The 62131-nt window shown below is 42.4% G+C and overlaps 1 pseudogene; it reads left to right on the forward strand.

Annotated features, from left to right (window-relative positions):
* Positions 1 to 43458: 43458 nt before the first annotated feature.
* Positions 43459 to 60516, forward strand: LOC104872335 (annotated as a pseudogene).
* The last annotated feature ends 1615 nt before the right edge of the window (positions 60517 to 62131 follow it).

Raw genomic sequence — 62131 nt, forward strand, 5'->3', positions numbered from 1 at the left:
CCATCAGTGCCTGTTCCAACACCTGTCTCAATGGGCTCCCAAGGCCAAGCCTTGGGATCAAGCTCTTGCTATTCCCCTTCCCTTCCAGACCCTGCAGACAATATGGTCAGTGTGGTGGTACTGAACAATCTCTAAAGAGAGAGTCACTTCCCAAAGAAGCTAAACACAAGGTCCTTGAATCCTTCATTAATAAAGTGTTCACTAGACTCTAACTCAGTTTGGGAAAGGAGAGACAGTACCAGAATTCTTGACATCTTCTTTCTAGGCTGCTATCACTCTACCCTTGAAAGGGTATCACTCTACACTAGAAAGGGATGGGGCAAGCATTGTAGGAATGTCTGAGGGTCAGATATTCCAAGAAGAAGGCAAGTCCTCACAGGGACATTTCAGGAATTTTTGGGCAATTGAGCCCCTTCCCTAAGACTATATTTTAGAACAACCTCTCTCAACCTTAGCTATGCTGTAGAATCACCTGTAAAGCCTTAGAAAGTACTGATGTCTACACCCCATCATCACAGCTTCTGATCAAATTGGCCTAGGAGATGTGGCCTGAGTATGAGGATTTAAAAGCCTCCCCAGGTTATTTAATGTGTAGCAGTTGAGAACCGCTATTCTAGGGAATTCTTTCCTATTCACGGGAGGATTTTTAATTGGGGCTGGAGCCCCAGATATGTTGGGGAGAAGGACAGGGGAACAATATCCTTATGTTGTCTTCCCACCAACCAGCAGTTCTCACCCACTCCTCCTCCAGGTCCTGCCGCATTTGTTCCTGCTCCTTCTCATCCAGAATGCAATTCCTATCCTGGTCAAACCTAGTGAAGGTGCTCGTGAGCTCAGTGATCTCATGCTCTGTGTGCCCCATCTGTGGAGAACAGGATGATGAAATGACTTCTGCCCTTTTGGGGAGGTGATTACTCAACTGTGGACTCCTCACCATTAAACTAGTCTCTGATAAGGATCTTGACCTCTGGGTCTTGCTTTGTAGGAAAGAAGAGGACCATATGGGAAAGCCAGGACCTCCAACAACTAGAAATGTTATCCATAAGAAATCATTTGAATCTATTTCTTCTTCCTGTCCTGATTTGTGCTGATTGAATTTAGGGACTCATGATTTCCTACAGAGATTATTGCAACATCTTCTTGCCTCTAAATAACCCGCCACCCACTTCCTCCAGTGTCCCTTCACTCTATCTTCCACAATATAACTGATATTTTTAAAAATGCTGGCCTAATAGCTAGGAACGGTGGCCCATGGCTGTAGCTTCAGTTACTCTGAAAGTTGAGGTGGTAGAATTACTTGAGTCTACAAATTTGAGACAACCCCGGGCAGCATAGCCAGATGCTGCCTCAAAAAACAAACAGTGCAAGTCTAATACACCCTTTATCTGCTTAAAAATTCCTTTTGGGCACCACGTTCCTTGGATAGAGGCCTTTCCCAGTGTGGTCCTTGCCCATTTGTCTGGCTTCACCTCCTGTTATGACTTACCTTTTATTTTCATACCATAGCAATGCTTAACTACTTGTTTCTCTTAATGCTGCTTGATTTTAGACCTCTGTGTCCCTGTATGCTTTCATTTCATCTTACAGTGGCTTCCTTTTGTGTGTCTACTCATAAGCTATTCATCTTCAAAGACTCTATTCAGATCTTTTCCAAGAACTTTCTCTTAAGTTCAAAGGGAATTGATAACTCTCTTTGTTCCACACTCCCTCGCTTTAAATCAGTCACTTTGGTTGTTTAACTTATACTGTGATTTGTTTTTTGTTTACATGTTTATGAACTCTTAGAGGACAAAGACTTTATTTCATTTAATTATTTTGTCCCCTGCCCCACAGCTGGTGCTAACAAAATATTTTGTGGAAGTGCGGGATATATACAATAATAAGGGAATTATACTATATTGTTAGATTAGTTCTAAAAGTTGTTAAATAAAGCCAAGATTGTTATATACAACTGTCACACCCTATTGTTATTTACTATTGTTATATACTAATGTATTAAATAGCATATTGTTATATACTATTTAAGCAAGGACACAATTCTGAAAGTTGGTGTCAAAGACCTATGGCCAAGGTCAGAAGCCTATAAGTCAAGGTCATAGATCCACATTCCATGACTAAAGGCTTATAGACATATAATTGAGGATCAAGAACTTATAAGCCAATATCAAAGAAAGCTGTATCTCTGGTTGCACACTCCTTTAATGTGCTGGTGAAATCTTCAAACTGGATCTCTTGCTGCCCATCCTGCAAGACCTTCTGCACATCTGAAACCTGCTCCTTCTCTAGATGCAGTCTCAGTAGGGTCTTGTTGTAGCCCTGAAAGAAAAAGGAAGCAGACAGCAGCCTCATAGATCCCTTATAATCCCCAGCCTCCTTCTCTACCCAAAGGATGCCAAGGATATGTTCTTATTATCAGTCAGAACAGCCCATGACACCCAGCCTTGCAATCAGAAATAGATGCACAAGTATGGTTCAGGAAGACTGAGTAGTCACCTGTTTCAGCAGGTCTGACAGCTGCAGATCATCCTTCTGTCCAGCCAACTCCTCCTTGACCTCTGAATATGTGTCTTTGATAATGGCCAGGAACATATTCTAGAGAATAAAGTGGGAACCTGTGTCCTTACCCTGAGATTCACTAAAAGCATTTGCCCCACTCATCCCATGGCCCAGACATGTGTTCTAAAGAGGCCAATATTCTCGGCGTCGACCTGGGGTCTTCACTTTCAATTGTTGTAATAACCTTTCTGACCACAGAGATTCCCTAACATAAGCCACCGACCTCCTCTAGACAAGGGTCTGCCTATCGTTGAAGTTAGAAATTTTTCAGGACAAGAGTACAATTGTGCTAGCTTTACTACCTGTCTTCCATCTGTGTTTCTATCCTCATTCACCAATAAAATAAAGAAAATTGCTAGCCATGTTAAGAAACTCATATATTTTTATGTTAATAAACTCACATATATGTTAATATATGTGTGTGTGTGTGTGTGTGTGTGGAGAGACGAGAGAGAGAGAGAGAGAGAGAGAGAGAATTATCAAGCAATGACAGTAGAAATAGCAAAATGCCCCAGAGGAACAGGGACCTTGTTTTGGAGAATAGGCATAAAAGATTCTAGGGGTAGCTACTTCTCCTAGTGAAAAGTTTTCCTTCTCTTACCTCCTTGGCAGATAGGTGTTTGATTTTTTTTCAAGAGTCACAAGGTTCCCTTATATTCTGCAAACCACTTTACTATGCTGGCCATGACAACCACATTAGTCAGCTCTCAGAAGACCACCGCCTCAAAAAAAATACCTGCCTCTAACATACACATGGCCTCTCTCCATTTTTGATTTGCTAAAGCCATCATACTCCTAAATGTGGGACAAAAGAGATCAAAATTCTATCCTAGAGACCCTCTGTATTGGTGGCCCTCAGAGCGACCCTCACCAGGAGTATGAAGAAAACGAAGAAGACGTAGGTCACAAAGTAGACAGGACCCAGGATGTGGTTGGCATTGTTGATAGCATTGTAGTCAAAGTCCCCAAGGATTATCCAGAACTGAGTGAAACTGAGAGACCAGATCTAGGTTTCATCCAGAGCCAAACCAAACCCATTCCACACCCCTATCCCACTTTCCTAACAACAGATGGACCCCTCATTTTATTTCTGACCCAACCTGAGCAACAGAACATGTGAGTAAATTACTTGAGCACATACCTGGGCTTCCAGAGACTCTCACTGAGATATTTTAAGTACAGACATGCCCATGTACCTCCCTCCTCCATCTTTCCCAACATTACACAAATTCTGGGAGCGTAAGGAGGGGTGGGGCACACACATGCATTTGATAAAAGTGTTAAAGTTTTCCACTTGCGTCCCAAAAATCAGGTAGCCAAGCTGGGCATAAGCGAAGAAAACAATGAAGAACATGATGGCAAAGCCCAGTATGTCCTTGGCACAGCGGGCCAGCGTGGAGGAGAGCTGGGTCATGGTTTTGTTGAAACTGATATACTTGAATATCTGTAAGGGTAATGGTGAACTAAGTGGTGAAGGAGAAAAAGTGAAAAGCACTGAGAAGTCCACCCCAGAGACATACAGAGGTCACTGGAGGCATCATACCAGACAAGGAAAATGAGACAGTTATGAAGCAAGAGACAGTGAATGCCCTGAGGCATAGCTATTGTGGGGAGTCCCAGGTACCTTGATCCAGGCGAAGAAGAGATTGACGGCATTCATGTTGTTGTACTGAGTCTGCCAGAAGGCCAGGAACTCGAAGTCAGCATATGTGTTTGGCTGCTCCAACAGCTTCCCCATTAGCCGATTTACCTCAAGAGTTCGGAATATGTGGAAGCCCACTGCCACAATGGAGAGCTGTCAGAAAGAGATCATGGGGCTGTCAGAGAAGTTAAGGGGGCTCAATGGAAGTTAAAATATGAGTTCCCTCGGGAGAGCCAGGATGGGTAAGACAGGTGGACAAGAAACATCCTTCCCTGAAAAGGGGTTCACTAGCTCGGGTTCCAGTGAAATGGCATAGGATGGCAGGGGAGCAGCTGAAGTGTCCTAAAGCCTATGAGAAGGCTCTGGGGTCAGTGACAGATACTGGATGGAAAGAAACATGGGGAATTGGCGCCAAGAAACATGACTCCTCCCACCCCACTTCTATATTTAGGTCAAGAAATGCATGTGTCCCATTAATAGAGAGGAGAAAAAGATAAAGGGGTAGAATACCTGAAAGAAGAGACAAGAAAAAGGGCAAGACACTGTATTTTCAAGGTCATATAGTCAAGAGACAGAAGAGAGACTATCAAGCGCTTAGACGGGACAGATCATAGGTGAGGAGGAGAGGAGATGAGCAAGACAGTTTCCCAAGGGCCAGCCCAGGGCAGCATCAGCTTCCTGCTCAGGCAGATATGGCATAAAAAGGGATTGTAGCGCTGAAAGGAAGAACTCAGAGCCCCTATTAAGGTGAAGTTTCTTCCTCTCTCTATGTCCCAAATCCAAGGTATCCCTCACCAAGATGACCACCAGATCCAGTATGTTCCAGATGCTGGTAAAGTAGTAAAACCAGTGCAGGTGGAGCTCCAGGATCTCCTCCACCACATAGTAGAAGATGAAGATACAGAAAACAATTTCACAGCCAAAGTTGAAGAAGTCCCAGTTGCTGACATAGCAGATCAGCTTCACTGTGCAGATTTGCCAGGATGGGATGGCACCTCCTGTAGCTGGGAACTCCACCACTAGTCTGTGGGAAAGGGAGTAGCTAGTGGGGCCTGGGATAGTACCTCCCACTTCCTCTCTTCCCCAAGTCTTCAGGAGTGCAAGTTTGAAAAAAATGTCAAGCACAACATACAGAGACCAGGAACCACAGCTGGAAGGATATAGTGGGGAAAGGGGCCCACCTCAGAACACAGAAAAGATTAATGTTGGCATTGTAAACTGAGAAGTCAGTGAAGACCACACGAGTGCCTCTGTCCAGCCACAGACTCTTCTGAAGGTCTCGGAGTGCCTCTGTACTGGCCTGTTGGGATCCTGGCAGGTCCAAATAGTAGCCACCTCCACTGTAGCTTGTCAGCCTGCCCCAGTGGGAGGAGCCCCCCAGCTCATCTTGTGAGTGGTATGTCCTCCTGCCACAGAAAAATCCATCTGAGCTAAGAGAAGTCTGAGCCAGCCGAAGAGCTCATCTCCCAAGGTGATACCAACACTTATGATCATCTGGGTCATTCAGTGTTACATATATCATGTACCTACACACACAAACTATGTTTACATATATTGTCATAAATATGGATATATATGTATATATTTAAGTGATATACATGTATAGAATATGTGAAACAAATCTCATACTATATGTGAGATGTACTACATGAGGTATGGATATCATACATATATATAACAACACATAAGTACTTCATATATATTATTTTGTTTGATATTAACTGCTCAAAAATATCTACGTTTGGCAAAAGAGACAACTGGGACTCAGTGATTTCCAAGATAAACAGCTACATAGTGATAGTACTAAAACTTAAAGATAACTCTTATCTTTCACTATATTGCTAAAAGCCATGGATTAAAAAGCCAAAACCCATTTTTGGCCCAAACCCAGGTAATCCCCATCCAGGAAACATTTGGACCATGTATTCAGAAAAGGTCATTTGACTTGTAGTTGTGAAACTGGCTGCTTGACCCCATAATTCTCTGTTGTAGCTCCCCCACCAAGTTTTTATCCTGGACCCCTGCTTCCTCCCCCTTCTTTGTTGTTCTGCCCGGGCTTTTCCCTTTCTTCCTTCGTCCACCTTCAACCTTTTACATCAGTCCCGAGGGTGAGAATTTCCAAGCACGAATCATGTGTCAGGGTCAAGTTCATCCATTCTCTTTTTTGTTGTTGTTGTTATTAGGGATTGAACTCAGGACTTTATGCTTGCCAGGCAGACATGATGCCACTGAGCTACATCCCCAGCCTGAGTTCATCCATTCTCTTCACCCAGGTGGGTCCTGGGAAAAGTGGACCATGAGAGGGCTTTTGGGGGGGGACTTCCTTAAGGAAAGTGCAATAGTGATCTGTGTGTGGGAACGGATCTAGACTCTAAGGCTCTGCCTGTCCTATTCCTGAGTGACACTCACCAAGGACTCCAAAGAATCACAGGTGGGGCCCAGGGAGCCACCCCCAAAGCTGTTTAAAACTCAATGGAAATAGTTTCCTCCTCCTTGGGATGCAGTCAGGCTCAGAGGGAAAGTACTGTGACCTTGATGGGAAATTTACTCACGCTGTGCCACTGAGGGGCCCAAAGGGGAGTTGCTCTTCTTTGTCTGGGGAGTAGACATCATAGCAATGCAGAATATCCTCACGGAAGTCCTCATGCACCACACAGGAGTCATTGCGGACCCGCAGCTGCCGCAGTCTTGGGACACCCAGCAGCAGATTCTCATAGTAGATGAAGGAGTGGGAACCATGGCCTAGGCTTTGGTTGTTGTACCATTTGGTCCAGTACAAACTATCCAGGAGTGGGCCCTGGGCAAACTGGACCATGAGCTGGGTTGGTCATGAGCCAGGCTCTTCTTGACTCCTACCCTTAGAATGACATTCACCCTTACTCTGTGACTCCCAACTCATCTCTGTTTTTGTTGGTCTCTCAACTGACTCATTGACCTTGATCAGATCCTGACCTGACACATTTAAAATCTATTTTGTGGCTCGTCATGATTGCGCACACCTATAATCTCAGCACTCAGAAAGTGGAGGAAAGAGTTCAAGGCCAGCTTGACCCACATAGTGAGACCCTGTTTTAAAAAACAAAAGCCACCGCTGCCTGCCTGGAAAGCGCAAGGTCCTGAGTTTGATCCCTAGTACAAAATGAAATCAAACAAACCCAACCAAAGCAAAATGAAACAAAACAAAAAACGCTTTGAAGTTTAGCCTACCTTCTGATTCCCAGTTCTAACCTAATTCCTGATTTGATTCACAGATCAACATTCACCCACCTCCACCTGAACTCTAGCCTAACCTATTAATTCAACTTGACCCTTTGACTTGGCCTCAGCTCTGACCTGTGGTTTCAGGCCATCGATAAGGAGGGAGATAGAGATCTTATACTCACATCCCAGAAGTCTTCCATGCTGCTGATGGCCTGAAAGGAGAGTCCATTGTCTGATGGGGTATGTAAGAAGAGCTCGGACATCACTTTGGTGTAGTAGTAAGCACTGGAGCTTGTCCTTCCATAGGTCACTAGAAAACAACCCAAAAGACTGTGTCCTTCTCAGAGTTTCCATTTCCATTCTCCAGAAGAAACAGAAAGCACACTGCTCAGGAATCACAGATGCTACCTAGATTTCCCATTAGATCTACTCCTTGGAGTTGTCTGGGAGGCTGGTTGTGGTTCTGGGTAAATCAGGGAATGCATTAGGGAAGGATATGGCTACAAGATCCTTTAAAAAGACTGTACTCCATTCAGTAATTGTGTCAACACTAAGATTGTACTCCATTCAGCAATTGTGTCTTGATGCTATCATTCTTGAATGTCACTTTTCTTTCCTGACTCAGTTTAGTTTTCTTTTTCTTACTCTTCAGCATATTTTTATAGGATTAATATGTTCATTTCTAATAAGTCCCGTAAAATCAATGCTGTGGATCCACAGGGTTCAGTTCACATTTTTAGAACCACTGTTGCAATTAATCACTCCCACTCATCTTCCACAGAGGTGTCAGGCCGTGGGTTTCCTTATGTCTGTTTTAGTGACTCTCAAGATTGGGAATGGGAAAGAGGAAAACACACCTCTTTTCAGGGATCTCAGAACTTCCCCAGGATTAGGAAGGTTTTACAACAAACCACTTAGAAGCTCTCCCTGCCTTGGGCAAAAAGAAAATCACTGAGCTGGGCGTCATGGTGCATGACTGCAATCCCAGCACTCAGGAGGTTGAGGCAGGGGGATCGCTGTGAGTTCAAGACCAGCCTGGGCTACATAGTGAGTTCCAGGTCAGTCTCAACTGTATAGTGAGAACCTGTCTCAAAAAAAAATCATTGAATCTATAGTCTATATTAATCACTGATAGTCACTCCAGAGGATTACATCCCTCAGTACATTGTGGCAGAAGAAAATTGAAAACAACTTATTGGGCTTTCTCTCTCCCTCCCTCAATTCCCCATTAGTAAGTGTCCCGGTTTGACTACCATGAAGAACCAGCTTGTCTAACTGGCACACTTTGCTCAGAGATTTCTAAATTTGACAAGGACTCAGCATACCCACCTCACCATCACCCTTCTGTGTATGAAGGAAAGAAATAACCAGAGTAGTCACCTCTCATGTACCCTGTGTTAAGCTAAGCACTTGACATGCTTTTTTTATCTAATGCAACAACAACCCTATGTGGTGATGCTATTGTTGTCCCCATTTTGTAGGCTTAGTGAGCTTAAGTCACTTATCTAAGGTAGATAACTAATGGATTCAACTGCGAATCTGCCTGCCTCCCACAGTACACTAGTTCTGTACTGCTCCAAGGACAGAACCACATGCAAGGGAGAGAAGCTACAGGGGCTAAAACTAAGGCTCCACAAAATCAGCCCTTCCTTGCCATTAGAGCTTTCCATCATGCAGTGGGACATTTCACAAACACCCATTTATCCCCTGGGAATGACAGCAAAGGAACACATGCTGAGGGGCACACTGATGGGATGCCTGACAGTGGCAAGGCTGGCCTGCCAGGTTCTTTCGTTTAAGACCTAACGCAGGAATGGAACTGCTGTAGGTATTTCAAAAGGCGACATCAGACCAGGAATAGATAGAGTTAGAATCTGAGTCAGTATGTCAAATGCCAGTACTGTATGGCAATACATCACTACCTTTTTGAAGTACTCATATCAGGAGATTTTCAGATCCTGGACAATGATAGCATGAGAATGCTCTGAAGGGCATTTTGGAGACCAGGTAGTAGTTTCATCATCTAATACACAAAATATCTATTTTTTTTCTTGGACAGAAATGAAATTGTTCTATACATGCCATGTCATGGCTGTTAATCTTGGCCTCATATTAAATTTATAGTTCCCCAGTCAAAAAATAATCATAACAATTAACATTTATTCAGCAGGCTTTGTACACATTGTCTTTCACAGTCCTGAAAAAGTTCCAGATTAAGTAGGAGCTACCATCTTCATTCTGTGTAGAATGTTATTAAATAGCTTTCTCAAAAGGTGATAGAACAAGCAAGTAAATATGGATTAAAAAACACATCTGCCTTAGTCCAAGGAACATGAAATTGACCATCATTCTTCACTACACTGGTGCATCACTCTACCAGCTTAAATCCTCCCGATTAGGGACTCTGTCCTTCAAACAATCAGTCCAAACAGTTAGGATTGTTCAAGTTTTTAAAGATGTTGGTATAGGAAAAGGTAAATTTCAAAAACACTTGTTAAACTCAAAATGCTATCATCTTCAAAGAGCCTTTATATTAAGTACTTATTACACTACATTAAAGGGAGCTTACTGACCAATTCAAATAATCATGGCATTTTAGAAAATGCCTATGTTTTTAGAATATTTTTATTGGTACATATTTGCAACACATGATTACATTCATTGTGGAGAGTTAGTATATATACATAGAGAGTTAGTATATAATCCTCTTTCTCCTCCCTCATTTCTTGGTACCCTTCCCTATTGCAAAAGATCTATCTCCCTATTTCCTCTGTCTTATCTTTTAGTTTGCTCTTTATTTATAGTTTGGGTTTCTCATCTAAGAGAAATCATGTAATATTTAAGCTTAATGTGTCTGATTTATTTCACTCAACCTTATAATCTCAAGGTGTATCCATTTTCCTATAAATGACTGATTGATCCTTCTTTATGGCATATTAGTACTCCATTACATATAAATGTTATATTTTCCTTATCGATTTATCCATTGATGGACATACAGGCCACTTCCAAGATTTAGCTATGATATATTGTGCTATTATAAACATGGGTATGCATATATTACTGTAATGCGATGTTTTAACTCTTTAGGGGAGATATCTAGAAGAACAGCTGGGCCAAGTGAAATTTCTATTTTGAGTTTTTTGAGGTATCTCCGTACTGATTTTCATTGTGGTTGTATTAGTTTACATCCTAGACTTTATTATTTGCTTTCTTGATGATTGCCATTCTTTCTGGAGTAAGACAGAGCCTCTGTGTTGCTTTAATTTGCATTTCTTTAATGGCCAGAGATGTTGAACACTTTTTCATGTAGTTATTTGGCCATTTGTATTTCTTCTGAGAAATGTCTATTCATTTCAGTTGCCCATTTTAATATTTTTTTTAATTTTAGGTAGTCATAACATTTTTGAAATATTTATACATTTTAGATATTAGTCCTCTGATAGTATATTATTATTATTATTATTATATTACCTTTCCTCTGAGGAGCAGATGGCAACATTTTTTTTCTGCAGTATGTAAGTTGTCTCTGCACTCTGTCAGCTGCTTTCTTTGCTGTGCAGAAGCCTTGCAATTTGATATGATACTATTTTTGATTCTTAATATTATTTCTTGTGCAATTGGGGTTCTTTTCAGAAAGTCCTCAACTATGTGTCTATGTGTATGTCTTCAAGACATAGCTTTACTTATTTTATCTCTCAGCAGATTTTTTTGTCTGTTTTAACACTTAGAACTTCGATCCATTTTAATTTTAATTTAGTACACAGTAAGAGATACGGATTAGCATCAATCTTCTGTATATGGATAGCCAGTTTTTCCAAATGCACCACTTGTTAAAGAGGCTATCCTTCCTTCACTGTAGGAATATGCCCACTATTAATCCTCAAGGCTCTCCAAGCTTTTTTTCTGGGTGAAGCTACATCTCTAGAATACCATGGGAAAATATGCATGTACACACACATATATGTGAACACACATATACACATGTATAAGTAAGCTCACATATTTTATATAATGAGTCTTGAGCATGAAGCAAAGAAGGCAGATACAAGAGGTAGTCCAATGAAAAATAGCTTTCATTTTTAAACATTGTTTTTATGGATTATATTATCTCGTGCCCTTCATATCAAATCTACAATACAAATTATTCTAGAGCTTGCAACTCCTTAATTAATATGCTTTTTTCTTACTCAACAATAAAAATTAGGCAACCTACTTGTATTTTCACCTTTGCTTTGATTGCCAGTAACCTCTGGCTTTGTTTTTATTTGTGGTATTCATTTATCTTAAGGTTTCTGGTACAAATTATTTTCCTTCCTTATCTTTTCCAAGTTTTTTTATTTATATCCCTCCCTTATTTTTCCCTATGTCTTTTTATTATAGTTCTAATGGGATGCATTTTACTTTATTCTTGTTTTTGTGTCTCAGATCTCTTTTAGACACGAGGGGGGCATAAATATATTGTTATTAAAGAAGTATGACAGTTATAATCATTAATAATCATCATCGTAAGCTTGAACATTAAATTGACTATCCGTCGCTATGTTTATAGTAGAGACTGCATAGTTCTGTCCTCTTTCTTGAACTGGTCAACAGAGCGCTTTGTGCTTCCTGTCTCCCACATGATTGCCATATAAACCATCATGTGCTATGGAGGGCCTCCCTGCTCCTAATTACTGTTTAATGGAATACAGATGTTATTTTTCAGCACTCTCCATGGCCAGGAAACGGATTGTTTTCTCAATTAAGTGACAAAGGATTTCAAAGAGCTTCTGACAGCCAAGTGTTCCCTCATGCACTTACACTACTCCTATGTGGGGAATTTTATACCTTTAATTTTTTGACACTCAAAAGCCAACTGCTCCTTTCTCTACTGTATACCTTGAGAGGAAAACATGGAAAAGACTTTTCTAGCCATGTGGGAGTCTATTCCATCCCTGTCTCATCTCTGACAGCCATTGTATGGACAGAGCTTTCTCTGTTCTGTCATTTTCCCATGGTTGAAGAGTTGGCAGATCCCTGGGCAACCAGTTATAAGCTGATCATGCAGCTCCTCTGATGACTTCTGCTTGATCCCTCTTATCAGTTGACAAGTTGAGTTCTCTGAAGCAACTTTCTATTTCTTAAATTGGATCCAGCTTGGCTTTGATAATATAAACAATTTGGGTTCGAGAGAGGTGTGAGCGACTCTGTTGAGTGGTTCTATTTTCTTGTGAAATAAAATACAACATTATGAAACAATGTCTTTGTATGCCCCCCAACACCTCTTGATAATAGTTACACAATAGCTTAGCTAAGCACTGTGAAGATCTCTCCTGGTAAAAAAGAATCAGCTTTCGTAAATCTCTCCAGTGATTCTATCTCTGGAAGATTACTTCAGGTAATGCCTTGATTTCTACAGGATCTATTAACCGATGCTCTCCCCAGTGCCAAACTATGGATTAAATTTCTTCTTACCTTATCTGGCACAGACTACTAGTTACCCCCCAATATTTTTCCTCCCCTTCTTCACAGGAATATACTTTTCTCTAGCTAGGCACATTTCTGCCTAACTAAACACTATGTTATCTAGCTTCCCTTGCTTCTGTGTTTGGTGACTGTTTCATTAAGTTTTATTCACTGGAATGGAAGTGGAGTGACAGGCTTCCATTTACAAGTCATGGCCATGTCCTTAAAAGGAAATGAAGTGTCTTCTTTTCTACTGGATGTAAGTCCAGCAGCTACAGCATGCGATAGAAGCTGTGTGTTGAAGGTGACAAAGCATGTGGGGAAGTAGGAGCCTGGGACCCATGATTGTGGAGCCCCATATCAGTTCTAGGCTCTTATACCCCAGACTACTGTGCCAAAGAGAAACAGACTTCTTTCTTTGGTGGTACTTGGGAATGGTCTCAGGACCTTGTGATTGTGAGGCAGGCACGGCACCACTGAGCTAAATCCCTGGCCCTAGACTTCTATCTTATTTAAGCCACTGCCATTTGGGTTCTGTTGTTACAGATAAATCAATATCCTAACTGAAAGTTTTGCACAAATCTATCCATGTCAGGTTGGTACTCTGCAAAAGGAACTTTTCTAAGAAAATCAGAACAGGCACAGAGAAAAAAATGGATAGGGCACAAATTACTATCTTTAAAAAAGTAAATCTAATCACAGATCTTTTGGTTAAAACTATTTACTAGGTACACATACCCTGTCCCTTGTCATTTTTTTTTTGTTGTTGTTGTTATTGTTCCAGGGATCAAACTTGGGACCTTGCATTTGTGAGGCAGGCAGTGGCACCACTAAGCTAAATCCCTGGCCCTATCCCTTTTCTTAGTAGAAAGTCCATTATTTAAACATCTTTTTATAGTTGTTTTTCTTCTTCTAGGGAAATTGCCACTTCAATCTCTTCTTTGCTGCTGTTCCACTCACATATTCTGGTTAACGTTATTGGATCGTTTCAAGTTGGGCTTCAAATACCTCATGTATCTTTGAATGGGCAGTAGACAAGAGAAGGTTGTAACTTGGAAATAAGGGAAAGGTTACATTCTCAGAATATATCCTGGAGGATTGTAGAAAACAGATGTGTTTCTCAACAGTGTCTCCACAAAGATGATAGCTGAGAAAACCAGTTCACTCTTACCTGCCCCAGTAACATTTATGAGCATTAGCAAGCCTCCCAGAACTTCAGTTCAGGAGATTCAGATTCACAAGAACCTATGACCATATATATTTCATTTCTTCTTAAGGAATAAAATTCAGGGCCAAAGAGTTTTAAAGTTTCTGCTGAAGGGAATTCAACCAGGCTGAAGGGGATTACTCTGGAGAAATGAAAACCAAATCTAAGAACTGATTGGTGATCTCCCTAAAGTTTCTAGTAGCTCCAAGACTTTGGCATAGCAGGAGGAATAGGCCTATCTATGCATGCTGATGCATGCTGAGTCGTATCTGAGGGGAAGAAATATGGAAGACATATGGATAGAAGATTGGAGATAGGATTCGGAAACAGGGAACTGGGTATATCTGTGATTAGCTACAGGAGGTTCTTTATTCAATTCTGAATACAGATGCAAGAGAGCATAGAAACTGACTCGTAAGTTTAATGTAGCCTTAGCTGGTAGTTTGTCAATTCTTATATCATTTAAGAATACTTGAAAAGTTGTTAAGACAGCAGTTAAACCAGCAGGTCAAAGGTCCTGAGGAAGATGGATGGTCTTCAGAGCCATCCTGGAAAATACTGCCCCCAGATAATGTCATTAAATTATGTCCAGAAAGCCCAAGAGTTTCAGTGTCATGAGAGATGTGTAAGACTTTTGAAGCTATGGTGTCTGGGAAAGAGGGCAGGCACACTGTTTCAGGAGAGCCAAAGCACCAATCTGAATATATCATGAGAGACTTTTTTGAATATAGAGAATTCTCTTGCTGCAGCTCATCTGCACTTACCATAGAAGGTTACGGAGCAAGGCTGGTACTTTAATTTTCTCCATGTTCTTCTCCTTTTTCTTGCAGTACTGGGTATCAAATCCAGGACCTTTATCATGCTAAGCAAGTGCTCTATCACTTAGCTACATCCTTGCCCTATCTTTTTAAAAATTTTATTTTGAGATAGAGTCCTGCAAAATTGCTCAGGCTGACCTCAAATTTCTAATCATCTTGTCTCAGCCTCTCGAGTAGCTGTGATAATAAGAATGCACTGCCTTAAATTATTTTCCCCAAGATTTCCTAGAGATTGATCTAGGAAAAACTAAAGTCACAGAGAGTCGTATAGAACTGAGATCCAGAAACATCATGCTATCTATATCTATTTGAATAAAAAATGTGTTTAACTAGAGAGGAAGTATTAGAAATGGAATCATTGAGGTTAAAGACTGCCAAAGCCAGAGTCCTTGAAAATGTGGGCCCAAAAGAGAGGGGCAAAGAGGCAGGAAAAACTAATGGTTTATATATATATAACATATATGACACAAGGGTCACAACATTTGGGCTTCCACCATCTCATAAACTGTTTTACTAACGATAAATGAGAGGTATCTTAATTAATAGAGTTGGTTGGTAATGGGTGATTTCACTACATATGTCTTGGACTTTGCCTATAATTGTGCAGTCCAAGCTACATGTGATGATTATAGGATAATGAATACCAGGACCATACCATATGTTCACCAAAAGCCAAGAACTGATTCTGAAGTTATTGGGTGTATTCTGGGTAGTCTTGTCTTGATTGTTCCATGAAGTACTAGAAAATAAAAGCAGTTCAGGAAGATTCTATGAAGATGATTTTGATCACCCCAGAGAAATGCTTTTCCGTCTTCCCAATAGGACACATCAGAAGGCTGTCAAATGGATCTATATGAGGAGAAAGCATATCTCAGTAACTGATATATTGATTGATTTTGAACTAATTGAGACAAGCAATATGTCATTACTACTTTGAAGGGCACAAACTACCATTTAGAGTTTTCCTTCTAGTTTAAGAGCCAAATGTGGAAATGTTTCTCTGGAGCTCCTGGCAGAGGATCCTTAAGAGATCTCACAAAGCCCTAGGCCTAGGCGTGTCAGGAACAAGAGGATAGGGGAAAAGCTTAGAGATGGGGGGCTAGGGCATAAAGAGGAGACCAAAGCTGTGGCCAGAGCTGAGTGAAGAGGAAGCAAATGGACCAGTACCTGGGAAAAGAGTAGCGAAAAGGAAGGAGGAGGTTCTGGGAGAGCCAGTCCAGGACTCAGAAGTGTTCAGCAAGTGGCAGTTTCCTGATCCTGGGCTTCAGTGCAAGCATGACTTACATTCCACAGCAAGCACCCTGAAGTCCTCTTACACTGACTCTGCTGCCATCTGTCGTCAGCACCGAGGGAAAGCCATCGCACGGCCTCTGTCACCTCCAGGGGACACTTGATCTTGCATATGGCCTCACATTGGCTCCATACATACTTTTGGTGAAAACAACCAGAGCTTATTGTTAAAAAATCATATACATCTGGGGATTTAGCTCAGTGGTGCTGCCGCCTGCTTCAAAAGCACAAGGTCCTGAGTTCTATCTCCGGTACAAAAAAAAAAAAAAATCATATAGACTAATTTGTGTCTAGAACATAGCCGAGGGGATACACACCAGACTTTAGCAGTGACTACAGGGAAGGGCTTTGACACTCTGTATTATTTTACTTTTCAAAGACAAGTACAATGTGTTAGGTTCAAATTTAGTAAAAAAATTCTATAATGGAATGAAGAGAAATTTTCTTAGACATTTCCCTTTTGCTTGCCCTTTGAGACTGTGTCATGATTTAAATATGAAATATCCCCCCAAAGACTCAGGTATTGAAGGTTTGATCCCCAATGCAATACTGCTCAGAGGTAGGGCCAAGAGAAGTGATTGGATCATGAGGCTCCCATCTTTATCAATGGATGTGTCCTAAAGGTCTGAAAGACACAGTAAGCCTTAAATTGGGCTCTGGATCTCCCTTTTCAACTGTAAATTATATATATTTTTTCCATTCTCAAGGGAGCAGCAACTTTATTGGGCAACATACCTCAACTTCAAATACTTTTAAGTGGTTCACATTCTGATATAACCTGCCAAATGGGTAACCTGACAGACAGCGGAGTATACATCCTGTGTCACCCATCTTGAAAACACCCTGAAGGCTCCATAAATATACCCAGTTCCAGCTGGATCGCGTTTCTCTGAGCATCCACACTCTACTCTTGAGGGTTTACTAAAATTTCTGTTTAATAAACTCTTCCCATGCCTCTTACTGATGCATCCTGTAAATTCTTCTTCCATGATGGGAGTCAGTGAACCCTCAAACATTCTGTGTAGAATGGGTTAAGTTCCCTCGTCTCAGCTTTGGGAACCTCTCAGACCCAGTTTGGTGACATTTTCTCTTGGTGAGCCAGTCAGAAGGTAAAAGAGTCATACAGAATGTGATTGTGGTAAGCTCAGCAAAGGGATTTTCATTTTTAAGTCCCCACTTCCTTCAGCCCCTTACCTCTGATATGTAGTTTTCCCCAATTCCCTTGCCCTCTGAAGTACATTTTGTCTATTTCTCTCTCTCTCTCTCTCTCTCTCTCTCTCTCTCTCTCTCTGTCTATAAACAGCCTTAGCATTTTCCTTTTCTACTACAAGACTCTCCCAAGTCCCTAGAAAATGAGTGCTTGCATGTAAAAGCACCAAAGCCAGGAAGCACCGGCTGACTATCAGAAATAGGAAGAGATGTCAAGAGGTATACTCTGTGATGTGCAGTAGCCTCATTAGATACTCTCTCTTGTCAACATACCTTGTTCCTGGATCAGATGTTACTAAAATTTATTCACTGGGGAGACAAATACGCATGGACCTATCCAGAGTCTTGAGCAACTGGTATGGGAAACCTAGGTCTAGGCCACCGTGCAGAGGACCAGACTTTTGGGTGACACTCAAGAAAGTAATTTCCTTAAATCATGCACATTTTTGGGTCCTAAACACTTTAGATAAAAACAGATCTTCTAAATAGCTCTTTAAATTCATATTCTTTCTCTAGGAAAGCCCCAATCTTCATCTTGTCCTTTTTCTCCCTATCTGAAGCTTCATCTGTTAAGCAGCTCATATCTTTTATTTTTTTCTGATATTAGTTATTATGGAAAAGCAGGGAGCTGGAAAGTCGAGGGAGGTTGGTGGGAGTACTAAAGCTCAGGAAGTCTTCTCATGGCTCTGGGGACAGTTATGCCTCTGCCTGAGTTGAGAAAGAAGGAAGTCCCATGGCCTACCCACCATGACAGAGGAGGGAAGGAAGAGTGTGGCCTTTGTATCTTTCTACTGGTAGGAGATGCCCATTGAATTGCAAGTAAGCCCCCACTTCAGCCCCAAGCAGCTGTTGGCCATGACCTTCCTAGATCCTAGGGTCACCTATCGAGCCATAACTATAGGCATTTCTTTTTCCTAGAGCCTCTTGGGGTTGCTTTTCTAGTGGCTTCTTTCCACCACTTTATTTATTTCTGATATTGTTGTAATAATGTTGGCCTCAAGTTTATCTCCCTATCTAAAATAGCATGTGATTTGTAGTTCCTAAGTGACACCTCCAGACTTTTAACCCCTCTTGTGAATCTGGGTGTGATGATGTATGCCTTAATCCCAGCACTTGGGAAGCTAAGGTAGGAGGATTGTAATGAGTTTGAGGCTAGCCTGAGCTACATACTGAGTTCAAGGCCAGCCTAAACTACACAGTGAGACTCTGTCTTCCCCCACCCCCCAAAAATATAAAAAATACCTCTATGAGTTCCTTATGTATGTAATAGGTTGCTAATTCTAAAGATCTTTGGGGTAAAGTTTTTAGAAAAGCCCGGCTGTTCTTTACAACTCCTTTTTCCAGCTTTCCTGATCTGTGGATGAAGGCTGAAGTAGCTCTGTGTCAGGAACAAGGACAATTGTCCTGGGACAAAAGGATCAAATTTCTGCATGACTAGCAAGGATGCCTGGACAAGTCAATGACAGAAAACAGAACAGACCTGCCAGTCATGGGTGGCTCTGATCCTGGGATAATGAGGGAGAACAGTCTCCCTTGGGCAGTTTTGGCCCTGGAAAAACAGGGTGGGCTGCTCATAAGTATACTGAGTTGCAAAGGATAGGCAGGCCATGACCTGATCTCATTTGCAGCAGGCTGCTCATGCAGTGTGCCCCCAGGATGAGGTGGACAACTCATACAACGTGGCCCCAGGGGGACTTAAATAGGATCTCATCCTTCTTGTTTCTTCTCTTTTTCTCTTCTGAAAGTACACAAGGGATATCTTGAATGCATACAGTGCACTTTACTAGGATATGGTTAACTCAGTATCTCTCTCTGAAACATAACTTTTAGGTTGTATTTTATCAATTTGGTGTGTTATTTATTTATTTTTTGGGGGTACAAGGGATCGAATTCTGGTCTTTGTGCTTGAGAGGCAGACGGCAGAACCACTGAGCTAGATTCTGGGCCCAGTCGATGCCATTTTAAAATCAAGAATTTTTTTTAAAAGATGATTTTTCTTTGCATGGGCTTGTCTAAGTTAGGAAGCAGAGAGATGTAGATTCAAAATTGAACTTTAAATTTTAATTTATTTGTTCTGTAAGAGAGAGGAAAAATAGACAGAAATCCTATTTGTCTAGGTTTTTATGGCCCTATAATAAAGATTCAAAATTACATGCATTTTGAACAATTTGTTATGCTCACGTGCCAAGAGGATTGGTCAGAATGGAACCACACCTTAGAGGAGTTAAAGTCTTGAGTGCCCAAAGCAGAGCACCCCAGATTCTTGTACCATCAGTAACAGAATCAGTAGAGGCTCCAGAGACCCCTGAGGAAGGCTTGGAACCTAGCTCAGCTGGTTCCTCTACTTCATCCTTTCCCAAGGCCACTTTCTCCATCCCACCTCCTTATAAACCTATTTGTCTTCCACTACCAAAGGAATTCAGTCCTGTTGGCGTAACAAGAAATGACACTTCTTACCAGCCCACTGATTCAAAAATGAATGGTGTTTGACCTACTGGTATGTGTATGTTTGAAGAAGGACATGAGCATTCATGTCCTCTTCTGTATGAATGATCTGGCCCAGGGTAAACAAAAATTAGTACAGTTCTCAGAGGATCCAGACAGATTTATAGAAGAGTTTCAGACTTCGAATATAACTTATGGTCTAACGAGCAGATCTTCAAGTACTGTTTTCTACCTCCTGCATTCCAGAAGAAAAAACCTGTATATGGGCAGTAGCAGTATCAACAAAGGCTCCTAACAGGCAATGTAAGATTGGAAATAAGGTTCATGAGAAGTGTAATGATAAGATTACTTATGTGACTCAGGGAAAGAGAAAATGCATAAAGAAGCCAATTAGTTATGAAAAGGTTAGAGAGATCACTCAAGAAAAGAAAGAAAATCTTGATTTTTTTTTCTGGGATGCTTAACTGAAACCCTCCATAAATATATTAATATTGAACCTAACTGACAGGTGGAACAAATTTCATTAGGAACATGCTTTATTAACCAGTCTGCTCCATATATTTGTAGAAAGTTCAGGTTATTTGTAGAAAGGTTATCTGTCCTTGGATCTTCATTAATGAACTCTTAAACTTGGCTCTTTGGGCTTTATCAATTGGGACAAAACAGAGGCCAATCCCAATGCCCAGGGTAAATAACTACAGGCACAAGAATAGGCCCAATGAATCACCCTGGCATTAGAAAATAAAATCCTGCCTCCTCAGGAAACAAAACAAAACAAAAAAACAAACAAAAAAACCCCAAGTCTCCACACGTAAAGAGGAGAATCTGAAAAGGGGCTAAAGGAGTAGGAGAAGTAGAAAGCATAGGGGAAAGGAAATAAGGGAAAAGAAAACATATGAAAAAAAGGAAAAAAGGAAGGGTGAAGGGGGTAAAGGGAGGGGAATGAGGAAAAAATAAGAACCAAGATACATCAGGTAAAGGTACAAGATCCTGATGATGAATGTAACTGTATTGTTTACCTTAAATGTACCAATAAGTTTAATTAAAAAATGAGGAGGATCTGAGACAAGATGGTTGCTATCACTGTGGAGAGCCTGAATACTGGCAAAAAAGACTGGTAAGCAAGAACCTCCACCTAGGATGTACCCCCTCTGGAAAGAGGAATATACTGGCAGTGAGACTGCCCTGTCTTCCAAAGGGAATAGAAGCCACTTAATTCCATTTTGGCTGCCCTGGAAGATAGAAGGTGACTGAGATCTCTCAAAGTACCCCCTTTTCTTTTTCTTGGAACTGGGGATCAAACTCAGGACCTTGCACCTCTGAGGCAGGTGTGGTGCCACTGAGCTAAATCCCTAGCCCTCAAAGTCCTCTTGGACAAAGTGAATATCACCCTGGAAAAAGCTTGGGTAACTCTTGACATGACAAGTAAAAACGTCAATTTTCTTTTGGACACTGGAGCATGATTCTGTACCTTCTAATATAACCCCATTCTAATATCACCTGTGTGGTAACTGGTGTTGTCAGTGTCCCTAAGTCCAAACACTTTAAAATGCCTTTAATCTGCAGATCTGGGGAAATAATTTCCACTAAATCTTTCCTAATTTCTCCAGAATGTACCGCACCATTATTAGAAAAAGACATTTTTTTGCCTCATTAGGAGCAAATGTTTATCTTTATATTTACCTCTTTTTGGGGAAATAGTAACATCAGACCCACTAAAATATGTATTTAGGGACATACTAGGGAAATTTTATCAGGAGTAGATCCATGAGTCTGGGATACTAAAACTCCAGGAAAGGCTGTTCATGCCCAGCCTGTTGTCATATTCTTAAAATACCCAAACTGCTATAAAAGACAATATCTTATTAAGCCTGAAGCCTGCCAGGGGCCTCAGCTTCTAATTATTAAATTCCTCAAACATAGTTTTTTGGTCCATTTACCAGTCCCCATGAAACACTCCTATCCTTCCTGTACTAAAACCAAATGGGAAATATTGGCTAGTCCAAGCTTTGTGAGCTGTTAATGAAGCTGTAATTCCACTGCATTCTATAGTTCCTAACCTGTATACTATCGTGAACCAGATACTGAGTGAAACACATTAAACCCTGACTCTCAATATCTGTTTGCTTTTGAATGGACTGATTTTGATACTATGAAAACTGCCCAATGTACTTAGTACTTCCTTAGGAGTTCAGAGACAGTCCCCACTTATCTGGAAATACTTGGGCAAAATAAGTTCTCTAACTTTAAAATATTGAACCCCTAGGAAATTTAAAACCTTAACACTATTTTCATCACAGTTCAGCTTCAGATAAGACCATCTAAATACTAGAATAGTACTCATTTTAATTTTTTGGTACCAGAGATCAAACTCGGGACATTGTGCTTGCAAGGCAGGCACAGTACCAATGAGCTAAATCCCCAGCCCCCTCATTTTTTAAAGTTAGAGACCCTAATGCCTCAGCCTTTGGCTTACTTTTCTAAACAATTAGACTCTGTGTCACATGGATGGCCTGGATGTCTACGAGCTATGGCAGGCACAGCACTCCTGATCGACAAAGTTACTAAATTAATTAGCATGCACTTACTGGAGGTCCAACCCCTCCCCCCATCAGGCCCAAAGTGTTCTTGAAGTTAAAGAACACCAGTGGCTAACTAGAGAACTACTATCTAAATGTTAAACTCTTATGAGACTCTCCAGAGATATTTCTCAAGGTGTGCCAAGCTTTAAATCAAACAGTCTTGCTTCTTATTCCAGGAGAATAAGATAGCCTACTTCACTCCTGTGTGGAAATTAAAGAACAGGTTTATGCCAGTAGGTCTCAAAGACCAGTCCTTAGATAACACATGCAAATTTGTTCACTGATGGGAGTGATTGCATACATAATGGGACTCAAAGGGCAGGTTATGCAATTGTTAGCCTCCAAGAACTGACTGAGACAAAGCCATTTCCCTTCAAAAACCTCAGCATAAAATACTGAAATCATCATCCTTACTGAAGTCCTACACTTGGGAGAAAACAAGTGAGTCAACATCCATACTGACTCCAGATATGCTTTCTTAGTCCTTCATGCTTCATGTGGCTATATGGAGAGGAAAAAACTCTCTAATTAGTCTGAGATTCTTTCCCTTCTAGAAGCAGTGTATCTACCAACCTTGGTAGCAGTAATACACTGCAGAGGCCATCAGAAGGGAAATTCTCCTATCATTGAAGAAAATACTTTGGCTGATCACAGTGTCAAACAATCAGCACTAAAATTTGCCTTGTAGGTGGCCGTAATACCTCTACCTTATAACCTAAGTACAACCCCTTCCTGTTCAGAGACTGAAAAATGATGGGCAACACAGAAAGGATATAAACCAAAAAACAATGGCTGGTAGATTAAAGAAGATCACAAAGTTTTATTGCCTCAGACTGATCAATGGAAAATTATTAAAGGAATCCATGGTTCATGCCATCTAGGGAGAGAAGCACAGACCATGTTGGTCAACTGTGCTTTTTGGAAGAGAGACCTTGAATCCAAGTCACAGGGTTCTTGTATTGAATAAATTAGATAAAGTTGTCATTTTTATATATCTTGTTATATTATTCTATAAAAATTAATGAAAATGGGCAATATTTGGTCATCCTGTATTGGATTGGTAAATGGTTAACCTTCAATGACTGGCTGATGTCGTAGTTCTCCAAATCAACCTGGTAGCTCTTATTTTTCTGGCAATGATACTGTGCGTAGGAGTTCTTTTATATTGCCTGATTGATTGTTGAAGTGGGATAATATCTTGTATGCCCCTGCCCTCTTTTTCACACTATTAAAAGATGATGGTTCTTTGGAAGCTGGAACGTGATATTCCTATGTCTCTTTTAAATCAGTCAGGATGAGACTTTTGTGCTTTGGCCAGGTGGAATCAGCACCCCTCCTTGGCATAAAGTAGTTATATGAAGACAGACCATTAGGTTTTCTGCACCCCTTAAGAATAACAGGTCAAAGTCTGAGGGTGTAGGAGGAATAAGAAACAAAAAATAGGCAAAAAAAAAAATAGAAAGTTTGGATTTTAAAAATTGTACTTAAAAAAAAAAACCCCTGCAGCTTCAGGACACAAAAGTTATTCAAAGCCCTTTTCCTTTTCAGGAAACTCAAAAAACAAAACAAAACAGAGCAAAACAAACTCCTAAAGATCTTAAAGACACAGTAAGCCTGTGATTTGTTCTCTGGACTTGTCCTTTTCACCTGTAAATTGTGCTTCTTCCATCCTCAAAAAAGCAGCAATATTAGTAGGTAGCATATTTTAGCTTCAAACATGACCAAATGCTTTACATTCTATCATAGTTGACAAATGGTAGCCTGACAGACAGTGGGAGTACATAGCCTAGATCACCCATTTTAAAAACGCCCTCAAGGCCCCATCAATATACCCAGCTTCAGCTGGGTCTCGATTCTCTGAGCATCCACACTCTACTCTTGAGTGTGTACTAAAATCTCTGCCTAAAAAATTGTTCCTGTGCCTTTTACTCATGTGTCATAAAATTCTTTTTAAAATGGGAGTCAGTGAACCTCCAAACATTCTATATTTTGTATGTGTTAAGTACTTCATCTCAGCTTTGAGAATCTCTTAGGACCAGTCAGGGAACAATTACCTTACTAGAAATTAAAACTAAAGGAAAATGTAACTATTAATTAATTCATTCAAAAATGATAGCAGGCTGGGGATTAGCTTAATGATAGAGTATATGCTAAGTTTTCACATGGCCCTGAGTTCAATCCCCAGCATCAGAAAAAAGGATAACAAATCCAATACATATAAACATAAACAACATGTTTATTTTCCAAAATCACTATATTTTCTTAAATTCGAACTGAGAAATGTGGCATTGGTTTACACTTTTGCAAATCTCTTTAATGTCTAGCTTGATAGAAGACAGCTGAATTCTCCTATTTGTTTCTGCATTAAATTGTTGCAATAGTGCTTTGGGTGGAATACATAAAGAAAATTTGGCCTAACACAAATATTATTGAGTAAGAAAGGTCCTCACAACCTCCCTGAAAGGATCACAGAGAACCTCAGGGATTCTCAAAATACATCTTGGAGAATCATTGTCATACGCCTGTTTCAGAGACTAGAACTTTTGCCCAGTCCCGAGGACCTGCCTGAATTTAAAACATCAGCTTTTCTGCTGCCACCACCAATAACATAAGTAATTTAAGATTGTGTCCTTATAATCTCTCACCTATGTCTTTATTTCATAGTTTTCAGAGCCGTCCAAAGAATGTCACCCAATAGCTTGCCAGACACAGCTGATGATTCTACCTTACCTATGAGCAAAGTTCCTTATGAATCATGAAGATCAGAGTTTCTATGGTTTGCACAAGGTCATTCAGCTGTTGAGAGACAGGTGGTACTCATACCCGTGCCATATGATACTTGCTACCTGCTTTTTGCCTGGCCATTTACACCTGTAGACCACAGCCTGATCTCATCTGTGACGATCTAGAGCAGTCTTGGCAAATCTTAGGCATGTGTGTCACCTTGGGGTGTTTGTATCATTGAAATCTCTAAAAGATACACCATCACTGATCTAGAATATTGAGGTGATTTTCAGTACTTTCCTAATCTATAACTTTATGTGGAATGGCAACTAATATTTATTGAAAGACTACATACAACAGATACAAAGTACTTTCTTTATTTTCCACAAACCTCACAAAGGGAGACATTACTTTCTCGTGAAAAGAAAATCAAGATTGAGAGATACTTTAAAAATCTTAATTGTCTTGCCAAAGACACCTGGTTAATAACTGGTTGTATCACTGTGAATATCCCCCTAATGCCAAGATGGAGATGTCACTACAACCTGGGCAAATTCTTGACATTGTTGCAAAAAAAATGTTTCAGTCAGAAAATGGGAAGGAACTTCAGCTTGAGGAGCTGAAGAGGGCATATCTCTGATGAATATCAGACTGGCCCCTAACAAAGCAACAAAGCTAGTTTTTATGGAGCGGTTGGAGTGGTCTACAGTTTGGTTGATCATTATTTCAGTTCTAATTTTACAAGGTGGTCCTAGAGAAGTCCTTATTACTTGGGGAAATCTGGTCTCAGTGAGATGATTATTTCTGTTTGGGGCAGTTTCATTTATGTTTAATAATTGGCAGGTGAAGGACCCAGGAATTTGTCCCTTGTCCCTATGGTAATCTCTGACTGGCTCAATAGCATCATTCTTTAAACCAGATGGCCTCATTCCAGGCTTGTACCCTTCCGTTCTACCTCTGCACCTTCTCTAAAGTTATGGTTCTGTATGACCAGTTATCTTCTGCCATCATTAGAGCCACAGCAGGGCTCACTCACAGACATTACCTGGACCTCCAATACATTCCTGTTTCCTTCCTTTCCTTTGTCAATTCTAGACATACTTAGTCAAGATAGACAACTTCTTGCTGGGAGGTGGTGGCACAGGCCTATAATCCTAGCACTTGGGAGCCTGGGGCAGGAAGATCACTGAGATTTGAGGGCATCCCGGGCTACACAGTGAGTTCAAGAACAGTGTGAACTACATAGTGAGACCCTTTCTCAAAAAAAAAAAGAAAGAAAAGAAAAAGACAACTTTTTAGGACTGCCAAGTTCACAGCATCCTTCCTGATGGTGCAAGATTCTGCCAAACTGGGAACAACGCTGAAACCCACTGAATAAAAGCAGTAGAGGGAGGCATTTCTTTCCAGCCAGGGATGGATAAGTGTACACAAGTGACGCGATTGATGCGTAGACATAAGTCATCAAAGGCCCAGCTTTTCTGCCTTCCTCTCTGACTCCATTGTGACCGGATGTAGCTCTGTTCTGGCTCAGTGCTTCTCCTATGCAAGGACAGTCACAGGTGTGTCTTTGAGATAAAAATAATGGCTCCTAAAATAAACAGCTATTGTTTCAATACAAAGGCCTTCAGTGTTTCTTCCATCCACAAAAGGCCACAGCCATCCATCCAAGAAGACAAAGGGGGCTGGAAGCCCTTTTATCAGTATCATGTTGGTAGTGTGGAAGAAAGCAAGAGGGAAAGGTAGAACGACAATTCATTCTGCAGCAGTTTCTCTGCTGAGTAATAGCTGGGACAGAACACAGTTTCACCTATCAGGTAATTCCTATCAAAGGTAATTCCTCGAGTATTTGTAAGGATGTTTTTATCATCTTCAGAATAGAAATAATAGTATCTATTCTTTACAGTACTTCTGTCAGGTTGAGTGAGATGATAAGCATGAAAGGTCTTTGTAAGGTTTCAAGAGCTGCATAATTAATATTTGAAAAGACTGATGATTTGTCTACATTAAATGCATAAAAAGATAGCTTTATTTTAGCCCGATAAGACTCCAAATAGCTCTGAATTCTAAGCCCATCAAATTCCTAGAATAAAGCATAAGGGAGAAGAAAAGCGGTCAGTATGGCTGTCAGCAAAAGTTTCAATGGCTCACCCCAGGCCAAATGCTGTGCAGGTAAGGTCCAGGGTGGTTGGCTGTTCTCTTCACTTCAACAAACAAGATGCTGGAAATAAGAGCCCTTGTGGCTGATTTCCTACCAAGAATCCAATGGGTTTTTTTCCCCCTGAAAATCCTCCTCTTTTCTTGCAATTCCTCTGGCCTTCTGCCCCATGAAACATAGCTGATACAATCTACACAAAAATATGTACGTGTTACAAAGTAAAACATGAGAAAACTGTCCATCTTCACTAGTAATCAAAGATAAGAAACTTAAGACGAGACCATTTTATACTTAATACTAAATATAAATGAGAATGTCCAATTTTGGTGATGTTATAACAAAATTGTGATCTTACAGCATTTGTGGCATAATAAATGTGTATAATCTTTTATAGAAGCAAATTGACAATGCATAGCAAGTACTAAGGAGATATTCCTATCTTTTGGCCTTGTAGTCACCCCCACTACAAGTCCCCAAGGAAATAATTAAAAGTGAAAAATACAGTAAGTATAAATATATTTATCCATTATAGGCTATATTAAAAATAAGAAATGTTTTAGTTAATTGTAATGTGATTGTACTTGCTAGAATGAAAATGTATAAAATATTTAGCAACATGAGGGAATGTTTATCATTGTTTATAGGTGAATGTGTATGATGTGACTGGAAATATATAAAAATAAAATATCTTTGGTGTGACAGTGATGATTTACATATGGAATATTCTTCAATGTTTGAATACCTTTTAAGTGCAGCAATAAAAAGAAAGAAATGCACTCAGTAAAATTCTCAAGATTCTGGGTCTGTTAGGGTGGTAAAGGAAGTTGTCCTCAACAGGATGTTAATGGGTGATAATAAAGTAACGTGTAGCACATTCAAATGTAGGCAGACTGTAGCAGAGTATGGTGATTAAAAACCTCAGATTTGAGTTAGGGAAACACCAGCTGAATTGGCTTCCTGTTTCACCCATTTGATTGCTGTGTGGACTCACACAAGCTATTTGACAGATCTAAACTTTTTATGATTTATAAAATGGGAATGATAAACATAATCAATTCAGTTGATTCTTTGGCAGTAGTCAATGAAATAAAGTAAGTAGCATAGTGCTAGGCACATTAAAAAGTTATTCAATAAAGAATTGTTTGTTCTGTTACTAATAATGATGAGGAGAAAGGAACTGAGAACTTTGGAGGAAATACCTTAAAAGTCTAACATCTTGGGGCTGGGGATTTAGTTTAGTGGTTCTACTGCCTGCCTCACAAGTTCAAGGACTTGAGTTCGATCCCCAGTACAAAAAAAAAAAAATCTAACGTCTCTACAAGGGTGCTACTGAAATGATACTGTTGTACTGAGTAACTGAGTATGGTGGTGCAAGCCTGTAATTCCAGCTACTCAGGCATGAGATTTGTAGGTTCAAAGCCAGCCCAGACAAATTAACACGACTCTGTCTCAAAATAAAATGTAAAAGGGCTTGGGTGGTAACTCAGTGGTAGATTGATTGCCTAGGATGAGCAAGAGCCCTGGGTTCAATCCCCAGTACCCCTGATAGATACACACGAAGTATTGTCCCTATATGTGGGGCAACTACACATTTTGAAAGGCATTTAATTTTTAATATTTACTTACCAATAAATAATAATTTTATGTATATATGGGTACCATATATCTTTCAGTATATATGGGTTACATATACATATTTCATACATATATATGGGGTACATATATATTTCATTATATGTACACATTGTATATATTGGTTAAATCAAGCTAATGAATATATTCATTACCCCACATAGTCCCCATTTCTTCATGGTAAAAACACTGAAAATCCACTTTGGGCTATTTTGAAATACAAGTATTTTATTATTAACTATATTCATCAAAGTTATTTACAATACACACTTAACAGTAGACTTTATTTTTATAAAGCAGCTTTAAATTCACAGCAAGATTGAGTAAAAGGCATAGAAATTTCCCATACACCTTTCCTCCATGTAGGCATAGCTTCCCCTACTATCAAAATCTCACACTAGAAAGACGTATTTGCTGCAAACTTGACCTATACTGACACATCATCATCACTCAAAGCCCACCGCATATAACAGGTATCATTTCTGGTATTGTAACTTCTATGTGTATGGCATGCACCTGTCATTATAGTAGCACACAGAATATTTTCACTGCTCTTAAAATTCTCTGTGCGTCATGTTCCTCCCATTTCTCCCTCTCTGCAATCCTTGGCCACCACTGCCAACTTTTACTGTCTCCGTATTTTTGCTTTATCCAGAAGATCATATAGGTAGATTTATATAGTATGCAGCCTTTTCTGGTTGGTTTCTTTCTTGAACGTTCTGTTTCTGTTTTTTACAATCAGTACAAGGACCAAGTGAATGTTTTAAAATTCCATCTGATATTACAAGGGTAATTACTACCATTAATTGAGTTAGAGTATACATGTTATCTCCATAAGTATTTATTATTATTCCTGCTTTGCTGACAAGAAAGTACCCAAGGTCACAGAGCCAATCAGTGACAGAACTGGTGTCCAAGCCCAATTTGTCTGATTCCACGGTTCTTATGTTTGCATTGGGCCATCGTGTTTATGCTGACACTAAACATGGGTCCTGGAGCAGTGGGCGGCTTTACTGAACCAGACACAGGGTCAAGCATAAGGGCAGCGAGGCATAGCCCACGTATGGTGTTCCAGTTCTTAGAGGACAGCATCCGGACAGAATGACACAACTGCTGCCTGCTTTGAAACACATTTGCATTTCTTATCCTTAGGCATAGGAGGACTCGTATTTCTTATCCCTGGCTGTGAATCAACATACTGATTCCAGGAAATGTGTTGAGCAGAAAAATTGGATGAGCCTAGTCTCATGTTTCTTAACTGCTTTTGCATTATTTATCCCCCCAGGATGCTCTTTACACATTTTCTTCCTAATGACCCCTCACCCCAATTAAATTTTAGTACCACAGATAGATTCTATATTTGCTTATATACCGTGACCTTATGGAATGCCTAAAGCTATTGTAATTTCTGCTGGTGTTTTATCCTTTAGGGACTCCATTGATGGCCCTTAGGATGAAGTCCATCTCCACGTTGTGCCAGTAAGGCCCTTTGTGACCTGCCTGCTTACACAGCCAGCTTTGTCTTCTTCACCACCCTGCTATTCCAATCCTCTGCTCTAGCCACAATGATGCACCTTCACTAAACTGTGCCTTCTGTCCCTACTGGACCTTGGCCAAACTGTTTCTTCTTTCCAGAGACTTCTTTACTCTGTACTTCCCTTTCAAGGGGCCACATCTTTCTCTTTTAGTCAGCTTGAACATAATTTCCTGCTCATGTCCCCATGGATCCGCAAGTCTAGATACAACAGAAGTAATGGTATCACAGGACTCTGCTGATCACATTGTGCATGGAGCATTTTGTTCAGTAATGGACATCAGATTTATCAGGTCTGGAGGTAGGCAACCAGCAGCTGAAGCAGTTCTTAGCCTATACCAGCCTGAGTTACCGACTTCAGGAATAGTAGCCCACACAATGCCCACATGATCCTATTGGATTCGATAGGTGCAGTTGAGGAAACAGACTCAAAGTCAGGCGACTTGTTTACATTTCCTGAAATGGTTAATGGTATAGTGTAGTGTTTGGATCCAAAACTTCAAATTCAGACCCATACCTTCAATCTATGCATACTAGCAGCTCTGGACACCATGCATGTTACAGTGACTACTTTGGTAAGAAAGCAAGCTGTTTATCCTGAAAAACAGATGACCAAGGAGATGCATCATCACTACATTCATCCCAACAGTTCAAAGGCTACCACTTAGGCGAATAACAGAAAAGTAGATGGCTCAGTAGAAGACAGTCCTCAAAAGGAGATGAAACTCTGAAGGTAATGACTCAAGTACCAATCATCAATGTCCAATGCCTGACACAGAAGAGGAAGCCTCATAAATGGAAAGAATTAAAGCTCCCCACAGTAGAACAGGCTTCCCATGAGACAGTGAAGGATGGGGCTAGTCGGACCCTTGACCAAGCCCTACTGGAAGGGCCATAGGGAAGGAATTCTGCATATTCTGCATCCTTGACTGAGATGACCTGCCACTCCAGGATTCTGTGATCACTTGACTGAGTTTGTGGCTCAGACTTTGGTAAGTCACAGAGCATCTGGCACTCATCAGGGCATCCAGGACTCAGGGAGTGGAAACAGTGGGGCAGGTGGGACTTGTGCACGTCCAGAACCCGAGCTTCCACCCTTCCAGCCCCATCCAGAGGAGTCCAAATGGTTTGGTATAACTCTGGAAGGTAAATACCTCCCAACTCTTTCTTAAACTAATGTGGAACTAGATACATCCCAGTTTCTGGTAGAGAAAGGTTCTGCCTTTGGGTTTTGGTGGCTGTCATGGGAATGGAAAATGCGGAGAAACTCTCCTTCCTAGCAGATGGTTAGAAGGAAGAATCAATGCGTCAACAAATATACTGAAAAAGATTGAATGGATCCCAAGAAGTGTGCCCCAATTGGGCCACCAACTTCACAGACATAGTCTTCCTCATGCTATGCTGCCTGTAGGAAAGAAGCACTTAAAGCTGCTCCCTCTGCCAAGCACAGTGAGTCCCAGAGCATGTCTAGAAACAAGCGCTTCTTCCCAGTCCCCAGGGGCTCACATAAGTTTGCATGGCTCCGAGAGATGATGATGTTTCCTAGCGGCCTCTCTGCCATCAGACCTTCACAAACCACTTTCCAAAGTTTGTGCATCCTTGCATTCTCAAAATCATAGAGGCTCCTGGAGGACAGAGTCCATCTCGTAAGGGAGGCTGCTCAGGGTGGGGGCACAAGCTGTAGCTTTAGTCACCACATATATGCCGAAAACAATGCGCACAACTGCAGTGAATGAGGCGAACTTCACTTGCCCTGCAATATTTTAAGGAAAGAATGAACTAAATAGGATTTTTACCTTCATTTATATAGCTGAATAGAAGAGACCCCAGCTTCCTATTACTCTCCCTCCCCCTCCCTCTGTGTGTGTGTGTGTGTGTGTGTGTGTGTGTGTGTGTTTGGTGGACTCTCACATGAGACTGCTAACACGATTGTATCCCAGACTTCTTATTAGGGATCTGAGCTGAATTGTTTTTTTCTTGTCTCTCAAGAAACGTGGATAAGATGTGTGCAATAAACAACCATGCAAAAAAAAAGAAAAGAAAAGAAAAAAAACCCAGACAGAAAGAGGTGATCTCCCTTTACAGGAGGGCAAAAATTTCTACCTTCCAACAGAAAACAGTGATTGCTGAGTCAGTGTTAGGAACTTAAACCCCAAAGCAAGATTCCCTTGCAATTTTGGACATAATCGCCCATATTAAAAGCCTTTTGAATAATTTGCCTTCTTCCACTATGACAAATTCTTCTTCCAGGAAATACCTTAAGCAAAAAAGGCAGTAAATAGGAGTTGAACATAGATATATAAAGTTCCCGGGATGCAGTCTGCTCATGGAGATGGATTCTGACCAATAGGTGCTGCCCACTGCTGTGTATGTATAGATACAATGCACATACATGCTTTCACAGACAGATGTCCATGAAGACAGAGTCTACTCACATAGACAAATGTCCACTAGAAACACGATGTATACCAGAAGCTCTTGGAGGGTGGTCTTGACATAAAGTTCTCTGTTCTCAGCTGTGTTCACAGTCAGGGTTGTTCCCCAAAATCCTAAGGACTTTGGAGAGATGTACAGAGTCTCCAACAGCAGCATTCCTCCCAGCGAGTTGTCCCAACCTGGGCTTCACCTTATTTCCAATCTAGACTCTTTCCAACCCATTTCCTGGTAAAACCTCGCTACTCTACCCACACCCATGCCTGTATTCCTCCAAACTCCCCAAGGTAGACAGGCCCTGGGTAACAGAGAACGAAGTCATGAAAGAGAGGTGCCTGTACCAGGTGGGAGTGCCTAGGGTCTCAGCACCTCATGTCCTCCCTCAGCCTGGCTCTCACATGCCCCACAATCCCACTAAGTAATGACTGTGCCAGGCACTCTCTCTGGAAGACCACGACACTGGCCTCTGTGTCTTGAGCAAGCAGCTCTAACACAGATAAGTCACAGAGACATTAAGATTCACCTCTTCTTCAGGTCACCCTTCCTCACTAAAGGCTTGAGGTGGTCCTTTCTCCCTCAGTTCAGTTCCTCAAGAAAGATCTTCCTTCAACCAGTAATACCTCTGATACTGCGACAGAAACGGAGGCAGCAGCTGGTCACCAGGGCCCTGCGTGTCTTCTCCCGGGGTCCATCTTCAGGCTTCCTGGGCTGGGGCTGGGTAAGTGATGCAGTAGAGATTGTGCAGATTTTCAGCATCCCTTCCCGGGAAGAGAGGCCACTGTAGGCAGGGTTGTCCCAGGCTCCCCTTGCCAGTTTTTGCAGCTTCTGACCCTCAGAACTTTTCATAGTATCTATGGGGAAGGAGATAGGGACCTGGCCCTGCAGGTTTCTATTCTCACCTAGAGAAACAGGGGACAAAGGCATGGCTAGCTGAGCCAGCAGAGGGCCAAAGGAGTCTGAGAGCAGCACCTGCCTCTGCTTTTTGCCTTGGTGGGAGAGCTGTGGCCTCCCAGGGGAGGGAGCAGAGGAGGACAGGGTAAGATGGTCACCAATCCTATCAGAGTCTCTCTCTCTCTTTCTCCCCCTCCTTCTTCCCCTCCTTCCCTCCCTGCACCTCCTCCTCCCTCCCTCCCAGAGAACAAGAAAAAAAGGGTTGGGAGGGAATTAGGAGGGCCCTGGTGAGGGAATTAGGAGTCAGGAGTTTGAATAGGAGGGGGAGAGGGCAAGGCGAAAATGATGTGCAGCTGGAGTAGAAGGATGTTGACAGAGGTGAATGCTGTTGTCCAGACGGTGCCTGAGGAGGATGTCCAGAGGCTATGGAAGAGATTATGAAAAGGAACTGGGAAGTGCTGTGGGAAGAGGGAGACTGTGCGAGTTCCGGAATGTCTGAGATGATTTCCACTAATAGCTCTTGAGAGCCACTTGGAGTTGGGACTAAGGCCAGGGACGGGTGACTGAGAAGTGCTGCCTCCTCTCCAGGTTCAGCCAGTGGTATCTCAGGCTTCTTCCATGTCTCTTCTCTGCCCCCTGCTGAGTGGAGAGAGGCAGCTTTCCTCCCTTATCCTGCCCCCATATCCGGAAAAAGAGATAATGGTGGAAGGCTCTCCTGTCTCAAATCTTAAGGGACAAAGTCTCTGACCCCTGATGGAAATGGAAAAGAGACTGTAGAGATCAAGGTGGCTGGAGCCTTTTCTGAAAGTTTCCCTCATGTCCTAGGGATGAAGCGTACCCGTAGAAGAGTGTTTCATGAATCTATGGGGCTTAGCTTAGGAAAGGGATATGTCCTGATAGGGAGGATGGGCCAAGACAGCAAAAGGCATGGACAATATCACTTGGGACTCTTCCCTGGGAATGGACAGCTTGACTCAACGGGCCTGCCCATAATTTCCTAGGGGTCTACTTAGCACTCAATTTAGAACTGTAAGCTTGAGCACAGAAAAGGAATATGAGAAATATCAGAATTTATCTGCTTTCTTTCACCTCAGTCTCTAAGGGCATGGGCCCCTAAGAACATCCTTGCCTGTGCCCAGCTCTGGCCTCTGATAACCTATCCTGACTTGTCCTACGGGCAGGTACTGTACCCCAGAATGATGCTGGTCCCACATGCGCTGGTGATCACCCTACAGTTCCCCATACTAGACAGCGTCAAGGAACTGCTCACTTCCAGCTTCTGGCTTCTTACTTTGGGGAGCACCAGGAATGCTTGCAGTTGCACCAGACTGAAGATCACCTTCAAGTTCAGCAAAGTATCAGCATGGTGGAGGTCTCTAGTCTTGAGTGTCCCTAACAGGAGATCTTGTTTCTAGACAATTCAGGGCTGGGCTAAGCCCCTTGATCAACCAGTGTACCCCATCTTCTAAAACAGGGTTGAAAATGTGGCTGGCATCCCTCAAGTCTGCCACGTGTTCTCTCCTGCACCCGGCTTACACTGTAAAACAATGAACTCTCTGTCTGTCTGAAACTACAGACTCCAGAGGTCCTTCCTAGGTGAGCAAGTATCCATCTCTCCATTGTACCAGCCAGTGAGATGCACTCCAGTGAACCTATTTCCTTTGGGAAAAAGTATGAGGAGCTGGGCCAGTGTTAACCATCTGTGTTCTATCAGCTGAGTGAGCGGGAGAAGGATGCTGGTGCCTCTCACCCACGAGTCTTTTGAACATTTGTCTTGGGCCTCCGGAAAAGGATAAGGAACGTGAATCCAACAGCGTGGCTCCAAGGAGCAGGGAGAGAAATAAGAGATAGTTTCTGCTCTCCTTGGGGTAATTCTGAGTTCTGGAGAAGGCCTGTGATCAATGGATCTTTGAATGGACCTCAAGAAGTTCATTATATGACAAGCTTCCCTGTTCTGACAGCCCAAAGCCAGGACAAGCTGTTCACCTACCTGGGGCTCCCTGCCCTGTGTTGAGCCTTACTCTGTGTGGATCAGCTCATATGGCCCCAGGAGACAGGTTATGCAACAGAGTTTGAAAAATTTTCTCAGAATGTTCTTGGCATTCCTATACTGTTTAAACTTCCTTTAGAAGTTGCAAATATGGTAATCAAGTGGAATCTCCCAGTGATTTCATGTCCAGTATTTCTCCATGTCCTTGAGACTCTACAGACTATTGACTTTTTCTGTTAAAAAAAAAAAAAAAAGGACACTAGGAGGGGGTGAAGGGAGGGCAGGGACAAGGGGAAAAAATGAGAACCAAGACCTGGTATGTAAAGGTACAAAATTCCAATGATGAATGTAACTGTACTGTATACCTAAAATGTACCAATAAACTCAATGAGAGAGGGAGAGAGAGAAAAAAAAGACAACCAGTGTTTGTGGGGGCAGGATCTGAGGCTAAGGCTGCCTTCAGACTGCTTTGGTAAAACCTCAGAGTCTTAATTTTGAATTTGAATTAAATTTCTGTGCTTAACAGTGGGCTCAGCAACTTACTAATGATATGTGGTTCTGGATGTTGCATTTGAGACTAGTTTACCTATTTCCAAACTATTGATAATAATCTCTGCTCTGTTAACCTGAAGGACTTTTTTTTTTCCCTAAGAACTTTTTGTTTTGTTTTTTGAGATAGGGTCTCAGTATGGAGTCCAAGCTGGACTTGAGCTTGTAGTGATCCTTTTGCCTCAGCCTCCCAAGTGCTGGGATTACAGGCGTGCACCACTACGCCTGACAAAAGGACTGTTTTAAGATTGAAACAATAGAATGTAGAAGGCTTTATAAACTGTGTTACCTGAAAGACAAAACAAATTAATTAAATCTTCCCATAGCATCTATTCTTACATATTCCACTCACCTAGTGGTTCATAGTAAGGTGGGTACCTTCAGGCACGCATCTGTTGATATTGTTTCTGATGGAAATAGGTCCAGAACTGTTGTGACATTGTGTCATTTCCAGCAGCTGGTACCAGCAAAATGGAATTATGCTGTTTGAGACTGAGACATTTTGAAAGGAATCATCAAATGAGAAAGCTCCTGCAGGAGTTTATAATCACACTGTAGACTTTGAGGCCTATCAGAACCAAAAGGATCCTTTCCTTCTGAAAGCCAAGAAAATAACATTTTGTTTTCAGTTTCTTTTTTTTCTCTCATTGAGTTTTTTGGTACATTTTAGGTATACAGTACAGTTACATTCATTATTGGGACCTTGTACCTTTACATGACAGGTCTTGGTTCTCATTTTTTCCCGTTGTCCCTGCCCTCCCTTCACCCCCTGCTACCCTCCCCATTTACAAACACTTTATTTCCATTTTTTCATTTTCTCATATTTTTTCTTTTCCCTTATTATCTTTCCCCCACCCTTCCCACTTTCCCTGCACCTTTAGCCCTTTTCTTCCTATTTCACACTGTCAATTATCTCATTAGGATCTTGTGTACCATTATAGTTTCTCACACCAGAGAAACTATTCGGTATTTACACATGTGTGACTTATTTATTTCACTTAGGAGTATATCCTCAATATTTATCCATTTTCCTATGAATGACTCTAATTTCTCATTCTTTATGGCTGAGTAGTATTCCATTTTATAGAAAAACGACATCTTCTTTATCCAGTCTTGTTTTCAGTTTCATAAGGAACCTCACAGAAGCTAGAGATGATTTACCTTCTCATCAAAATGATATACTTTATCCTTTTCTTTCCTTTCTGTCATCTCCCTTATGTGACAAGTCCTGCTAGAATACATTTCACACCTTCCATGTCTCCCACAGAATAATTTTTGAATGAGATCTCAGCTTTGTTTCCATTTCTAGATGGTTTTTCTAGATATGCATGTCCATTTGTTCACACCCTCTGTGGAAGATTTGATAATGGAGAGAACAAAGGAAATCCAGGTTAGAGACAAATGATGCCAAGGACAACAAGAAAAGGAAGAAAGTCTTCAGTTCCCAGCACCCATGGTGACTTATTTTGTAGCCACAGTCATGCCCTCCTGCTGGGTATGGCCCACACATCGTGCACTCACATGCTTTAAGCAATCCATCAGCATTATCACTTCCAGGAAGAGTTCCAGCTGCCCCAGGAAGGACCTGTAGCTTATGGTTTTGGGGGATGGGGGATGGGGGGATTGGGAGTGGAGAGCTCTCCAACTGAGTATGAGGCTGCAGGCTAGAAAAAGGGAGACTTCCTGGGGGATCAAGAAAGGCATGAGAGAGAAAGGAAATGTAGGCCAGGGGATTGGAGAGGATTGGTGGGTACCTTCAGGCACGTATCTGTTGACATTGTTTCTGATGGGAATAGGTCCAGAACTGTGTGACACTGTACAATTTCCAGCGATTCTTTTTACCCTCAGAGCCACGCAGCAAAACTCAGCTAAAGCCTAGTTGGCTGTGTGTCCAAAGGCTGCAAAGAGGAGAGATGGGGCACCAGGACAGATCCTTTATTGGGGGGACACTTTCTTAGCACAATTTTAGGGTCTAAGGAAAGTCACCCAAGATACCACCCTGTCCAAGCCTCATGGAGTTCTAGTCTAGGATCCCATGACAGGAGACACATATTCTTCTGTGCACTTCTCACTCCAGTCCAAATGCATTGCACAAGTACGTACTGAGTGTCAACTGTATGGTTAATTTGATGCTTATCTCTGGGATGAAGCAGCAAACAATTCCATCATGGTCCTGCCTCAGGGAACTTACACTGTGGGGAAGAGGACAGGCTCCATAGATGTGTGAATAATTCATGATGTGTAATCACACAAACTAATGCAAGGGAAAGGTAGAGGGAGCTGTGAGGATGTAGAGTAGGAGATCCACTCTCTGGGGCTATGGAGAAATATAAAGATGATTTTTATTTCTTTCTGCTTTCTTATCCCTGCAGCAAACAAGGTTTCCTGAGATTCAAAAACATTTTATTGATAATAAGCACAGAGAAACAGACCAAGTTACGAAACCAAAGAGTTCACGCAAGAAAGGCTGAGCTATACCACCCGTGAGCCCTTGTGGTCACTGGAACGTGAGCTGAGCTGAGCCTACACCCTGCAGCCAATCCTTTGCTGAGCAAATGGATCAAACCACTCTTCCATCCCTCAACTGGGTCATCTCCTCAGAACCAGGAAAAGAGAGAGACATGCACGAAAGATATGAACTAGCTGGGGAGACTACCCAACAATGAACAGTTTCCTGAACAGAAATTCAGGGGCAAGCTCCTCCATTCTCTTGACCCTAGGAATCCATCCTAGTATTTCCATTAGCATAACTGATAAATTTTTTATTCAAAATTAAAAATGGGAAGCTAAATATTCAACATTAGATGAAAAGTTTAAATAAGTTATGATACATTAATATGATGGGCTACTGTGAAGAAATCCACCTATTTTAAAATTATACTTAATGCTCATCAGCTATTATGTGGAAATGCTGGCAGACACAACTACAATATAACAGAATCCAAAATTTATGTGAATATTATAATTACATGAGTCCATAAAGTAAAATGAATTAAACATTTATCTTATTAGTTTCCACTCTGGAGGACAGCTAGAACCTCCCTCTGGGTACCCTGGCCGCTAAGGAAGCCAATGGGGGTGTCTCTCTGTGACCACAAAGGCAGAGCTGGAATAAACCTCTCTTTGCTCCCCACTTTGGCTAGAAGCTGAGTCAGGAGCAAGAAGGACTTTGCTTTCAACTCATTAGTTTGTATTTATTTATTTGGGTTTTTTTTTTTGTATTTAAAAAAATTAATTTTATTGGTACATTTAAGGCATACAATATAATGGCATTCAGCTCATTAGTTTGTTGTTGGAGACCCTGGGCCTGTATCAGCCTGTCTTGTCTGTGTGCATCCTAGATGAAAGGCTCAGGTGTGGTGGGCTCCTGAGGCTGGGGAAAGATTCCTGGTGGGACTCTGGAGGGAGAAGGGAATGGCTGAGTCCTGGAAAAAGCCAGTCTTACAAGATCAGGCCACTGTAGAAGTCTCCAGCCATGGCCCTATCCTAGCACCTTTATCCCAAGACCTTTGTCTTCAGGTCTTGCCTTTCCAAGCTTTCAGCCCCCAGCTCACACACTTTGCAGCTGAGACATTAGCTGTCCCAGTTACACTCCCTCTCTGATCTGCAGAACTGTTACCAGATCTCAGAGGTAGATAGTGGTAGCCCTGATAGAGGCTACTCCCCTACCCCACATACCTGTACTTGCAAACAGGGCTGTGCACACACATTTGTGTGTTTGTACACATGCATATCTGTGCAATAGGAGAAAAACAGGTGGAGAAGGGCTAGAGGGAGAGGTAGGTCAGGGGCAGCTCTGTGTTTGGTCACCTGGGGAGCTAGATTGGATAGTTGCACTGTTCTCTTCTGGATCAGGGTCACCCAGAAGAAGACCCATGGTACCATCTCTTTAGCCTGGAGTCCTGGAGGAGCCATCTACAACAGTTCTAGTCAGTGAAATGTCACCTTAGAGGCCCTTTCTCTCCTTTGCTTCTGAACTGTCACTTGCTTTTCTCCACACTAACCCCAATGGCCTCATGGGATTTCACATCACTACTTCCATCAAGAAGTTTCTCCTGCTTCTGTCAGGCTCACCTGGCCTGTTTCTTTCCTCGGCAGTCTTTAGTGGTCTTTCCTGAGCTCCATCGGCTGAAGACATGGAGATCCTTTCCATTATGGGTGCTGCTCTAGGGGAGCTCCTGGAACTTCAGCTCTTACCTACCCTTACTTAGCCTGGGACCCTGAGTGTGTTAATAAATGTGCTAAATGAGTTAACCGTAGGTCACAACAGCAGAAGCCTGATGGCTCATTTTACCTCATTTTCTCCGGAAGCCAGTGGTTTTCCTACAGGCTAGCAGATGATAGACCAACCTGGGCCCTGGCCTGTGGACAGGAGAAAGGGGAGTATACTTGCTCTGGATTGTCTGCTTCTGGGCATCAGCTTGGACAACAGGACATGCAGAGTGTACAGCCTGGGAAGGCCCTGTCCTTTTTCTGAGCCCAGAGAATTGAATGGGGCCCATGACGGGACAGGAGTATGCGCTGGTGTCCTCCCCTCTCCATGCTGCTGATGTTGTAGAAAAGCCTGAGAGGTCCATAGTTATTAGGGCAGTTTCTGCAGCTCTGACCCTTGTCCCAGTACCACGCTGTCACATGTAGTGTGGATGAACAGCTATGTGTGTGGAGCTGGTTGTATAACAATATGTCTCAATGTGCTTGTTAATTTGAACAAGCTGACAATTTCAGAATCTGCAGTGGCTGACCCGACTGGCTAAAAGGTTCTTTGATATCCTATTTTTAGACCATAAAATTCATTCCTTTAAATCTCACAATCTGATAACTTTTAGCTTATTCACAGGTTAATCACCACAATCAATTTAAAAATGTTTCATACTCCAAAAAGAAGGCTGCACTCCTTAGGCATCACCCCCCCCAAACACACACACACTCCAGTGCACACATTTCCTTAAGCCTTCCTGTGATCCCTGGACAACAAACAAACTGCTTTCTGTCTATAAATTTGCCTATTCTGGACATTTCATATAAACGAAATCATGCATTATGTGGTCCTCTGCTACTGACTTCCTTCACTGAGCATTCTACTTTCGAGGTTCATTTATGCTGTAGCATGTGCTAATAGTCCACTCTTTTTTATTGCCAAATAATATTCCATTGTGTGAATATATACCACTTCTCATTTATCTGTTACTCAGTAGATGAATGTTTGCACTTTTGGCTGTTATAAGTAAGGCTGATATGAATGTTCATATGAAAGTTTTTTTTTGTGTGTGTATATCTGTTTTCACATCTCTCGAGTGTAAAACTAGGAGTGAAATAGCAGGGTCATGAATAAATAATATTTTGACAGGGAAAGTGGAGTAGAAGAAAATGCTGAGACTACAAAGCATGTTTAGAAACCAGTAGGAATTATCACTTCTTTGCCTTGTGATTAAGGTTGAGTGTGGAAATTAATGAGTGCAGCTTGAGGAAGGTATTTAGAGAAAAGTCATGGACTTCCTTGAATAGCAAAAATGAAGGAGTCTGGATGGAAATGAAGTAATAACAAGTATTAATAGTAATAATAAATCACTATGTAAGTAAACAATAACTTATTATGTGTCTAACATTGTATTAAAATGCAAGGTATTGTTAAATACTTGAAACAGTCTTGGAAAACAGAAAGTATTATCCCAGTTTTCTAGATGAGGAAATTTAAACTCACAGAACAACTAACCCAAAGTTAGCTGGTATCTCACAAAATTTCAGAGCAAGAATTTCAGCCTACACACTCCTTTTCTTCCTCCCTACTACAATATTCTTTTATATTGTTGAAATCATATAAATATATGGTTGTGAACATTAATTCATTACTACTTGTGAGCGTTACTACAGTGTGAACAAATGTAATGGTGATTTGACCTAGACCTCAGCCTTCAGAGAACTGTGAGAAATACATTCCTGTTATTAAAGCCTACAGTATTTGTTTTAGCAGTCTGACTAGACTAGGAAAAAGAATAAACTTGCAGCCAGTAAAGGAATGAAGCAGATCAAATGTTGCAGAGAGAATTCAAAGAAAAGCAGGATATATAGATTTCTATTCTATACCCTGCTTTTCTATGCTGTCTCCAGATGAGCTGCCCATCTCTCAGAACATTTAATCTCGTTCAGTACCTTCCCACTGGCCAGGGAGCAAGGACTCGAATGAAAGTGCTTGGTCATGACCAGGGAGCTGGTCAGTCCCCGACACCAGAGACCTTTGTTCTCCCCTGAGGCAATCTCAGGTGGCTTTGTCCCTGGGAAGCCAATCATTGCATAAAACTCCTTATCTTCTTCTTTAGTGGAGCTGAGGTGAGTGTGGGGTGGGCAGCTGAAATGGACCAGTAACGGAGAGACCTAGTCATGAAAGCAGACAGAGAATGCACAGCTCCAAGCACTCCTGTTAGAGCTGCCTAAAACCCAGAAAAGATGGAACTATGAGGGACAAGTTTGTGAAGTCAGAGCCCCTCAGGTCAGAGTCCATGGGTGATAGTCTTGAACTGGGGTTAAAAACTTGTGTAGCAACATTAGATTTCTCTGTTCAAGTTCTATCTTCTCTACTGGTGGGCCATTAGCCATAAGCAAGTTATTGATCTCTCTGATTCTTACTTTCTTCATCTTGGAATCATGCTTATATATATCTCAATATCTGTAGCACACTTGCGAGATGCACATGACTCTGGATACAATCTTCATCGGGGTAAGGGTTGGGGATGAGTCATGTAACAGCCATCTCTCAGGTCACAGTGAAGACTCCAGAAAATGACTCTTGTGAATTTCAGGAGTCACTCGATACCTGCCATTTTGTTTTGTTTTGTTTTGGTTTGGTTTGGTTTTTTTGAGTTAGGGTCTTGATGAAACCCAGGCTGGCCTCAAACTCATGGCAATCCTCCTGCCTCAACTTCCAGAGTGTTGGGATTACAGGTGTGATCCACCACGTCTGGCTCAGTACTTGCTATTTTTAGTCAACATACTAGTCTTTAATCTGCATCTGGGCGAAAATGTTTGTGCTTCCTGACTCTTTCTAGATAGAAGACTCTAAAATTTCTCCATAGAACCAGAAGAATCTTCAAAACATCCTGCACAAAATTTGAAGGTGTGGGCATGAAGATGGGATTGACCACTAGGGTCCAGTGGTGACATGCCCAGTGACTGATCATGGTATGTACAAGTAGGTGCACAGATCCATGCATGTGACTATGCAGATGTGGCCAGAGCTCTGATGGGTCTCTGCTCAGCATCCTGGAGCTGAGGGAATGGGGAGAGAAAGGTGTTGAGAAATTGTTCATCTGAGTCCCAGCCACTCACCAAGTGGGGAGGCCAGGCTACACCCTTGGGCTTTCCTCACCAACCTGGGCTGGAGGCCAGGTTTCCTTGCCCAAGTGATTGGGATAATGGGAGAACAGGATAGAGTTGTGAATGATGGACATCCCATGGCTTCCTCACTGGTTCCTAAGTGTCCAGCCATTTGCCTTGCTTCTGAGATCTGTCTGTACCCAACCTTCACTATAGGAGTAGGTGCTGTTGCTCTTCAAAAAGAAATATCCGGAGCACTCTGGAGATTGTGGAGTGCTGAGCAGAGACCCAGAGGCCAAAGGAAGAGAAACCAAGAAAGAGAAAAAGATTAAAGGGGGCAAGGACCTGGAAGCAGTGGAGACAGCAGATTCACTGAATCAATGGCGAGGGGATAGGATGTGGCAGCACAAATTTTCCCTGGCCAGTGACACATCAGAGTTGGCAGCAAAAGCAGCATTGTCATATTATTGGGGCAAAGACAGTATGATCTTGGTGATTGCAGCCTCCCACACTCTGGCTAGGGCCCTGCTTACCCTCTGATTTCCCCCAACTGTCCTCACTTCCCCCTTCCACTCTAGTTGGGACTGCCTAAGCCAACCAACTATGTGAACCTTGCTCCTTGTTGGAAGGGGAAAAAAACGTCTGAAGAAATCTGAGCTAGAGTTGCCCTCTGCTGTAGCCTTTAAATTCCCATCTTAAGGAAATACACACAGAGTGAGGTTGAGCCGGGACAGCCTTCTGCCATTAAAGACACAGAAAAAGATTCTGAGTGCAGAGGTAAATTGCTGTACCCAAGCAGAATCTGGAGCAGAAGTTGATCCTCTGTTCTAGCAGCCTTGGACCTGGGTCTCAGCTAGGGAGCAGCCACTCTAGCATCTGCGAACTAAAATGTCTATGTGTTTTCTGCAAGAGAAGGTGAGCTTCCAAGCAACAGCTCTAGCACCGTGTTCCCACAGGCTCTGGTTGGGCCTCTGGATAAGTTGCTGCTGGGAAAGAAAAATGAGAGTTTCTGGGAGGACTTGCCTGTCTTTTGAGTTATACTGCCTTCATGTGGTTCGGAGTATGGATTATAGTTTGGAAATGTGATCCTCCAACTTTTTGTTTCTTAAGCTTGTCAAAAGACAAAATTACAACACATTTACTTATACATATAATTGACTTTAATTTTGGTTATGGACAGGACGGAATAAAATCTGTTTTTTCTAAACAGAATAAAATCTCCTATTGGGAAATAATAAAATCATGGGTTCTGTAAGTTGAAAATAAGGAAACTATTTTAAAAAACTGGTTAACATTCAATTACCTCAGTCTGCTTTTTTGTAGGTGTTAAAACAGAAGGCCCTAATGATACCAAAGACCTGTCATGTAAAGGTACAAGATCCCAATAATGAATGTAATTATACTGTATATCTAAAATGTATCAATAAACTCAACAAAAGAAAAAAAATAAACAAAACAGAGGCCCTTATGCTGACCCCAGTTGACTGGAATCTTATTTTCAAAGAACAAATGGTCTATCTGGGGATCTGTCTTCTTTAAAGTTCCACTTTGACACTGTGGCATTTAGCATGAGTAGCATTTAGCATAAGCTCTATTTTGATTTAATCTGATGTATTGGACCCAAGTACAGCTCAGTAAAAAAAACTGGCCTCCTGCAGGGTATAGTGGTATGCACATGTAATCCCCACACTTAGGAGGCTGATGCAGAAGGGTTGTCATGAGTTCAAGGCCAGCCTGAACCACATAGTAAATTCAAGACCTTATCTCAAAAACAAAACAAAACAAAAATACCTAAGCAAAAACACACAAAATCATGGCCTCCTATAATTTTAGTTTAACAATTTCATATGCAGACCCAGTTTGAATTACATTTTGCAACAGGGCCTTGCTAAATTGCCCAGAATGACCTCAACTTGGAATCCTCCGGCATCAGCCTCCCAAGTAGCTGGAATCACAGGTATGCACCACTGTACCTGGGTATGAGCATGTCTTTTTTGTCATTTCTGCTGATGAGAGACCATTTGACATTTGACAGATGGCTACATGTAAACATTTAAAACTTCTGCAAAAATAAAATGCTAATCTGATGAATGGTATCAAGAGTTTAGGGCCAGGGATTTAACTCAGGGGTTCCACCTTGTGCCTCACAAGCACAAGGACCCGAGTTCAATCCCTGGTACCAAAAAAAAAAAAGAGCTTAAAGTAGTGATGGCAAATCTTTCAGAGCTCTTAATGATACAAACACCCTACTGCAACAAGTGTGTCATAGGTTCATCACCACTGGTTTAGAGTATGCTCCTTAGCCAGGATTCCTATGAACCAAATCAGCTAAAATAAAATAGAGGAGTGAGTTATATGAGGAAACTTCCCATTTTAAGGCAGGACTTGTTTGTTAATTTCTTCAAAACAAGTCTCCACAATGTATTTACCCACGTGCAACGAGGAGTGTCAGCAACTGTGAAGACTCATCCTGTTCAACGAGTAGCTAGTAATTCTATCATCTTGTATCCCATCACTGAGTTTATTAAAATAAAGAACAAGAACAAGAGAATCTAGAGAAATAAATCTATAACAGGGACTGTTTGTACAATTCGAACAACAGTTGCATTACGGGTGTTGCTCAAGCTGGCACTGTACAAACTAAAGAATCTCTTAGGTCATGTGAAGATTTGGATTTGATATCACAGATCCAGTGCTCAGTGGTATTGTCCCGCCAAGTGAAAGAGGTAGGCCCGAGCAAGGAAAAATCAAAATAAGGTAAGAATCTCATAATGATGAAGAGTCTTGTTCTAACATTGTGGGAAAAGCTGTCCATAGCACAAAAGTTGTCACCTTTTCATATGGTTTGCAATTTGAATGCCTTTGGTTATAACATGAGGCATTTTGGTAAACCTTCTGTGCAGCCTCTATAAGCAGGAGGGGTTTTCCCTGAAATTTACAGCAAGCTGTTCAGGTCTAGCTTAGTGGGGTTTAGAACCAGAACAGTTTTTGTTAGTGATTTTTTTGAGAGAAAATTGGATTGAAGGAACCTAGGGGAAATTAGGGTCCAAAAATGTGGGGAGGGGGGAAGATTAGGACTACAATCCAATAGCAGATACATTAAAATTTTCTCTGAAATAATTTCTCTCTATATATTGTTTTGTTTAATATAATTTTAAGATTTCAAGTTAGTGAAAAAATATTTGAAAGTACAAATATTTATCCTATTTACATTCACCAACTTTATGCATTCTTAACAATTATTTTTTAATTGCTCATGGAGAACAAGGCAGGGTCAACATTTCCAAGGGGTTCACTCTTAGTTGGAAGATTAAGATCTATGACAGTCATTCTTGTCAACTTGATCGAATTAAGAGACTCTTGAAGAGGTGGGTGGATTGTGAAGGCCCTGACATCATAAATGCATCAATTCACTAATGAGTTCATAGCTGAGTGGCCTATCAGGAAGTGGGTCGCAGTTGGAGAAAGCAGTTCGCTGGGGCTGTCCCTTTCTCCAGCTCTTTCTCTCTCTGGCTTCTGTGGCTTCTTCTCTTTTTTCTGGCTGCTATGAGGGAAGGAGCTTTCCTTCCCTGGATCTTCCACCTTGATATTTCTGCCTGGGAACCATGTGGCCATGGACTGAAATTTCTAAAATTGTGAGCCAAGGTAAACCTCTCTTCTTTCTTCTTTCTTTAAGTTGTATACGTCGGTTATTTTTGTCCCAGGAATATAAGGATGACTAATATCACATCTCAAATACATGGAAAAAGAACACTTACTTTCTCTAGGAAAGAGCCTAGGGCATGTTATCTATTATTAGAGATGCATTTTACAGGGGATGCAGACTTAATTTTAAATCTAATTGTTTCCAAAGCTCCTCTGGGTAGACAAAACATCTGGTTTTGCTAAAGCTGGATTTTTCTCTAGAATGTAGTCTTGTAATTTTTCTCTGGAGAAAGACTATGAAACCTGACCCTAACTGGCTTATCAAGACAGCCACTCTCTTAAAAGAGTCTTCACCAGGAGGAGAATTAGGTTCAAGTGTGTTCCATTGTCTCATAGGTGAGATATGAGGGATTCAAAGGGATGTAGGAGAGAAGGGTGGGGGGAAGATACAAAGGCAACAAAATATCATAGGAATGAGCTATAAGATTAGAAGAGGTGTGATGGCTTAGATCTAAAATATCCCACAAAAGTCTTGCTTTTGGAGGTAGGTCCTGGCCAGAGGAGGTGGGTCCCTGAATATAACTTGGAAAGGTATATTGTCCTCAGCTCCTTTCTCTCTCTATTTCCTGGATGCTATGAGTGGAGCAGCATTGCTATACAATGCCTTTTTGCCATGTCGCTTCTACCTTGGAGCTGGTGGAGCATAGGCTTAACCTACTGAAACTGTGAGCCAAAATAAACTTCTGCTCTGTTAAACTGCAGGTATTGAGTATATTGTCCCAGTAATAGGAAACTAATACAGAAAATTGGCAATAGGAGTGGGGCTATTGTTGTGACCCACTGCACCTTACCATGTGATTTAGAAGTCTTTGGAACTTGTTTGTGGAAGGAGTTTTGAAAAGCGTGGAGGAAGAGGATAAAGAATCCCTAAATTACAATGCTGGTCAGAGCTCAGAGGACCAGAATGCTGATAAGTAAGAAGGAGATTGGTAGCTGAGTTGGTGGTGCCTGGCTATAATCCCAGTACACAGGAGGCTGAGGCAGGAAGATTGCCATGAGCTCAAGGACAGGTTGGAATACATAGTAAATTCAAATCTAGCCTGAACTATATAGAAAAAAAAAAAAGAAGAAAAGGAAAAGTATGAGGACAGTAAAGGCCAGGCTCATGTAGTTTCAGTTGGGAACAAAGGCTATTGAAAAATGGATAAGAAGCCATATGTGTTATGCTTGGACAAAAAGTTTGTTTACATTTTGCGTATGTCCTGAGACTTTGCAGGAGACTGAGATTGACAGTGGTGGACTAATTGATTTTTCAGAGGAAATTACAAGGTAGCCCAATGTTCAGGCTGTGGCATGAATACTGTTAGCTGCTTTAAAGCTACATTTACAGTGAGAATCAGAAGTAAACAGCAGAGCTGAAAAACTTACAAAGTTTGCAGTTTTATGAGAAAGGGAGCATCTATAAAGTCGGGGAAAAGGAGAGCATGATTGCTGAAAAGATTAGCATTAAAAACAAGGTAGATACTTTGTATCCAGACAATAGGAAAGATACCTTAAGAGCATCTCATGAATCAGTAAAGTCATACCCAGTATAGTCTCAAAGGTGTAAAAGTATAAACCTTTCATTTGAGTAGAGAGCCTTTGGGCTCCCTGGTGGAGAAAGGCTGTTGAGGGAATTGGTTCCTTCACATTTATTTCACTATTCTCAGCTATACAGGCACTCCGAGGCTGCTGAAGTTATGGGGTGCTTGGCTATTGCCCATGCTTGTGGCAGAACTTAGCATTATTCAAATGGTGCAGGTTTTTTTTAGGGAAGAATTGGGTCACGGACGATTCCACCTGAAATTCAAAGGAATGCCTGTGAGGCCAAGAAATGTGCCCTTAAGGGGACAATATGTGAAGCTGTGAGAGTGGAGACTCCACAACATTGGGGGAATGTAGAATACCTGATGAGGAAAACTGTTGCCTTATCAATGGACTAATTTTCTGCAGCTTCAATTACCGATGGTCACCTATGGTCCAAAAATATTAAATGAAAAAATCCAGAATTAACAATTCATAAGTTTTAAATTACCCACACTTTTGAGTAGTGTGATAAAACCTCTTGCTTTTCTACTACATTCTGTCCAGTGTAAGAATTTTCCCTTTGTCTGGAATATTCATGTTATATATGCTACTTACCTACTAGTCACTTAGCAGCCACCTTGGTTATCAGATCCACTATTTTACAGTGCTTGTACATAGGGTTTGGAACTGTATTCAGCTTCAGGCATTCACTGGGGTTCTTGGAACACATTCCCTGCGGATACAGGTGAGGGCTACTGTAATTACCATTAAATGCTAGTTTCTCTTTGCCCTAGTCAGATACCTGAGGCCTCCCTACAGAACACAGTCCTGTTTCTGCCACATTTTCTGTTTTTATCAGTGACTCAGCCACTGTAAACACCAAAATGTCCATGCTTCTGCACAGCACAAATCAACCCTCAGTATGGGACCTTAAGGCCATATGCTTTTTTTTTTTTTAGTGCTGGGGATAAACCCAGGGCCTCATGCACACTAGGTAAACACCAATGAATGACATCCCCAGCCACTTTTAAAACTTTAATTTACAGCAAAATCTTGCCAACTTGCCCAAGCTGGCCCTGAACATGCCTTACCCTCGTGAGTGGCTGGGCTTACAGGCCTCTACCACTGTGCCAGGCTCTTATGATCTTTCACAGCTCACTAATCCTGAACACAAAAGCCAAAAACAGATGTAAGGGTGGGGGTGGGGGCAAATGCAGAAAGGAGCAAAGTTCATCTTGAGAGGACAGTACAGTCCTTCAGTTTCCCCATGATAGACTGGGGACCTCAAAAGTGACCCCCCACATTTCTTAGCAGTGTCTTTCAAGTCCTGTTGTAACTGCCAAGACTGATAAAGGCAAAATTACCCAAAGTTGGTTATAGAACTAACTGGATATTATTTGCAATTCATAAACCAAGGCAAGCCTCTGCTCTAAAAAATGTAATGAAAGCTCCCACTGAAAATAGCACAATGTGATAAATGAGGTAGGACAAGGAAGCAAGGCAATTTTTTAAAAGTTTGGTTGAGATAAGGTTATTGCTGGTTATTTCTTTCTCTGTCTCTCTCTGTCTCTGTCTCTCTCTCTCTCTCTCTCTCTCTCTCTCTCTTTTGGTAAAGGTTAAAGACAGAAAATTTTGTTACTATGCATTCTGGTACACTGGAATGTTGTTTTCATGAAAAACTTGTCTGTTTGGGGAATTATATACTTCTTTAAAGCTTCAGTTTGATCATAGGACAGTAAGAATGAGTAACTCCATTTGGATAGTTAGGGCCTGCTGAAGGAATTTTCCCCCAAACAATCACCTCCCATAGTTTTCTTTAACAATGCCCCCTAAATCCAGAATTCCCTGGTAACTTTTGAGATTCTAGGTAACTTGTTGAGGGAGAGAGTCCAGAGTTCCAGAGAAAATATGGCCATCTTTTCTGAGTTATGCTGCCTTCAATAGGCAAGAATGTAGGTCGCAGTTTGAGTCCTTGCTTAAAGCTTGTTTCCTAAGCTTTAATATAAAGAAATATTTAGTCATGCTGGTGCATTTATATGTGGGGTTTTCTTTCTTCATTAAGTTTATTGGTACATTTAAAGCAAATAATACAGTTGCATTTATCATTGGGATCTGGTACTTTTACATTATATATGTTGGTTCTTATCACCCCCTATATACATATATATGTGGGGTTTTCTTTGTGTGTTACAGAGGTGCAACTGTTTTCACCCTCTTTCTGTCCTTTCGTCCTGAGATCTGCTTCCCAATCTAAATGCACAGTTTTGGGAAACTTCCCTCAGTTTCAGTTTTAGGGTACATCCCACCCTCACATCACCTGGCTGCCCATATTGCCCCTTGCCCCAGCTACTGTACTGAGAAAGGGGGCTCTGTGCCCCTCCTCCTTCCTCCTTCCAGATCTCCAGGTCCTACACGACCACCACCACCATCTCAGCGCCTCCCTCTGGCGGCCTGCAGAATGGAGAGAAGGTGGAGAAAATGGCCCTCTACTCAGAAGAAGACATTCGTCCTGAAATGAAAGATGACTTTCGCGACCCCAACTATGAGGATGAGGAGGGTCCTGTGCCCAAGCTGGAGTTTGTCTGGAGAAACGTCATTCTGATGGCTCTGCTGCATGTGTCAGCCCTGTACGGGTTAACACTAGTTCCCACCTGCAAGTTCTATACCTGGCTGTGGGGTAAGCAGGTCCCATCTCTGGATAGGACCCCAGGGTGCTCAAGCTGTTAAGAGACGGGGTCTTACACACAGCATTGGCCCCTCTCTGTCCGCATTTCCCAGCAATGCCTCTGGTGGTCCAGGAGGCTGACTGCACTGGGAATAGAGCCCAGTGGGGTGGGGATGCAGGAGTGCCATTTCTGGTAGCTTCTTTTTCATTTATTTATTTATTTTTGAGACAGGGTCTCACTACGTAGTTGAGACTGACCTGGAACTCACTATGTAGCTCAGGCTGGTCTTGAACTCACAGCGATCCTCCTGCCTCAGCCTCCCCAGTGCTGGGATTACAGGTGTGCGCCTCCACGCCCGGTGTCTGGTAGTTTCTTAACAGGGATGTTGGGGAGTGACTCATGAGCCCATGTGCAGGGCTTTGAGGGGAAGAACAGGGGCAGAGAGGCAGCTGCCCCTGAATGAGCTTTACTGTCTCTGTTTGAGTTATTAGTATGGCTGCCTGTGGGAGGCATGGGCTCCTGATAGTGGTCAGGGGCTTCATGAGCTCTGTGTGTCATGGGACAGAGTAAGGAGAAATGGTTCAGAACCGTGGATCATTGAAGAGGAAGTCACACATAGAGGCTCACCTAGAAGAATATATGGACCTCCCCTCTTGGCCAGATCTAGCTGGTTTGATGTAGAGGCAAAATAGAGACAACTGCTGTTTAACTTACTTGCATAGATGTTTGGTTCTGTTGCTCCAGGTATGTCTCCAGTGTGCAGCATGTGCTAGCCAAGCAAATGTTCTTAGAATCTGATTAAAGGAATGTTGCGTGTTGCATTCCCTACTCAGCCCCTCTTTCCTAGGCCCTGGGATGCCAAGATCCCACTACCTTCTAGCATCAGTCCTCCCTACCAGTATGCATCCCTCTGTGGCAGGGACAGCCAGGCTAGAAGAAAGAGCCTAGGCAGCTCCGGCCTTCAGGCTGCTTTAGTGAGGGAGATGGTTGCCACTTTTTACTGACCTGTCCCTCGCTAAACTCTTTCAGGGATCTGTGGATGTATGCTGAGAGCAGAGGCTGTGTCCTGGATCCACACATGTGCTTTTCAGTTGGTTTCACCTAGGCTCCCTGAAGTCCAAGTTGGCAATATGGAACATGGAGTTCTGCAAACCTAGGGGTACAATTGAGCTCTCCCAGGGGTGATGAGTGAAGACTCCCTTTCCAGAAGACAACGGGCTTTCGGGAGCATTCTCCCTGTGGTTGCTTTCTGCCAGCTCTGTCGTGTGGTAGTGGTGTAGACCGGAAGTGGCTAGTTTACCAGGTGTGAATTGTCTCGCTTTTGGACCTGTGGTAAGACCATCCAGCTTTGTTGTACCAAATCCTCCAGATGTCCCAGAGAAACACAATTGAGAAGATCCTTATCTTGTGATTGCAGTTTTGTGAGGTAGCAACCGTACACTCTTATCAGTAGGAAGACTATGTTCCTAGGTTATAACGTATTATCATTGCCACAGAAGCACCTACTAGAAGCAGGCCAGGTGCAGTAGGTATATGTGTTGGTAGACAAGGAAGGATTGCTCTTTTTGTGAAGGGAGGGGCACTTGTGTTTTCTCACTGCCGGGAGACCCACAGAGCTTGGGTGCAGAATGATGAGTAGGAATTGGATTTCCCAGGGAGGCTATGGACGTTTCTGTCCACTCCTCCTCAAGAGGAGTCTTCACAATTAGCTTTCTGATCCACAAACCCTTTCCAGGCTTGGCAGTCGCTGTAGGCCTTACTCATTCTAGAGTTTGTCCAGACTGCCTGTATTTGGTCACCTATAGAGGCTACTATGGGGAGCAGAATGCTATTACAAAGCTGAGGTAGTGCTGACTGCCTTTTGGGTCTTGCCCTAGTATGTGTGCTGTGATTCTGGACAGAAACATGGAACAAAGAGCCAGATTGTGACATACTTCAGTCCTGTCCCTGAGCCTTCTGATCATGACTTAAATGACGAGTGATCATCTTAAAATGGCGATTTCAAAACTCATGGGTTCTAAGGAAAAAATAAAGGCTAGAGGACTCAGTCTGGGCATCTACCCACCCTTGGAGTTCACCAGCTTTTCTTGTTTTATCCCAAGGAAAAATGCAAACTTACCAACTGGTTTTGATTCTACCGTTTTCATGACTGAAACTATGACATGGTCCTATGTCTTTCATTTTGGAGCTAATCAGAAAAGCCCTCGGGGCAGAGCTGAAGTATTATTTTTGCCAACACTGAGAGCTAATGTTGAAAACTCCTCTGGCAACTTCCAGGAAAAGCTGTGAAGTATTGCTTAACCATTGATGTGGACACTGACAGTCCTTCCCTGGGGCTTGACCCACCCAGACGTGTGCTTATCACAAACACTAGAGCACCTGGATTCTTATTCCAATTCCCCTGTTAATATGAGGCCACATGTTCTCAGAGGCAAGTGCTAGGGACATCTGCAGCATGAAACAATTGTGGGTACTTTCTTGGAACCCCATGTGCATGTTTCTGTTTTGCCCAAAGCTCTTCCCTTTGTCCTTGGGGCACTGGCTCTCCTGGGTTTTTTCCAAGTAGAAAGGTGGTGAGGCACAGAATCGGAGAAGATCTCAACCAGCACATGAACCGGAGGCTGCAGATCACCTGAGGCCTGAACCCTAGCTCAAAAAGACTGTGCCAGAACATGCCATGGACAGAGTCTGGCTCGGCTCCTCTGAGGATTCTGTAGGAAGGACAGCACAGGGTATGGTGAAGAGTGTAGGAAGAAGAGGAGGCTTTTTAGGAAATCTTTATTTCTGGCTACAGAAGATCACAGGGCCATTTGTCGCAATGCACAGTGTCTCTAAAGAAAAGTAAATGCTGTGGCCACCGAGATGCCATTGTTCCCAGCTGCCCCCTAAGAATGGCATTGTTAACAGTTTTTATCAAGGCCTCACTCTCTGGCTCCTACAGCAGCTGAGTAGAGGAAGACATAGTACACCCAGCACCTGCTTCCCCCTTTGAGACCATACGTGGCACCTCCTGGTTCTGCAGGACAATATGAGGGTGCTCTGTTGCCAGCTTTGACACCTCACAGGACTTTCTAGAATTAGCACGGATGGAGTCTGGGCTGATGGAGGGATTTGGCAGCCTGCAGACACTGCAGCTGACTACAGGTGCAGCAGTGGGTGAGGGGAGGTTACAAATGACAGAGCTGGAACAAGCACTGCTTGGTGACAGAACACCTAGCTTCAACAGGGCTGCAGTTTTACTAGCCATGTAATTCTGCAGGAATGCTTAACCTCGCTCAAGATTCTTTTCTTCAATTGCAGTGTGTCACAGAACTAGCATTTGACCTCATCGAGTTGTGCAAAGGCTATGAGAATATTCATACTTTTGTTGAAGCTTGAGCCACTTGTGCCAGCATGACTGTGTGAAGGGTTGACTTTCTGCCTCTCGGTGTCCTTAGCTTCAGGGGTTCTTGAGCTTATCTCTGTTGCGAGGCAGAGAGGTGAGGAGACAATGGAACTTTTTCAAATAGTGAAACATGAGGTCTCATTGATGAAGGCATCTCCAGGGTTCAGAGGAGAGCAAATCTTTACGTAAAGCTGGAAGAAGACACAGACCAGGCATCAGGAGTGTGTCCATAACATGCTTCCCCTGATAGGACTTGACCATTAGTGACTTTTCCACTGTCTTGGGCTGGCAGTGTTTTTCTACCTCGTGACCAGTGTCCTGGGCATCACAGCAGGAGTTCATCGCCTGTTGAGTCACCGAACTTACAAAGCCAGGCTGCCTCTGAAGATCTTCCTGATCATCGCCATCACAAGGGTGTTCCAGGTGAGAAGTTGGCACTGCACGGCTCTATTATCTCCAACCTGATGGAAAGGAGGGCACGAGCAGCCAGGGAGGAGCCCCAGCAGGTGCTCACTGCCCAGCCTGGTCCTCTGTTGTCACCTCCAGTGCAGGCTCAGTGCTGAGGTTCAACAGGCATGGGGAGCATCAGAGTCTTGAGGACAACAAATAGGAGATGAATGGAACATGTTCTGCTGGTACAGGGTTACTTTTGAATCCAAAGTCCCTGTGCTATCACATGGTGTGATGGTCTTTTGCAATAAGGAGCCAGGATACAAAGCCAAGTACTAATCCTGGTGTCCCAGGCAATCAAAAGGAACTAAACCCACACTTTACAGGGACAGCTACAGGACCCCAGCACAGTAAGATAGAAGGTGATGTGTCACACACTCAACACCTGTGTTGTTTCAGATAAGAAGAGCATACACTTCTGTAGCAACAACTGTGCTGGCACTGTGCTAAGCACTTGGCATAGATGAACTCATTAAGCCCTCACACTATCTTAGCAGATAAGTTCTATCATTACCTTATTTTACTGATGAGGAAATTGAGTCACTGAAAGGTTGAACAGACCAATCTTGTGATCCCACCTGGGTCTCTCATGCTAAACAAGTCTAGGACAGAATGCGGGGAAGAGAGCAGAGGAAAACAGCAAGCCAGATAAGTCCTCCTTTACATGGTGAAATCTGAGATGCTTACGACCTTTGCATAATCACCTCTGCCTTAGCAATGTTCAACTGGAGGCTTGTGATGATGTCCTTATAGGGCAAAGGGAAGAAAGAAACATATTGGTACATTTTTTCAAGGGATGGAAAGAGTCCCAGACAATCCCCGATGTCTTCTGGTAATGTGATCATGGTCACAAGTTATGTGAGGCCTTGTTATTGGGTTGCATAAGCCATTACTTGGGGTGGCATCAGGATTAAGCTCACTGCAGCTTTATCCATACTCTTGCACACTAGGATACAAGGCCACCTGACACATACTCTCTGCTGGTGGACTAGTCACCCTCTTGAGACCCTGCCCACATTCTTTGAAGAACTGCAATTTTCTTTTTAATTAAATGATCTAAGTGTTAGGAGTTCCCTCCCTTTTACTGACATGCACCCTTTAGGAAGCAGCAGTGCTGTGCTTGTGAGCTGTGTCCACAAGGATTTTTCCACACAAGCTCTGGAGGCAAGTGTGCAGAAGAGCGCACCTACTGCATGCCTTCATTGGCACCAGGATCCTGAGGACTTTGTGAGGGTGGTCTGAGAGCCCTGGGCCCTTGCAGACATCTGCACTGAGTTCGGCCAGGAGGATATCTGTCTTTAGACCTGTATTCCCTTTGTCTCTTCCCCAGAACGATGTATACGAATGGGCATGAGATCACCGTGCCCATCACAAGTTCTCAGACACACATGATGACCCTCACAGTTCCTGACATGGCTTTTTCTTCTCACATGGGTTGGCTGCTTGTGCACGAACACCCAGCTGTCAAAGAGAAGGGCCAGTTGCTCGACATATCTGATCTAAAAGCGGAGGAACTGGTGATGGTCCAGAGGAGGTGAGTGAAAGCAAAACGGAGACAGGGATGTGGCTCTGGGCACCTAGGATTTGGGCATGTCACTTTTTCAGTTGCGATTTATAAAATAGAAGCTGGTGATTTCCCAGGTTTGCACATTCAAATTCATCATTTGGATTCCCATTTTTCAATGTTCGAAAGGCCTTCAATCCTTCCTTATTAGTTTCTTACTTTCTAAAATATTTCAGTGAAGCCCATCAAATGCAATCAATGTTCACTGACCTGTGATAGACACATAACAATGAATGTAGCTGAGTCCTTCCTAACAAAGTCTTTTGTTTCTATTAGGGGGTGGAGAATAAGTGAAGTGCCCAAATGAACATAATCAATAAGGACCATAATGAAGAAAATTTTCTGTACCATGAGATACACAGAAACTTTGGAAGCTGCTCAGTGGGGAGCTCTGGAAAGGGTTTATGAATGAAGTAGTATTGTACTCCATTCATGGATACAGACTTTCACAAGTATGCACGAATAGGGAGGATGAAATAGATAGATCGGAATGAACTAAACCCAAGCAGATTTCAGAAACATAGTCTTTCTGCTCCAGTATAGTTTGGCAGGAAAAAGGACTGAAAGAAAGACAGGCCATCATGTAGAGTCCTAGTCACAGACTAGGGTTTGATGCAGTTGGTGACAGGGAACCTCTGAAGGTTTCTTCAACAACAATGTGATCAGAGGCCACTCGGAACAGGGAAGGAACCGAGGAGCCAGAGATGAGAGCAAGGGCACAAGGTAGGAGGTAGGGAGGACCCAGGCTAGGAAAGCAGTGGCAGGAACAGAAAGGAGTTGGATGCAGGGAATGTCAATGACAGAAAAGTCAAAGGCGTGACTGCTCAAGGGACACGGGATTTTTCTCTTTCAAGGTCAATGGCCTGATTTATGGAAGAGCCGTGAGTGGGACAGGCCTTTGGAAGGACAGTTGCCTGAGCTGACTGAGGATACTCAGTGTTCTTCCTGAGGGAAAAGCAGAGCAACTCAAAGATTAGGGAGGGGCACCAAGAATTGAGGAGTGACACTCAGTACACATTGGGCCAAAGAGATGAAAGCAAAAGAAAGGAGCCCCAAGGCAGACAGACCAGAGCACAGGCAGCTGAATTTAGGTAATGAGTGTGCAATTCGACCTTGACCTGTTTGAATAACGTGGCCTCAAGTGTTCGTGGAAAAGAACAATGGAATTCAAGTCAGGAGGCAGGTGTTGCTCCATTAGTTACTGCTTGGGTGACTCTAGGAAAAGCAGTTAATGTATTTGCATTGCATCCTCTGAAAAGTGACATGCCAGTGTTGGTACACTAGAGATCTTCAACTCCATTCCCTCTTGCTTATCCCCTAACCTCCACACTCACAGCGTACAACAGACATGGCCCAGCCCAGTGACAGCACACAATACAGTTAGATGTGAGTGTTCTCTCCAGGGACTCTGTATGATCTCTCCACACAGGTACTATAAGCCTGGTGTTCTGTTGCTGTGCTTTATCCTGTCTACACTTATCCCCTGGTATCGTTGGGGTGAAACTTCTCTACACAGCTTGTATGTTGCTACTTTCCTGCCATATGCCTTTGTGCTCAGTGTCACCTGGCTGATGAACAGTGTTGCCCACCTGTATGCCTATCACCCATATGACAAGAATATTAGTCCCCGAGAGAATGCCCTGCTTTCCCTAGGAAGTTTGGATAAGTAAGCCGTGTACAAGAAGACCACATCTAGCGGGGTTTCGGTTAGGATATTCCACTAGAAATCAGAAAAACAATTCTATTTTTATGGCCACTTCGTATCTTTTGTCCATTTTAGAACTAGGGTGACTAGTTTAGGAAATTCATGAGTCAGACAGTGCTTTGAGTAAAAATGATGCTATCTTAGGTTCAGATTCAGAATCCATCCCCAAATACTATGTATATTGAATTCTCTTACATTTTCCTTTCCCAGCTCATTTCTGGTCTGGGCCACGGTCTCACCTGGGACAGAATACACTGGTCGGAAAATGGAAAGGTAGGGTAACAACGAGGAGACCAGTAAGCCTGCTGTTTTATAACTAACCATGCTCTATAAAATGTAGGAGAAATAACTGTGACTCAGTTCAATAAATGTCAAGTATGCCACTCTGAAAGTATTTTCTATCTTCCTGTTGTAGTTTTGTGAACCTCCTTCCAGGCACTTCCCACCATCATGCATACTCTTACCTTGACATGCATGTAAAATACATCGCTTATATTCTATAATTCTGAGGTTTTCGTGGAAATCGAATGATCTTGACTGAGGTGTATCTCAATGACTGACATTTCAACGTGGTTCTCAGTCTCTTGTTTTGTCCCTGTTGTCATTCCTGTCTCTAAGCCCGGTCATTCCTCTCTTCTACTTCACGCTTGGCTCTATTCTAGCTCTGTCTCTGCCTTCTCTGTTTCTCAAATTACATCCACCCCAATCGCAGGCTCATCCTCTCTGACACACTGACCTTCCCTTCAGTCTTCCTTGGGCTGTCTCTTGCTGCCCTACTTGCTACCCACGGATCTTCTCCCCGCTCCTCCCTTGTCAATGTATATTTCCGATGTCCTGCTAAATCACATCTGTAGGCCCGTGAGCACTCAGGGCCCAGCTATGAAACCCGTGTGGAAGTTAGCAATCAATCCTCTGTCATCAGCTAGGACAAGGTACGATCCCGGTGCAAAGAGTGAGAGAGGTTTCCCTGCTGCAACTTTCTTCACTTGCTTGTTATTCATATTGTTACTATTCTATCCGGGGTATTTTGAGTTTCATAGGTCTAAAGCTTTCACTTATTTGCTGTTCTCTGTCCCACCAAGAAGGACCGGTGTTGTTGGTGCTGGAAGCCATTCATACGGCAGAGTCCTGTGAGAGATGGCAGACTACCTGTGGAGAGTGTCCATGCATTTATCCATTACAGAAGTTGTCCCAGATCCAGAGTAAATTTACCCATTCTTTCCATACTGCTCGTCCTTCCAGGGAGCACCAGTGTGGTGGGGAAAGGTGTGCTGCTTACTCACCTTTGTAAGGAGCACAGCCACAGTTCTTCCTCTGGATGTTCCCCTGTCCTCCCTGTCCCAACACATGCATATATGCAGAGCCTGTGGGGTCCTAGGCAGGAATTTACTAAAGCTGTGGCATTTTGTGAGTATAAAATCCTTTGCCAGTAGTTGCCTTTTCTTTTCCTGTGAAAGAAAATGTCTTCCCACAAAGACTCCTGACAGCCACAGTGGACAACCAGGCCCTCTTGACTCTTATGCCTCTGAGAGCATGTATTTGCTTCAGAGTCTACGACCCTGGGTTCATCCATTCACTCAATATTCATTCATTCAACAACAGCAGGTTCCTGAAAGATCCGAGGTACCCTGCCAAGTTAGAGGTGTGGAGCGACGAAGAAGACAGCAAACTACTGAGCTCCATCACTTCCCTCCTTTTGTTCAGGTGAGAGCTTCACAATGACCACCACTCCTTCCCCTATGACTACTCTGCCACTGAGTACTGCTGGCACATTGACTGTCCCACGTTCTTCACCGATGGCATGGCTGCCCTTGGTCTGGCCTATGGCCGGAAGAGGGCATCCAAGGCTGCTGTCTTGGCCAACATGCAAAGATCTGGTGATGGCAGCTGCAAGAGCAGCTGAGTTTGGAGCAATCTGGCTTCCTATTCTTTTTTTCTTCTTCTTCTTGTTTCCTATTCTTAACGACCAGCTGGACAGAAGTTTAATGTTGTATTGATGAAGTGCTACACAACATTACCAAGGTGCTACAGATGATGACGTTGGCTGAGTCTAGTACAGTGGTGTGCTTCTAAAATTCACGAGTACTGCACAAGACAACTGAAGTATTGAAAACTACTGAAAGGCAATGACTCTATTTGATGACACTAAGCTGATGCTGTCTTCCAATCCCATTGACCTTAGTTATGTTCTTATCACCTTTCCCCTGCTCTGCTTGACTCCTTTCCAGGCAAGCAGTGGTCACCTATAGGTTGGGGTCCACCTTTCTAACCTTAGAAACATTTCTAGAGTCCAAAAGTTAAGAGCTTTTGCCTCAGATAGCTCTTTCCTTGACTTGTCCTGAGTTCTAGGTAGAGGGCTCAAGCTAAAGAGGCTAGAAAATCTCCTGGGAACTTGTCTGTTAAATATAGTGCCCCGTGGTGGCCAGAGGAAGGGAAAAAACTTCATTTTACACAACACATACAAAATACATAAATTACAAAGGGAGAAAGTTGGCGTGTATGACATGATCCCTACGTAAGAGTGGTATTGAGGAAGAAGGAATGAAGAAGCTCCTTCTGTGATCACACACTCACTTGCCTACCTTGCGGAGACGTGTGCCCCTCTGCACAGCTTCCTGTCTCTCCTGAACCCGAGTAAGGGATAGCCATGGAGCTTGGTGATGCTAGTACACCATACCAAATCTTAACACCTCAGTATGGTTTGCGCTGAGGATATAGGGCAAGCATTTACTTAGCAGGACCAACAGTGGCTCTGCTGGGGAAGGATTTTTAAATTTCTTTAACAGCAAGGAAATTTTGCACACAACACAAAATCTTCAGGTTGGTTACGTCCAGAATTAGGAGTGCAGGCCGAGCATGATGGTGCATGCCTGTAATCTCAGCACTCAGGCAGCTGAGGTAGGAAGATTGCTGAGTTCAAAACCAGCCTAGACTACAGAGGAAGCTTTCATCAAGCTTGCTTCATCTCCCTGCTCCGCCATCTTCAGGATAGTGGGTGCCATCTTCATACTAGGAAAATGGCTGTCACACTTTTCAAACTTCCAAACTTCCTAACAAGAAGTGTTTCAGAAGTCAGAATTGGGTCAAACAGGACATACATCATATGTCTCTTGAAAATCTTGTGGAGTATTTAGCTCTGAATGCTGAGTACACTAAAGAAATCTGGAGTAGAAGAGGAAGTAGGTGGCTTGCTGACTCATCCCACAGCAGGGCAAGATAAGGAGAGGTTTAAAGGTACTGTCTGTTGGCAGCTCTTAAGAGATAGCATTCCAAAAGATAAGCTCTCAGAACATATCCTGGAAAACTCAGAAGTTACAGTCAATTTTTATGTCACAATGAAACAAGTTTCATTCTAGGTCACTTTCTTTGTCCAAACTTTGTTGTGTGGGTTGAGTAAAACCTAGGCTCCTCCCAACAGTGTTGTACCCTTTGACTTTTTTCTTGCTTTGTGACTCTGAACCTACACATAGGATTTTGTGTGTGGTGGAGTACAAGTCTCTTAATTCTTTTTTTTTTTTTTTTTTTTTTTTTTT

This window comes from Fukomys damarensis, unplaced genomic scaffold (genome assembly GCF_012274545.1).
Source record: "Fukomys damarensis isolate Sample0158 unplaced genomic scaffold, DMR_v1.0_HiC HiC_scaffold_8, whole genome shotgun sequence".
Classification (NCBI taxonomy): domain Eukaryota; kingdom Metazoa; phylum Chordata; class Mammalia; order Rodentia; family Bathyergidae; genus Fukomys; species Fukomys damarensis.